Genomic DNA, 72,089 nt, shown 5'->3' with positions numbered 1-72,089 from the left:
TTCCCAAGTTAAAGGAGAGGCAGAGCTAGGATTTGAACCTAGGCGACCTGGCTCCAAAGCCTACTCTCAACCACTGAGTGCTGCTCAAATAGTTTTCATGTTATGCCTCAAAGGCGCAACAGTGTGGCTAAAAATACGAAGTAATGTATATTTCTTGTTTTCCTTTCATTGCTATTTATTGAATGTGTTATCTTTTCTATTATAATTGCTTCTTCTTCATGTCAAATTTATATCTAATTTCAGCTCTGTGACTTTTACACCATTTTTGGCAAGATTATTGGTTACCTTCCATAAACTTGCATTTTTTAATTGGCAGCCATTGAACGCTTGTAGCTTTCAATATCTATGCACTCAAATACCTAACATACCCAATCTAATATTACATTTTAGCTCTTTAAAGACAGCCCACCACCCCCTCTCTCCTGCCTCTCAGGTAAGAAACCTGCTGATGGAGAGATGACAGGCTGCATTATCTCAAAGTGCCCTGTTCAGAGGGTTTGTCCAAAAGATAACAGAGCCACTAAATTTTTTGGTGATGAGCGCAAATCAGAAATGAAAGTATTGATTTCTGAGAGTAAATCTTAGCATGAGTGGAAGAGAGACAAACAGGCCGACAGAATCTCCACCCCAGCTTTTAAATTGTATGACAATAAGAGAAGAAAATCAGAGTCAGGGATCTGATGCAGGGGGCTTCTCCGACAGGCAGATAACAAGGCTTTCTCTGTGGTTGACAGGGGACAAGTGATACCAGAGCCTGCAGTCCCTATGACAGCAAGAGACTCCCAGTGTAGTGGGGAAATCAGGGTAATAAATATGAGGGTTCTAGTGACATGTTGTAGGTATGTTACCATTAAAATTATACAGCGAGATAATGTATGAAGTCAGTTTGCTTCTCTGAAATATTCTAGATACACCCCTAGACACTCCACAGTCAACATTTTATTTTCTCCCTTCACAATCAACTAAGATGCATTTCATAAATAATAAAATCAATCAGATAATCCTTTGGTTTTTTACCTGAAAGGGTTAACTTTCTCCTTGTTAAAAAGTTCTGGAAGCATGCTAAGCTATTCTACCCAAGGTACCAGTCATTCTAAGATCTAGAAGGGTTATCATCGGGAGAGAGGACCAACCACATCCAGGGTCAACATCGGAAGCTTAGAGGCAGGTGGGTGATGAGAAGTTACAGTACATTAAGTCCAGAAGGTTTCACAACTTAAATAAGAAGTGAAGTATGAAGAGTTCATGTAATGACAACACACTGTGGCAAGTTCTCTGTTAAAAATATGAGTCCAGGGGACATAGAGAACTGGTATTCCAGCAGGATGGAGGAAAGACAGCCAAGAAAGAAGGCAAAGCAGGATCAGGATGGCTTCTTGGTGGATATGACAACTGAGTTAAGTTTTGAATAATGAGGAGGAATTTTCCAGCCAAGGGACTGGGTGAGAGAGGTGATATTCTGCCCCAAGAGTCTGGCATAGCCCTTTCAAGGATCTTTAAATAGTTAAGCATGGCTAACTGCTAAAACTTCACAGGTCAGAAAAGTTGAATCTGCAGACTTTGGCAGATGCAAGGTCATGAGCAGACCTGGCCATGCTTTGCAGTTTAAATTTTATCCTGCAGGCACTGGGGAGCCACAGAGGGGTTTTAAGAGTCAAGTCACAGCTCTTTAGATTTTTCAGAGATTTGAATTTTTAATTCATCCTTCAGCAAGTGAACTCTAGGAAGGATCAGAGGCCGGACCAGCCTGAGACCCCAAGGACCAGTCACAATAACTCAGGTGAGCAATGATGCAGTGGACAGAAGACAGAAGCTGTGAGGTTCAGGAGGAAGAGATGCGGTGGAGCATGATGAAGAGTCCATAGTGATGGGACTTGCTCCCCTCTGGGTTGGGAGAGAAGGGGAAAAGCAACAGATTGGAGAGTGCAGTGGGGGAAAGCCCATTAGTCTAGGACACGAGGGTTTTCCAGATCCTGTTACTGAGCTCCTAGGCTGTAGTTGAAGGTGTCCACAAGTGGAGACAGCTCGCTGTGGGCAAACTAACGAATGCGTAGTGATGATGGACAGTGTATTCAAGGAAACTCATTGGAGGTTAACCAGGAGGAGTTTTAGCTTCTCAGAGAAAAGGACAAAGATGAAGATGGCATTTTCTCTCACTCCTTCTCTTGCCTTTTAAGTCAGAAGGAAGAAATCAGAGACTGAGTCTATAGTCAGTGTTCACTAGAGATGTACACCCTAAGAATAACCCTGGTCTTGTCATTCTGCCAAAATGTCGATTACAATTTTAAGTAACTTTTCTTTCTAGCTAGATTTTTCAGAGTAAGGATTGTGTCTTATATCATAGTAGTTCAGAAAGGGAGCAAAAAAAAAATGTGTGTGAGGTAATCTTTAAAGATAATCTTCTCTAAGGCTGGTAAACTCCCTCAGCCTAAAGCAATGTGAATACAGCATTTCTAAGCTGTAATTATTCACAGAATATGATTTACTGAGCACATAAAATGTGCTAGGCATGGTTCTAGGGGTGGAGGATAGAGCAGTGAACAAAAAAAGCAGAATCTCTGTCTTTATGGAGTTTACATCTCAGGAAAAGAATAGATAAGAAGCAAGTACAGTGCATAGCATGTCAGATGATGGTAAGTGCTGAAAGAAAACATGAAGTGGGGAAAGGGGACAGAGGATCAGAAGGTGGCTGCAACTTTGGATAAAGGGGCCACGTCTGGTCTCCTTGAATAGGTGATATTTGAATAGGGAGCCAAAAGAGGCTGTGAGCAAGCCATGCAGGTACCTGGCGGTAGGCCTTCCAGACAGAGAGAGAAACATGGGCAAAGGTTTTGAGTCAAGGATTTGCCCAGGGAGCTTGATGGCCAGTGGGGGCAGAAGGTGTGTGAGCAGAGAGAATGAGAGGAGGAAAAGCAGGCTTCGGGAGCAGGGCGATGGGAGCAGCTAGGATGCTGAGGTCCAGCACGGCTTTTATTCTCAGTGAGGTGGGATCCGTCACAGGTGTTTAGCAGAGGAACTACATGGTCTGACATGTTTTCACAGCATCACTCTGGCTGCTGTGTCTTTGCGAATAGGGCTATGAGAGAGAGTGCAGGGGCCAGAGTACGGAGACAGTTGGGAAGCAGAGGTTTTTGCAATAATCTAGAAATGTGGGCAGCTCCGAACGTGGACCAAGATTTTGACAGTGTAGGAAGGAGGTTAGAAGTGGTCAGTTTCTGGATAGACGATTAATGTTTCCCTGCTAAGGGACAGAAGCCCGATTCAAAGAAGAGCATGTGGTGACCGTGTTTGAAACCGCCTTAGTCCTCAGACCAGAATTTACAAGATCTGAGGGTGACAAGCTGGAGAGCCAGGAGATGTGATGTGTAGTCTGAAAGCCAGCAGGCTGGAGACCTGAGAAGAGCGATATTTCAGTCTGAGTCCAAAGGGTAGAAAAAAAGACCAACGCTCAGAGACAAGCAGTCAAACAGGCATTTCCTCTCAGTCAGCTTTTTTGTTCTATTCGAGTCTCTGATTGGATACATCTCATTCACATTGGAGAGGGAAATCTGCTTTAATTGGCCTGCCTAGTCCAAATGTTACTTTCATCCAGAAACACTCCACAGACAAACCCAGAGTGATGTTTGGCCAGATGTCTGAGCACCCCCATGGCCCAGTCAGGTTTACACACAAAATTAACCATCACAGATCCACCCCTTGTCAACTTGGCACCTATGTGCGTCTCCTTAAACTATACTTAATCTCCAAATAAGGACAACAACAAGGTCATAATCTTACCCAACATGAAACCAATATCCTGTGTGTTAACCGAAAACACTCGAACTCTTTTGCCAGAAGCGAAGGTAAAGTCCTTGAGTGATGTTTGCTCCCCTCCCTGACATTCCGTAAATAATTAGCCGTACTTAAACCCTGTGATATAATGTCAGTGCATCTTCCTTTACATGATCATGGAATACAGAGAGAAGAAAGCAAAGATATTTATTTTGTATGCACACGCACAGATTCACAACAAAATAAGGAGGAAATACTCAAAACAGTTACAGTCCTCATTTCTGTAACTGGCCATGTGGTCATAGCTGATATTAATAACTACCTTCTTCCAGTATTCATTCCGTATTCCCTTTGCCTTCAGCAAGCACTTCAACTGGTTGTGATTTTTAACTGGTGGGATGACTCAAACCTTCATTCTGGAAGAGTCTGGACCGTTCGTAGTCCTGCCTGGGTTGGGTTGCTAGGGCTTTCCATTACCTAATCACAGGGCATGGTAATCCTAGAGACACTGTAAGTGATCTCCTATGTTCCAGACACCCTCTTGCTTACTCCCGCTGTAGATGAGTCGTCCAATTTCCCTTTGGTGTTTAGAATTAATCTCTATAGTCAGCACAGTAAACCCCTTCTTTGCCTGTTAATCCAAAGGCATTAGGATCCCAAAGTGGCTAGGCTGCAGTCTTAATTTCCAGTTCAATGGAATCATCTCTGTGTCTCCTGATGGAAGTTCTTCCTTTGGAGTCAAGATCTCTAGGCCCACAGAACATTGTCAGGGAACAGGAGGCAGAAGTGTCGCCAGCAGGTTACTAAGGGTAGTAGCGAGTGGTGCCACTCTCATTTCCACACGTGACTCCTGGACCTGTGAAGCCTGGCTGTGGGAGAGGCAGGACTTTGTATCAGACACTGATTTAGAGCATACACGGCTTTCTAGAAAGAATCTTGCTCCAAACTTTCAAGGTATCGCCACTTAGCTGGCACTGTAACTGGGATTTTAAAAGGCTATTCAACTGTTCTGTTAAGCCAGCTGCTTTGGGATGGTGGGGGATACGGTAAGACCAGTGAATTCCATAAGCACGGGCCCACTGCCACCCTTCTTTGCTTTATTCAGATCTTCAGCTGATTGAACGATGTTCATCCATATAAGGGAGGGAAATCTGCTTTATTCGCTCCACCAATATAAACACTGATTTCATCTCAAAATACTCTCACAGACACACCCAGGGTCACGTTCAGCCAAATAACTGGGCAAACTTTATTCCAGCCTAGCTTTAAGAATGGATGTCCATGGCAAAGGGAACTAGACCAAACAGAAAAAGCTTCCTATTGAATGGAAGAAGGTATTTGTAAACAAGACATCTGATAGGGGGTTAATATCTGAAATGTACAAAGAACTCATACAACTCAACATCAAAAAACCCCAAACTGTCCAACTTAAAAAAAAGTGGGAAAAGAACATGAATAGACATTTTTTTCCAAAGAGGACATACAGATGACCAACAGGTACATGAAAAGATGCTCAATATCACTAATCACCAGGTAATGCAAATCAACAGCACAGTGAGATACCATCTCACACCTTGTCAGATGACTATCATCAAAAAGACAAGAAATAACAAGTGTTGGAGAGGATGTGGAGAAAACGAAACCCTTTGTGCTTTGCTGGTGGGAATGTAAATTGGTGCAGCCATCCATTATGGGAAACAATATAGGGATTCCTCAAATATTTAAAATAGAATATCAGATTTAAAATAGAACTACTATATGATCAAACAATTCCACTCTTGGGTATTTATCCATAGAAAGTGAAAAAAATAACTCAAAACCCTATAAGCACCTCTATGTTCATTGTAGCACTGTTTACAATAGCAAAGACATGGAAACAATCTAAGTGTCCATCAGTAGATAAATAGATAAAGAAAATGTGATCTAGATAGATAGATAGATAGATAGATAGATAGATAGATAATGGAATATTATTCAGCCATAAAAAAGAATGAAATCTTCTCATTTGCAACATCATGGATGGATCTTGAAGGCATTACACTAAGTGAAATAAGTCAGACAGAGAAAGACAAAAACTATATGATTTCACTTACATGAGGAATCTTAAAAAAACAACCATAGCAAAAACAACAAGTGAGCTTATAGATACAGAGAACAGATTGGTGGTTACCAGAGGCAGGGGGTAGGGAGTGGGTGAAATGGGTGAAGAGAGTCAAAGGTACAAATTTCCAGTTATGAAAAAAATAAGCCATGGGGATGTAATGTACATCATGGTGACTCTAGTTAATAATACTATATTGTATAGTTGAAAGATGCTAAGAGCATAGAGCTGAAAATTTTTCATCACAAGGAAAAAAATGATAATATGTATGGTGACAGATGTCAACCAGACTTATGGTAGTGATCATTTCACAACATATACAAATATCAAATCATTACATTATACAGATGAAACCAATAAAATGTTATATGTCAATTACACCTAAAAACAATTGGATGTGCATTTAAACAGGCTTGTTAAACCACCTTTAGTAAAGGTAGAGTTTATTCCAGAACAAACTCGATTCTGGAATTTGGGTCCAAGCATTGCCCTAAGCTCACAGTATGGAGTAGATTAATAAATTGGAGAGAGGATCTCAACATTTTAGTGCATCCTGTTCTGTCACCATAACCCCAGGGCAGGACAGAATGAAGGAAGTAGGAAGTCAGAAAGAACTTACTTACACAAGCTTGCTCCTTGGGAGGCAACAGCAACGAACTGAGCAGCACATTACCTAGTAGAGAGGCTGTCTCTTTCCATACTGGATAGTGAATGCAATATTCAAAATGCAGCTAAAATTTTTGATTTTTAGCACAGAAAGGATATTTGATTCTGAACTCACATAATGGTTCTGGAAAATACAGTACTATAACCTCTAGATGCTGACCTTGATGTTACATTTACTGCTTTATTGGCACCAACCTCCATTTGATAATCTACCAACAGATGGTCAGGGTATCTTGGTATGCGTTCTAGTCCCTTGTCTATTTCTGCATCATTTGACAGGATACTTCTGAGGCAGCAAAATTTAGCTGACGATGTTATGGTTCATTGTTTCCAGCAATGGTTTTGGCTTTATCTAGAATTCTTTGATTCAAACTGACATATGACACTAATCTTATTCAACCTGATTGTCAAACAATAAGGATGTGACAACTCTGTAAACTTTCAAGAGCTATTGTTGTCTTCCATAGTGTGCATTTCAAGGGTGCTGTCATGCCATGGCTAGTAAACAAGAATATTTAGAGAGCTGATTTTAAAATGTTATGAAGGTTAGCGATCTTTTGAATTAGAGGCATAAAACTGAACAGTATTCTAATACTAGAGCACTGGATTCCTGGCAAATATTAAAGTGTTATCAAATGTATCATTCATTTATAGATAAATGGTGGCACACAGATTTTTGTCACAATTTTTAATGGTAGTAAATTATCATTCTAGTACTTGGAATAGTTCCACTGTAACACACAAGAATAATGGAGAAATTCAAAGCCAAAAATTGTTTGGGTTTTATATACTGTAATGAAACATTTGGCAGAATTTGGTATATATATATGATTCCAGAGCCCTTGTAAAGAAATATCGCAAAAATAATTTGGCAATATGGATTACAGTGGGTGAAACTTCACATTTGTCCTAAGAATTCAATTTTTTTACCTGATGAAGTATAAGAATTATGGACTAAATTTTAAGTACCAAGATGATTATTACAACATTTTATATAAAAACAGAAGCAGAAAGTAGGTTTAATTACCAAATATTTGAATAAATTATGGCATATTAAAATGAATTTTAATGCAATGAATATCATAAACCAGTTACATAGTGTTTCCAAAATATTGAAAAATAAGAGTACATATAATTTCTATATGTATATGTATAAAATGTATATGTATATGTATAAAGTGTCAACAATTTATCTTTTTAAAAGGAATTGATGTGTTCAGTCAGCAGAGAACAATGTGTCTTTGATGGTGGGATTACCAGAGCTTTTTATTTCTCCTTCTTTGTTGAAGTTTTGCCAGTTTGTACAATGATGCATACAATGCAATTAGAAAAAAATCCGTAATAGTTTAAAAAATAAAGCATGAAAATATTTTAGTCATTAATTCTGTGCCATTAATAGAGTCTGCTACAGTGTGCATTTCCAGGGTGCTATCATGTTGTGGGTAGTAAACAGGAAAGTTTTGAGAGTTGACATAAAAATGTTGTGAAGGTTAGTGATCTTTTGAATTGAGTGCCTACAACTGAGCAGTATTTTAATACTAGGGAATTATAGATATTTTGATAATCTAAGATTTTCAATCTTATTGATAGATGAATACACGCACCTAGAAAGATCTCCTGAGTTTTACTTGCTTAAGAACAAGTCTTATTATGGAATCTAGCAAACCATAAAGATGCCTCCTCTTATGTACTTTTTAGGAATTTAATAATTAAGTGAGGAACTATTTCTCTCTTTGGAAGTTCCCATGGGAGTTAAGCAATTCTCCTAGGGATCTAATCAGACTGCTGTCTCAGTACCATCTGAGTTTGAATGACACTTGCACCAGAGTCACAAAATAGAAAATAAACAAACACACAACTTTGAGTCAATAAAAACCAAGCAGAGGAAATGATTATTCCCAGTGAAGTATCAGATATGCTAACAAAGGCAGACATGATGACAGCTTCTGTGAAGGTTTACCTTTTCAAAGTCATCTACTAAACTGAAGACATTTGAATGACATTCTCCTCACATCTATCTCAATAAGAATTTTGCTCTGTGTAATGTACTAACACATACTGAGAAATGTTTATTGACATGGTGTGTTTCTTTATTTAACAAGTCAGGCAATCATTTTACTTCAGTCTTTTTGTGTAAAGTGTGGGACTACTTCATTTTCATCACTTAAGAGTTTACTAAGATTTCACTGTCTCCGAGGGTGTTGTTTTAACTTCATTATTGCTTGATCAGGTTTCCACTTCAGTGAATTCTTCATTGAAACCCAACAGCCTAAGTAACAGTAGGAAGGAACAAAGCTCTGATGCTGGCTGAGTCTTCAGTCTTTGTTTCTTATGAGATGTATTAAAAGGACTAGGCAGATAACGAGTCAGAGTTTCAACTCCATTCCTTTTTTGTTAGGTGCATTTGATACTGAAGCTTAGGAAACAAATCGATAAAGAAAATACAAAATAGTGTTAAAAGCTTTAAAAAGTAAAATAGGAAAATTGTGCTGCATTTGTAAGTTTTACCAAAAACAATTCTTCCAATTAAGGATCTGACACCATTCAAACTAAGCTTTATTTAAAACTATAGTGTGCCACAATAAATTTGAGGTTACACTGGTTCATTTGTTAACAGTTTCAATGCCATTGACACCATCAAGCAGACTAGTGACATCAGAATGATTTACTTAATAAAAAGATTTTTCCTTTCTGATACAATATTTTTCTGATGTATTTATGAAGTAATTTCTTTCTGAATTACACAATCATAGCAATCTGCAGCCTAAATCAATCCCATTTAATGACAACAAAACCAATCGATTAAATGACATTAAAAGGTTTTTATCAGTTGAAGTAGGTCAGGCCTAGAGACATGATCTAGCTCCTGGGGGATCAGAAGTCTGCTCAATTATTTTCAATTTTAATATGTTTACACTATTCTGTGTAATTAATAAAAACATGCATTCTATAAAAGGGATTTCTAACTCCCGTCCCATTTATCAGAATATGGTTGCAGAATTAGGGAAAGAAGTTTGTTGCAGGATAGTCTTGTGTCAGAATCCTATGACGGCCCACTAGTCTCACATGTTCCATAAATCTCTCTGATGATGTCTTCCCCTTTATAACATTAACATGACCACAAACACCACCAGTTATTAAGAACACAATTATGTCTATGTGAGATAATAGGAAATGTGTATTAGCCTCCATTTCCAGCTCCTAGCACAGAGATCCTAAACCCTTGTAATTTCCTGGGTGATAGGAGTGCCTTTTGTTCTAATGAGACAACTCAGAGGTGGGGGTGGTCTCTGGATGGCTTCTGAATGAGAGCTAGTCACCAGAAAGACCAAGCCATGGTTAGAAGCTTGGAATTTTCAGTGCTGCCCTCCATTCTCTTGAGAAGAGAGAAAGGCTGGAAGTAGTTAGTGGTGGATCATGCCTATTGATGAAGCCTCCATTAAAGTCCCATGGATTTCGGAGAGCATCCAGATTGGAGATCACAACCACACACAGAGAGGCGATGTTCCCCACAGGAACAGAAGCTCCTGCGCTCAGGCCCCTCCCAGACCTTGCCCTACGTATCTTTTCATCTGGCTGTTCATCTGTATCCTTTATTATATCTAATAAACTGGCAAATGTAAGTATTTCCCTGAGTTCCGTGAGCTGCTATAGTAAATAATCAAGCTTGAGGAAGGGGTCATAATAACCTCCAATTTTTAGCCAAATTGGATCCAATGTGTTGCATGCAACATGCTACCTCCAGTACAGCATCTTATCCCTTAAAGTAGGACATGCGTTACGGGCAACCCAAGGACCTAGTACTTGAGACAGATATCTCTAGTGTGTGTGCTGGGGAGTAGTTTCCTGGGGCCGAGCCCTTAACTTGTGGGATCTCCAAGTATATAATCTGTGTCAGAACCCAGTTAAATCGTAGGACACACAGCTGGGGTTGCACAATTGCTTGTTGTGGAAAAAAAACACACACACACATATGTGGTGGCAGGACTGCCACGGGTGGGGTAGTATTATGAGAGTCAAGGAGAGAAACACAGGTGGAAGGACAAATAGAAAACTGAGCTTCCCCCAAATAGTCTGGGACTGCACTAAACTCTTTTCAGAGAACTGGAAGTCTATAACGGTCCTTATTAGGAAAGGACCAAACACAGGCATGGGTAGCAGATACCCAAAAGCAATTCACTCTGAAATACCAGTGCGGAAGTTGTGCAGGGGTGGAGGTGGGGTGAGGATGATGTCACCTTCTTGGGGGTGTGTGTCTGGGCTCCTGAGGCAGGTGTGAGATGAAGACTTGAGTGCAGGGAGCATGTTTGGGAGGTAATCCCAGGAAGCATGAGCCAGAGGTTGGGGACAGACAATAAGTGTGTAACTACTGGGGGCAACTGGGGCTCAGTTCACCTGAGGACCCTTTGAGGATTCATGTAGAAACCCCCAGAACTGTCCCTCACTGTCAATATTTTCCAAGATTCTCATGAGTCTTTTTTTGATGGTTGCATCTGAGTGTACTAAATCTCTGCTGTGTACAGGCTGCCCTGCCCTTGGGCTCAGCCAGGTCCCATGGTGCTGGATGAGGCTCCCAGGGGGAAGAGTGGAGAAGTGCAGGAGCTCATGGTCAGAGGCTGTCAGGGCGTAGGGGAACCCTTCACCTTGGTTCAGTCTGAACTCAAAGGCAAGCTGAGGGGGCATGGAACAAATTAGCAGGAGAAACTCATGGCATAAATTATCCGAGGTATGTTCTTAAAGGAAAAGGTATGGGGAATGAAGTAATCACATGGTAGAATATTTTTACTTCATTTACCTTCAATTTCCAAAAAAAAAAAAAAAATTAAGATAGTAGGAAAACTAGCTTCTAAGTCAGAAAGATCTAGGTACAAATTCTAACTACTTCTAATTGTAGCTGTGCAATCCTGGTAACCATATCTGACATCTCCATAATTATTTCTTTTTTTCTAAATTGAAGTACAGGATACCACTTATATGTGGGGTGGGGGGGGGGAAACACAAACAAACCTGTTTACACCAGAAACAGACTCACAAGCAGAAAACAAATTTATGGTCACCAGGGGGAAAAGCAAGTGGGAAGGGATAAATTGGGAGTTTGAGATTTGCAGATATCAAATAAACTACTATATATAAAATAAACAACAAGGTCCACCATTATTTCTTTTTTTAATTTTGTTTTTTTTTAATTGAAAAGTAATTGATTTACAATGTTAACTTCAGGTGTACAACAAAGCAATTCAGTTACACATATACATATTTTCAGATTCTTTTCACTTCTAAAATTTTGTTTTTTCATGCTTTCTTTATAAATATAGTAAGACAATGTAAAACTTCTCTGCAGTTTTTCATCCCCTGCTATGAACTGAATTGCATCTCCCTAAACATCATACACTGAAGCCCTAACCGCCACCACCACCACCACCACCCCTCGCACCATTGTGACTATATTTGGAGACTGGGTCTGTAAAGAGGCAACGAAGGTTAAATAAGGTCATAAGGGTAATGTCCCGACCCAAGAAGAGCAAGAGACAGCTGAGCTGTCCCTCTCTTTGCCATATGAGAACACAGCAAGAGGGGGGACATCTACAAACCAAGAGTCCTCACTAGAAACCAAATTGGCTGAAAAACCTCGATCTTGGACTCCTAGCAGGTAGAGCAGTGAGAAAGTCAATGTCTGTTGTGTGAGCCACTCCGGGTGCGGTATTTCATTGTGGCAGCCAGAGCAGACTAAGATCTCCCCTTTCCAAATCTACACACATGGCGTATACAGTGTGGCAGCGTCTTAGTCTACTCAGGCTGCTATGGGGCAGCACCACAGCCTGGGCAGCATGAAACAACAGAAACTGATTTCTCACAGCTCTGGATGCCGGGACTCCAACCAGCACGGCCATTTCCAGAGAGGGCTCTCGTCCTGGCTCACAGGCACCTCGTGGCTGTGTCCTCTCACGGTGCAAGGGGCTCTGGACCTCTGCGGTCTCTTTCCTAGGGGCACTAATTCCATTCGTGTGAGCACCACCCTCGTGATTCAGTACCCCCCCAAAGTCCCATCTCCTGATACCATCACCTTAGGGTATTAAGATTGTAACATGTGAACTGAGTGGGGCACAAACATTCAGACCGTAGCAGGAGGTTTTGACGTAAGTGGGGAAGATGATTTTTACTGTAGTTTAGTTTTACTTGTTTATATGAGAGATGTCTAGGCTACTTCAGAATTGTATTATCACTGCCACCTTCTACTAAATTGTAGGTTCTGCTCAATTGGTCTTTTCACTTGCTGCGGGGTTTTTTTTTGTTTGTTTGTTTGTTTTTGTTTTTTTTTTTTTTTTGTTTGTTTTTTGTTCGCTTGCTTTTCTTGGAGCACCTTTAGCTTAATTACCTTTTAAATCCAACTTTATGCTGCAAACATTTATCCCAGCTCACACACTCCTAAATAGTTCAGATTCCTACCTCTATGATGACACGCGGTTTTATTTAATCTAAGGTGCTTTAAAACCATAAGAATCTACTTTAACTTTTGTAGTGTATAAATACTATGCTGTAGATTTGACATATACAGAGTTCCTCATTTCTAAATTTTATTCCTGTATCTATTTTCTCTTACAATAGCCTCTAAACTAACTACTAATTAATTACACAAACATGTATTAAGTAACTGTTAGGTCCTAGGTCCTCTCATAGGTAGCGGGGACACAGAGGATAACCCTCACCTCTCCCCCCTCCCTCCCCACTAAGAGCTAACCGTCTAGTGGAACACGCAAACGGACTGTTACAGTTCAGGGTAAAAAATAAATGGTAGGAATCTAAATACGTTGCTTTTTTAAGTGAAACACATCTGGGCAGAAATAAACCGCTTCAGGACAGAGTCTGCAAAGTGTTTCACTAGCCTTATTTTCTCATATTGAACACTGGAAACTTGATACTAAAGAGGGAGTCAGCCCTGGTTATAGAAGTTAGAAGGCTTTTGTTTGCTTGTGTGAGTATTTATCTTTTGTCTCAGGGCTCTGTAAAGGTGACACGATGATTTGTTGACAATGAATCAGCACATGCTCTGCAATGACAACCCTTTTACAACCTCCTGTGTGTATGAAATACACACCCACAGACAGCAAACTGGAAAGGATGTGTAGGAGATTCTCATATCAGTGGGTTCTTCTCTCTCAACAGGAACAGATAATAACTCTTAACCAGTGCAGCTACAGGGATAAAAGATTCCCCCCTTCCCCATGTGTCCCACATGGCTCCCTCCCTACACCGTCTGCCTTGACATGTGCACACCAGCGCTTGGAAAAGACTCCAGGGGCCTGATGCACAGATAAGCTTCGGATGCTCACCGCCTGCTCCTATATGGATGCTATTCAATTCAAAGTGTAAATTTTAGACACACACTACTGTATATGAAATAGATAAACAACAAGGACCTACTGTATAGCACAGGGAATAACAGATAATGGAAAAAAGCTGAAAAGGAAAAATATATATGTAAAAATATACACACATATATATATAACTGAATCACTTTGCTATACACCTGAAATTAACATTGTAAATTAACTATGCTTCAATAAAAAAAATTTAAAAAGAAAAAAATGTAGAAAAAAATTGTAAATAGGGCTAAGTTCCAAAAGTGGAGTTAAGAAAAGTTCAGCGTGACCTTATTTTTCCTTGATCACTATAACAACGCATTTTTAAAGTTCTGTTGAACTATATTTTACATACCATACAACACACCCATTGAAAGTGTACAATTCAGTGAGTTTTAATACATTTGTGGAGTAGCCATCATCACAATCCACTTCTTGAACACTTTCATCGCCCCAAAGCATTTCCTCATGCCCATTTTCAAGCAGTCCCATCTACCATTCCCTCACTCTCGGCCCCCATCAATCACTGATCTGTTTTCTTTTTCACAGATTTGACTTTTCCAGAGCTTTATATAGATAGACTCATACAAAGTATAGTAATTTGTGTCTGTCAATGCTGTTGTTGTCTTTTTATTTTGAAATAACTATAGATTCACAGAAAGGTGCAAAAATAGTACAGGGAGGTCCCATTTACCTGCACCCTGTCTTCTTCAGGAGTATCCTGTGACTATAGCACAAAGCCAAAATGAGAAATTAACAGCAACTCAGTGTGTGCATAGTTCTAGGCCATCTCACAACGTGTTAGAGAATGTATGTAGATTTGTATTACATGTGTGGATTTTGTCATTTTGAGAATGTTAGACAAATGAAATCACAATATGTAACTTTTCATACCTTAATTATGTACAGTTTATTGACTATTAATTATGCCTTAAGAAGATGTTAAAATGGGGTTGGGCAAAGCACTTACGTACTCAAATGAGAAGGACGTTGCTTTACACTTTTGAGGAAGTAGTGATTATCTGGATGTAAAATCCCTTTTGCCTCGGCTCTCCATAGAGCAAGGCTGACACAGATTCTGTTTGTAAAAGTATAATGCATAAGCAGAATAATAAAAATTATTCAGGAATGACAGAAGTAACTACTTGTAGAAGTTGTAACAATAACCCCGCAAGCCGGTTTAGGGGGAAAGCACCCCGTTTATTGAACCGTTTCAGCGATCTTTCAGCAGCTCATTAGATGTGCCCAGCAACATTTCAGCAACCCACAGGAAGTGCCCAGTCCATGGGAGGAGTGCCAGGTGGAGAAAGGTGATGGAGCGCAGGATTCCTCCCCTGGCCTTCCCTCTTGCCAGAGGGCTGGGGGGCGGTTGTGGTAAAGACACAGCCTCAGGTCATCCCATTACCTTTCGCTGGAGAGTGAGTTATTCTGATTTATCCACAGTGTTCTTGGTATATCTCTGTATAAATATTTAGCGATTGCTCCAGGCATTACATTATACACACATAACTTACCACCACTTACTAGTGTCATCTTTTTCACCAGTTTGAATAAAGTCTAGAAACTTTCCTTTTCTTTTAGTTCCCTTACTCTTCCTATTTATAATACCATTGTCTTCAACTATTAGCTCCAAATACACTGAGAACCACATCAAATAATGGTAAATTTTCTGAGTTGTAGACTTCAGCATCTGGTCTGGGATCCATGAAGCAGAAAAAAACCCAAACCCAAACCAAAAACCAAACCAAAAAAAAAAAAAAGAAAGAAATCCGGGGAACTTACCACACAGTCTTTTTTTGGGTCCTGAAGTGTCTAATCAGTCTTCCTTCTTCCTTTTTCACAACAACTTTCAGAGTGTATCTGTGTGTGTGTGTGTGTGTGTATGTATGTTTTATATATCTCAGATAAATATATATTTTTTATATATCTCATATATATATGTTTTATGTATCTCATGTATGTTATATATATTTTATATACGATAATATATATAATATACATTTACATATTTATAGGAAATGTATATTTATATCTCCGGGTTTTTATCTGTTGTAAGTGTGAGGAATAGAAAGAAACCCTTCGTTCCAACTTGTCGCTGCCCTCTCTCACTACGTTTTAGTTGTTTTATGTGTCTGTTTTATCTGTATTGCTAAATTACTATAGAATCATAGGATTTTCAGGCAGTGGGCATAAAGTTTATAAATTTATTTAAAAAATACAGCACAGTTTTAGAACATTGGGTTCAATGCTGCCCCGGTTGCTGGTGCCCAGATGGTGGTCAGTGTGCTGTGTGACTGCTCCAGGTCCTCCCCTCACTCTGACACCCCCTCATTACTGGGCTTAGCCACTGCTCACGCATGTGCTTAGCATACAGCCTTTAAATACTGTGACCCAATGCTCCATCTCTGCAGAAATCTATACTCCGGTCAAATCGACTCTTCAAATTGTTGTTTGTGATTATGTGAGTTTATAATCTTTTTTCTCTCTGTTTTGATAATTCCCCAGAAGACAGTTTTTCTTGAAATCTCGCTGTATAAATTCACCTTATTGTTTCCTTCCTCAGCTGCTGTCCTTGAAGTTTCCTCACACTCGGAGCCAGCTCCACCTTTCGGTCCCTCAGCCTCGCCTTCCCTTTCCGCTCATCGACACCCTTTCCACATCTGTCTTCTGCTACGAACACCACTGGACCAGTTCCAATTTGAGCTACATTCACTCCGCACGCCCCCTACCTCCCACTCTAACCCCCTTTCTCCTAACATCCCCCACCCTCCCCGTCACATACTTCACTCACCCCAGGAAAGGAAAACGGTTCAAAAGTTTTCATTTTGGAAAGGTGAAACTTTCCTGTTGCTGGATTTGATTTCCACCTGCCCCCACTTGAAGAACTCAGCAGGAGGAGTGACGTCTTGGCATTCCAACACAGATCCCTAGAGGGGCCGTGCACAGGGACACAGATAAACCTGGAGGATGTAGTCTATCAGACTCTGTATTTCTAGCACATGTTTCTTTCTTCCAGGACATTCTCCTCCTTTCAAGACTTATGTAAGCAAGCTTCCAAATTTAACAATTATTGATATTAAGTATACTAAAAATACATTCTGACTTTTAAAAGTACAATTTGAGCCTAATTCATTTATAAGTTCTAGACAAAACAACTAGAAATGGGGTTAATTATTGAACTGTTCAGGTTAATAAAGGAAATCTTTTCTAAAAATAATAGCACACGTCAGAGATGAGCAAATACAGTCACTTACTCTAGGAAGGGATTTCAAGGCATCAGCTACTGACCTGTGCCCCTTCAGTAGGGATACATTAATATTGACTGTCTCATGTGGACCAGTGCTCAGTTTATTAGAAAATTCAAATTAAAGTTTTCATTCCTTAACAACACGTTCATACTGTATAGCACAGGGAACCATACTCAATACCTTGTAGTAACTTATGGTGAAAAAGAATATGAAAATGAATATATGTATATTCATGTATGACTGAAGCATTATGCTGTACACCAGAAACTGACACAATGTGGTAAATGGATTATACTTCAATTAAAAAAAAAAAGTTTTCATTCCTTATTATATAATCAGAAAATAATAAACTCTAGCCACAGTTATTACTCTAGAACATGCAGAAGTATTTAAAAGTTTATATTTGGAATCTCATCAAACATAAGGCCTATTATTACATGTAATCAACTTTACTGAAGTAAATACTTATCCCTTACAAACAACTATTGAACACAACCTGTGATGAATAGATTCACCTCTGAGGTGGTTATTCATCCTGGCCTACATTAGTATCGCAGTAAGTTTCCACTGTGCATTTCAGTTAAAGAGAATCTTTTAAAAGCCTCTCACACCATAACACCGTTTCAGACAACTTTGGCTTCAGCTCTTCATTTTATATTTATTTTTTGTGTATGAGGCCCCGTTCTTCAGTGATAGAATGATACTCTTTTTATGTGAGGTGCGCCCTTCCATCTGCTGCTGCAGGCAATTACACAGCAGCTCTCCTGGGGCCCCTTGACCCCTTGTTAGAATGTACCCACTCTTCCCACCCATCGGTCGCCAAGTGTTCACTACCTGTGGAGTCTTGATGACACAGCTCGGTTCTGCATGTCAAATAGTCACTTTAGTCCTATTAAATTCTCATTGTGTGACATTCTGGACCACTGATGAAAGCTGGAAAAAGCATTACTTCCATTATGGGGTTTAATAGTATGGCTTTTTGACACAAAGCAAAAATAAGTATTCCAAAGTTGTGTTGCATGGTTGTTTTCTCTCTTAAAAAATAATCTTCTGACAGTGCAGCGTTTTCCTGTCTCAAACGCCATAATAAATAGGAATTTGACCACAGTGGTTAATATAGCAGCTCCATGGACTGAGATACTGAGGTTTCATTACTGACTTCGCACCAGGAATTAGACCTGCCAGGACATTTCACTGATTAAAACTTGATTAATTGCCTGTTAACGTGTCAGATTTTACTCACCTTGGCAAGGGCACTAACCATGAAGAACAGATGAAAGGAATGCTAAAGGAAATGCCAGTGGTAGCCCAGCAGATCCTTACCCAGTTCCCATCCTGTGGGTTAAACGATTTAGCAGAATTTTTATCAGATGTTTCTTAGAGTGAATAATGCCACAGACACAATCAAAGGGAAAAAACTAACCTTTTATATTTGAATTCAAAACACGCAATTTTAATCTTTTTGTGTGTGTTGTAATATCAAGTAATGTAATGGCCCAGATTGTGAGAGAGGACGATGTCTTGACATAGGAAATAGACTTAGCCAATAAGTTATTTCAAGTCAGACTAATACTCAGGATGTGTTCAATGGTTAAACAGCAGCTAGGAACGGTGGGTGAGCAGCTACACAACGCAGGTTCTCATTGCTACAAGGGCACGGCCATTTGTGTGTGAATAAGTGAGCTAGTGAGACTCCTTGGGCCTTCAGAACAGCGATGTCAGGTTCACAGTGACCCAGAGCATAAGGTCTAAATTAAAGGCAAAATTTCACACCTTCTTTTTAAAATCAAGTCTCAGACTTCTTTTCTCAACTTTATTCCTCCCTCCTGCCCTCACGGTGTTTTAGGGAGACATTCACACAGACATACCCAGTGCTATCGTTTTGTCCATGGTCTTCAAAGAACATGCCTTTTTTCCTGGTAAGCTACGTCATTCTGGCACTACTCTTCCTTACGGTACAATATCTGCTTTTTTGATCTCAGCTTCATCAAGAGTCACAGGGGCCCTTTCTGAGTCTGCAGTGCCGTTCTGGGCTGATTGCAACAGGAGGATCTTCTCTGCGAACAGCCCTGTTCTTTTTGAATTTTATCATTGTAGAAACTGCATAAATCTACACAGATCGGTTATAATATTCAATAATTATGGACAATTAATCCATAGATATATTTAATATAATCTATATAATATAATCTATATATATCTAATAATGATAGCTATGCCCATAAGTTAGCAACGTTTGCTAGGAACTGGGTTGATGTTAACTCTGCTAGTTGTGATCCATAGATCACAGTCCTTTGTAGATCTATGTTCTATTGTAGACTTTGTGTGTTAGGTGCAGCATTTATCACATTTTATGTACCGCATTATACATATGATATTCAGTAGCTTACCCTTGTAAATGAAAAGATAAAAGGACTATAGATGAGTAGATTCTTAGTGAGTTGTTCCCCGCCCTCTCCCATTCCCACTAATTTGCTTAGAGATAGCCAATACAGACGATTCTTTAAACATGTGGATGAGGATAGAAACTCAATCCTTAACCATTACACATTTTCAGGACTGACTTTAAATTAAATTTCAGGCTATCATTAGCAATGTACCGCTATTCTCACATTTCTTTTATAGTCTCTTGTTTTGATGACCTTTTCGTACTTCGGTCTTTGCTTAATTTCATTCAGAGCTAGAAAACATGGTAATTTTTAACAACTCCTTGGTAATTCTGCAAATAAAAAGGAAGTTTTAAAAAGGCAGATTTAAAAAGAAAAGAATTGATTTGATTCCAAAGCTGGTATTAACGTACTTTAATGCAGAGGAAAGATAAGGAGCAAGATGAATCTTAAGGTTATAAGAGGCCCATCAAATTGACCTACATGAGCTCACAGAAGTTACACGTTTCCTAAGGCCAAGGAACTGTTTCATGACCTTGAAGGGTATATTAGTATTTCTTCTTCAGTCATTACATTTTCAAACATTGCAACTACTCAGATTTGGTTCACTGCACAAACCAATCACTTAGAATGTTAAAGAGCATGACTTTGGTCTCCTGGAGACAGCTCTTCTGTGATTGAGCTCTCGTTTGCACGGCCTGTCTACCTTCCCTGTTAATTTTTTTTTCTTTCTTTTTTTTTTTTTTGTTTGTTTGTTTTTTCCCCTTGTCAGCCTACATTGTGAATGCAACTGATAGAACAAACACCAACACCTAACACTGGAAATTCTCTCCTCTGGACTCATTTGAAACACATGCTGAGGTTCTCAATCGGCAAGTTTTATAAAATGTCAGAACGTTTTAGAGTTGGGAGTGATTGTTGGACTCATTATAATCACACAGGGAGCTTAAGAAAATACTAATGCCTCAGCCCCACCTTCAGAAATTCTGAATTAACTTGTCTGGGGAAGGCTGCAGGCCCCTATGTTTTTAAAAAGTTTTCCAAGCAATTTGAATGTCCAGCCAATTGGAGAACCACTGGGCTAGTCCCATTCGATCAGATAAAAACAGAAATTCATATAGGATTTGACATAGCAAAGGGCACAAAACTAGACATCAGAATAGCTGAGACTAAACATTGTCGGCGCCGGCCCTCCCAGCCACGCAGACGCCCGCGCCGCCTCCCTCCGCCGAGGGGACCCGGGGTGGCAGCCGCCACAACCCCCGTCCTTCCCGCGCCCCGCGCCCTGCCGCCGCCGCCGCCGCCGCCGCCGCCCCCACTCACCTCAGGGGCGCAACCGGCACAGCCGGCCGTCGGCCTCGTTCCCGCCGAGGCGTCTCGGTGCGGTACTACCTGCGCGGGCCGGTTCTTCCCCGGCGGCCGCAGGGGGTTCAGGGGTGGGGGGGCGGGGAACGGCCGTCACTTGAGCAACGAAACGAAGCGCCGCCTGGTGGCATTTTCCACAGGCCGGCGCCACCGCAGCCGCCTTGGGTCCGCACAGCCCCCTGCCGGCCGCAGCTCTTGCTGTCTCGCCGAGCCGACAAGCCTCCGCGGACAAGGGAGGGGGCCGCGGCGCGAGTCGGAGGCCGGGCGGGGGTCTGCGCAGACTCTTTCCTCTGCGGACTGCGCGCATGCGCACCAGCGTGGCGGGACCTGCGGCCGCTCCGTGGGGGCGGGACACGCGGCCGCTGCGAGGGGACCGGCCCCGCCCAGGGGCGCAGGTCCGGCTCAGCCAATCGCGAGCGCCGGGTACCTCTTGGCGCGGGCCATTTGAATAGTTCGCGGCCGCCTGAGGTGAGGGCAGATGGGCAGCCCGCTGCCCTTTTGGGAGCTTCTCTGAGATCGGGAGGGGAACCCGCCCCTCATCCTTTCGCCGGAGACCCACCCTCCCCAGGCTGCGGGACTGTCAAAAAAAAAAAAAAAAAAAAAAGCTGGGAAAGTAAAACAACACTGACTTCAGGATAACTGTTATGTCTTTGGATGGAAACAAGGGAATGGGATAAAGAAAGTTGAAAAAGAAATTTCAAGCATTTGTATATGATTTGATTTCTTAGAAGAAAGATTTTTAAATGCTAACATTTTGCCACAATGCTTCAATGTTTTGAAGAAATAAAATGTTAATATGTAATTTTATTACATAAAAACCCAAAATTTAGTCATGCATATGCACACAGATATGCATATTTTATATGTAAACATAAAAAACATGATTCAATGAATAAAATGATAGAGATTTTCTTTATCATTGAGCTTTATTCTTTTCCTGAACTTACGGTTATTTCAGGTACTTCAGGGCTCCAGAGCTTGCCAGGAGACGCACATGTCCAAGAAGGCCAGTCCCCAGCAGGGAAGCAGGATGGAGCCCCAGGTGCAGGTAGGTCACGGCACGATGGGGGTACTGGGGATGGTCGAAGGCAGGCAGGGAGGCTCGGGGTCAGGCAACGGGGAGGGAAGCACCGGGGTGTATGTGGGGCACAGGTAGGCCAAGGCAGGATGCAGTGAGGGGCGCTGTGTGGGACCCAAGTAGGAAGGGAGGGGAGGGGTGCTTCAGGAGCCAGGGTCGGGCTATCCCCTCCCCCCACCTCCTGCCACCTCCCAAAGCAGCAGCTGAGTCCCTCCTGAGCTCCCTGTGGGACAGGCCCAGCTTTGGCATCTGCGTCCTTGCCCCAACTTGCTACACGGCTCCCCTCATCTGGAGCCCCCGGCCCGCTTATCTTTCCCACCACAGACCGAATGCATCTTTGGACATGTGGCTGGCTCTGGGATGAAATGTTTCCAGGGCACTTCATTGGCACTCTTAACTCGTGTCATAACACACTGAATTGTTTTATAAGTACGTTTAGAAATAGCTTATTCACAAGAATATCAAACTTCCTCATTCTTGGTCAACATTGACAGATTGTCATTTATCTTAGCATGTTATACATACTCCAGTTAAGTATTTTTCCCCCTTTGTCTGTGATCGTCTACAGATAACACTGGTCTGCTATTAGCTTAGAGTCCATCTCTGCCTTTGCTCTTTCATTTTTCCTGAACTTCCCGTGTGGGATAATTTCTCATATTGCTTTCCCTGATCCTAACTTACTTATTATAATTAAGCGGGGTGTAGGAATAGGAATATAGTATAGTTATGAATGTACAATAACATATATTCCATTATTCTAAATTGATTTAAATGTACTTAAAAATTATACTTGAAGATAGAGTGCCTCGTTTGGAAGGGAAGGGGGTCTACACAATATTTGCTTTTATAAAGGGGGTATTGGGTCTGAAATGATAGCTATGGCCATAAGTTAGCAACGTTTGCTAGGAACTGGGTTGATGTTAACTCTGCTAGTTCTGATCCATAGATCACAGTCCTTTGTAGATCTATGTTCTATTGTAGACTTTGTGTGTTAGGTGCAGCATTTATCACATTTTATGTACCGCATTATACATATGATATTCAGTAGCTTACCCTTGTAAATGAAAAGATAAAAGGACTATAGATGAGTAGATTCTTAGTGAGTTGTTCCCCGCCCTCTCCCATTCCCACTAATTTGCTTAGAGATAGCCAATAGAGACGATTCTTTAAACATGTGGATGAGGATAGAAACTCAATCCTTAACCATTACACATTTTCAGGACTGACTTTAAATTAAATTTTAGGCTATCATTAGCAATGTACCGCTATTCTCACATTTCTTTTATAGTCTCTTGTTTTGATGACCTTTTCGTACTTCGGTCTTTGCTTAATTTCATTCAGAGCTAGAAAACATGGTAATTTTTAACAACTCCTTGGTAATTCTGCAAATAAAAAGGAAGTTTTAAAAAGGCAGATTTAAAAAGAAAAGAATTGATTTGATTCCAAAGCTGGTATTAACGTATTTTAATGCAGAGGAAAGATAAGGAGCAAGATGAATCTTAAGGTTATAAGAGGCCCATCAAATTGACCTACATGAGCTCACAGAAGTTACACGTTTCCTAAGGCCAAGGAACTGTTTCATGACCTTGAAGGGTATATTAGTATTTCTTCTTAAGTCATTACATTTTCAAACATTGGAACTGCTCAGATTTGGTTCACTGCACAAACCAATCACTTAGAATGTTAAAGAGCATGACTTTGGTCTCCTGGAGACAGCTCTTCTGTGATTGAGCTCTCCTTTGCACGGCCTGTCTACCTTCCCTGTTAATTTTTTTTTCTTTCTTTTTTTTTTTTTTTTTTGTTTGTTTGTTTTTTCCCCTTGTCAGCCTACATTGTGAATGCAACTGATAGAACAAACACCAACACCTAACACTGGAAATTCTCTCCTCTGGACTCATTTGAAACACATGCTGAGGTTCTCAATCGGCAAGTTTTATAAAATGTCAGAACGTTTTAGAGTTGGGAGTGATTGTTGGACTCATTATAATCACACAGGGAGCTTAAGAAAATACTAATGCCTCAGCCCCTCCTTCAGAAATTCTGAATTAACTTGTCTGGGGAAGGCTGCAGGCCCCTATGTTTTTAAAAAGTTTTCCAAGCAATTTGAATGTCCAGCCAATTGGAGAACCACTGGGCTAGTCCCATGCGATCAGATAAAAACAGAAATTCATATAGGATTTCACATAGCAAAGGCACAAAACTAGACATCAGTATAGCTGAGACTAAACACTGACGGCGCCGGCCCTCCCAGCCCCGCAGACGCCCGCGCCGCCTCCCTCCGCCGAGGGGACCCGGGGTGGCAGCCGCCACAACCCCCGTCCTTCCCGCGCCCCGCGCACTGCCGCCGCCGCCGCCGCCCCCACTCACCTCAGGGGCGCAACCGGCACAGCCGGCCGTCGGCCTCGTTCCCGCCGAAGCGTCTCGGTGCGGTACTCCCTGCGCGGGCCGGTTCTTCCCCGGCGGCCGCAGGGGGTTCAGGGGTGGGGGGGCGGGGAACGGCCGTCACTTGAGCAACGAACCGAAGCGCCGCCTGGTGGCATTTTCCACAGGCCGGCGCCACCGCAGCCGCCTTGGGTCCGCACAGCCCCCTGCCGGCCGCAGCTCTTGCTGTCTCGCCGAGCCGACAAGCCTCCGCGGACAGGGGAGGGAGCCACGGCGCGAGTCGGAGGCCGGGCGGGGGTCTGCGCACTCTTTCCTCTGCGGACTGCGCGCATGCGCACCAGCGTGGCGGGACCTGCGGCCGCTCCGTGGGGGCGGGACACGCGGCCGCTGCGAGGGGACCGGCCCCGCCCAGGGGCGCAGGTCCGGCTCAGCCAATCGCGAGCGCCGGGTACCTCTTGGCGCGGGCCATTTGAATAGTTCGCGGCCGCCTGAGGTGAGGGCAGATGGGCAGCCCGCTGCCCTTTTGGGAGCTTCTCTGAGATCGGGAGGGGAACCCGCCCCTCATCCTTTCGCCGGAGACCCACCCTCCCCAGGCTGCGGGACTGTCAAAAAAAAAAAAAAAAAAAAAGCTGGGAAAGTAAAACAACACTGACTTCAGGATAACTGTTATGTCTTTGGATGGAAACAAGGGAATGGGATAAAGAAAGTTGAAAAAGAAATTTCAAGCATTTGTATATGATTTGATTTCTTAGAAGAAAGATTTTTAAATGCTAACATTTTGCCACAATGCTTCAATGTTTTGAAGAAATAAAATGTTAATATGTAATTTTATTACATAAAAACCCAAAATTTAGTCATGCATATGCACACAGATATGCATATTTTATATGTAAACATAAAAAACATGATTCAATGAATAAAATGATAGAGATTTTCTTTATCATTGAGCTTTATTCTTTTCCTGAACTTACGGTTATTTCAGGTACTTCAGGGCTCCAGAGCTTGCCAGGAGACGCACATGTCCAAGAAGGCCAGTCCCCAGCAGGGAAGCAGGATGGAGCCCCAGGTGCAGGTAGGTCACGGCACGATGGGGGTACTGGGGATGGTCGAAGGCAGGCAGGGAGGCTCGGGGTCAGGCAACGGGGAGGGAAGCACCGGGGTGTATGTGGGGCACAGGTAGGCCAAGGCAGGATGCAGTGAGGGGCGCTGTGTGGGACCCAAGTAGGAAGGGAGGGGAGGGGTGCTTCAGGAGCCAGGGTCGGGCTATCCCCTCCCCCCACCTCCTGCCACCTCCCAAAGCAGCAGCTGAGTCCCTCCTGAGCTCCCTGTGGGACAGGCCCAGCTTTGGCATCTGCGTCCTTGCCCCAACTTGCTACACGGCTCCCCTCATCTGGAGCCCCCGGCCCGCTTATCTTTCCCACCACAGACCGAATGCATCTTTGGACATGTGGCTGGCTCTGGGATGAAATGTTTCCAGGGCACTTCATTGGCACTCTTAACTCGTGTCATAACACACTGAATTGTTTTATAAGTACGTTTAGAAATAGCTTATTCACAAGAATATCAAACTTCCTCATTCTTGGTCAACATTGACAGATTGTCATTTATCTTAGCATGTTATACATACTCCAGTTAAGTATTTTTCCCCCTTTGTCTGTGATCGTCTACAGATAACACTGGTCTGCTATTAGCTTAGAGTCCATCTCTGCCTTTGCTCTTTCATTTTTCCTGAACTTCCCGTGTGGGATAATTTCTCATATTGCTTTCCCTGATCCTAACTTACTTATTATAATTAAGCGGGGTGTAGGAATAGGAATATAGTATAGTTATGAATGTACAATAACATATATTCCATTATTCTAAATTGATTTAAATGTACTTAAAAATTATACTTGAAGATAGAGTGCCTCGTTTGGAAGGGAAGGGGGTCTACACAATATTTGCTTTTATAAAGGGGGTATTGGGTCTGAAATGATAGCTATGGCCATAAGTTAGCAACGTTTGCTAGGAACTGGGTTGATGTTAACTCTGCTAGTTCTGATCCATAGATCACAGTCCTTTGTAGATCTATGTTCTATTGTAGACTTTGTGTGTTAGGTGCAGCATTTATCACATTTTATGTACCGCATTATACATATGATATTCAGTAGCTTACCCTTGTAAATGAAAAGATAAAAGGACTATAGATGAGTAGATTCTTAGTGAGTTGTTCCCCGCCCTCTCCCATTCCCACTAATTTGCTTAGAGATAGCCAATAGAGACGATTCTTTAAACATGTGGATGAGGATAGAAACTCAATCCTTAACCATTACACATTTTCAGGACTGACTTTAAATTAAATTTTAGGCTATCATTAGCAATGTACCGCTATTCTCACATTTCTTTTATAGTCTCTTGTTTTGATGACCTTTTCGTACTTCGGTCTTTGCTTAATTTCATTCAGAGCTAGAAAACATGGTAATTTTTAACAACTCCTTGGTAATTCTGCAAATAAAAAGGAAGTTTTAAAAAGGCAGATTTAAAAAGAAAAGAATTGATTTGATTCCAAAGCTGGTATTAACGTATTTTAATGCAGAGGAAAGATAAGGAGCAAGATGAATCTTAAGGTTATAAGAGGCCCATCAAATTGACCTACATGAGCTCACAGAAGTTACACGTTTCCTAAGGCCAAGGAACTGTTTCATGACCTTGAAGGGTATATTAGTATTTCTTCTTAAGTCATTACATTTTCAAACATTGGAACTGCTCAGATTTGGTTCACTGCACAAACCAATCACTTAGAATGTTAAAGAGCATGACTTTGGTCTCCTGGAGACAGCTCTTCTGTGATTGAGCTCTCCTTTGCACGGCCTGTCTACCTTCCCTGTTAATTTTTTTTTCTTTCTTTTTTTTTTTTTTTTTGTTTGTTTGTTTTTTCCCCTTGTCAGCCTACATTGTGAATGCAACTGATAGAACAAACACCAACACCTAACACTGGAAATTCTCTCCTCTGGACTCATTTGAAACACATGCTGAGGTTCTCAATCGGCAAGTTTTATAAAATGTCAGAACGTTTTAGAGTTGGGAGTGATTGTTGGACTCATTATAATCACACAGGGAGCTTAAGAAAATACTAATGCCTCAGCCCCTCCTTCAGAAATTCTGAATTAACTTGTCTGGGGAAGGCTGCAGGCCCCTATGTTTTTAAAAAGTTTTCCAAGCAATTTGAATGTCCAGCCAATTGGAGAACCACTGGGCTAGTCCCATGCGATCAGATAAAAACAGAAATTCATATAGGATTTCACATAGCAAAGGCACAAAACTAGACATCAGTATAGCTGAGACTAAACACTGACGGCGCCGGCCCTCCCAGCCCCGCAGACGCCCGCGCCGCCTCCCTCCGCCGAGGGGACCCGGGGTGGCAGCCGCCACAACCCCCGTCCTTCCCGCGCCCCGCGCACTGCCGCCGCCGCCGCCGCCCCCACTCACCTCAGGGGCGCAACCGGCACAGCCGGCCGTCGGCCTCGTTCCCGCCGAAGCGTCTCGGTGCGGTACTCCCTGCGCGGGCCGGTTCTTCCCCGGCGGCCGCAGGGGGTTCAGGGGTGGGGGGGCGGGGAACGGCCGTCACTTGAGCAACGAACCGAAGCGCCGCCTGGTGGCATTTTCCACAGGCCGGCGCCACCGCAGCCGCCTTGGGTCCGCACAGCCCCCTGCCGGCCGCAGCTCTTGCTGTCTCGCCGAGCCGACAAGCCTCCGCGGACAGGGGAGGGAGCCACGGCGCGAGTCGGAGGCCGGGCGGGGGTCTGCGCACTCTTTCCTCTGCGGACTGCGCGCATGCGCACCAGCGTGGCGGGACCTGCGGCCGCTCCGTGGGGGCGGGACACGCGGCCGCTGCGAGGGGACCGGCCCCGCCCAGGGGCGCAGGTCCGGCTCAGCCAATCGCGAGCGCCGGGTACCTCTTGGCGCGGGCCATTTGAATAGTTCGCGGCCGCCTGAGGTGAGGGCAGATGGGCAGCCCGCTGCCCTTTTGGGAGCTTCTCTGAGATCGGGAGGGGAACCCGCCCCTCATCCTTTCGCCGGAGACCCACCCTCCCCAGGCTGCGGGACTGTCAAAAAAAAAAAAAAAAAAAAGCTGGGAAAGTAAAACAACACTGACTTCAGGATAACTGTTATGTCTTTGGATGGAAACAAGGGAATGGGATAAAGAAAGTTGAAAAAGAAATTTCAAGCATTTGTATATGATTTGATTTCTTAGAAGAAAGATTTTTAAATGCTAACATTTTGCCACAATGCTTCAATGTTTTGAAGAAATAAAATGTTAATATGTAATTTTATTACATAAAAACCCAAAATTTAGTCATGCATATGCACACAGATATGCATATTTTATATGTAAACATAAAAAACATGATTCAATGAATAAAATGATAGAGATTTTCTTTATCATTGAGCTTTATTCTTTTCCTGAACTTACGGTTATTTCAGGTACTTCAGGGCTCCAGAGCTTGCCAGGAGACGCACATGTCCAAGAAGGCCAGTCCCCAGCAGGGAAGCAGGATGGAGCCCCAGGTGCAGGTAGGTCACGGCACGATGGGGGTACTGGGGATGGTCGAAGGCAGGCAGGGAGGCTCGGGGTCAGGCAACGGGGAGGGAAGCACCGGGGTGTATGTGGGGCACAGGTAGGCCAAGGCAGGATGCAGTGAGGGGCGCTGTGTGGGACCCAAGTAGGAAGGGAGGGGAGGGGTGCTTCAGGAGCCAGGGTCGGGCTATCCCCTCCCCCCACCTCCTGCCACCTCCCAAAGCAGCAGCTGAGTCCCTCCTGAGCTCCCTGTGGGACAGGCCCAGCTTTGGCATCTGCGTCCTTGCCCCAACTTGCTACACGGCTCCCCTCATCTGGAGCCCCCGGCCCGCTTATCTTTCCCACCACAGACCGAATGCATCTTTGGACATGTGGCTGGCTCTGGGATGAAATGTTTCCAGGGCACTTCATTGGCACTCTTAACTCGTGTCATAACACACTGAATTGTTTTATAAGTACGTTTAGAAATAGCTTATTCACAAGAATATCAAACTTCCTCATTCTTGGTCAACATTGACAGATTGTCATTTATCTTAGCATGTTATACATACTCCAGTTAAGTATTTTTCCCCCTTTGTCTGTGATCGTCTGCAGATAACACTGGTCTGCTATTAGCTTAGAGTCCATCTCTGCCTTTGCTCTTTCATTTTTCCTGAACTTCCTGTGTGGGATAATTTCTCATATTGCTTTCCCTGATCCTAACTTACTTATTATAATTAAGCGGGGTGTAGGAATAGGAATATAGTATAGTTATGAATGTACAATAACATATATTCCATTATTCTAAACTGATTTAAATGTACTTAAAAATTATAGTTGAAGATAGAGTGCCTCGTTTGGAAGGGAAGGGGGTCTACACAATATTTGCTTTTATAAAGGGGGTATTGGGTCTGAAATGATAGCTATGGCCATAAGTTAGCAACGTTTGCTAGGAACTGGGTTGATGTTAACTCTGCTAGTTCTGATCCATAGATCACAGTCCTTTGTAGATCTATGTTCTATTGTAGACTTTGTGTGTTAGGTGCAGCATTTATCACATTTTATGTACCGCATTATACATATGATATTCAGTAGCTTACCCTTGTAAATGAAAAGATAAAAGGACTATAGATGAGTAGATTCTTAGTGAGTTGTTCCCCGCCCTCTCCCATTCCCACTAATTTGCTTAGAGATAGCCAATAGAGACGATTCTTTAAACATGTGGATGAGGATAGAAACTCAATCCTTAACCATTACACATTTTCAGGACTGACTTTAAATTAAATTTCAGGCTATCATTAGCAATGTACCGCTATTCTCACATTTCTTTTATAGTCTCTTGTTTTGATGACCTTTTCGTACTTCGGTCTTTGCTTAATTTCATTCAGAGCTAGAAAACATGGTAATTTTTAACAACTCCTTGGTAATTCTGCAAATAAAAAGGAAGTTTTAAAAAGGCAGATTTAAAAAGAAAAGAATTGATTTGATTCCAAAGCTGGTATTAACGTACTTTAATGCAGAGGAAAGATAAGGAGCAAGATGAATCTTAAGGTTATAAGAGGCCCATCAAATTGACCTACATGAGCTCACAGAAGTTACACGTTTCCTAAGGCCAAGGAACTGTTTCATGACCTTGAAGGGTATATTAGTATTTCTTCTTAAGTCATTACATTTTCAAACATTGGAACTGCTCAGATTTGGTTCACTGCACAAACCAATCACTTAGAATTTTAAAGAGCATGACTTTGGTCTCCTGGAGACAGCTCTTCTGTGATTGAGCTCTCCTTTGCACGGCCTGTATACCTTCCCTGTTAATTTTTTTTTCTTTCTTTTTTTTTTTTTTGTTTGTTTGTTTTTTCCCCTTGTCAGCCTACATTGTGAATGCAACTGATAGAACAAACACCAACACCTAACACTGGAAATTCTCTCCTCTGGACTCATTTGAAACACATGCTGAGGTTCTCAATCGGCAAGTTTTATAAAATGTCAGAACGTTTTAGAGTTGGGAGTGATTGTTGGACTCATTATAATCACACAGGGAGCTTAAGAAAATACTAATGCCTCAGCCCCTCCTTCAGAAATTCTGAATTAACTTGTCTGGGGAAGGCTGCAGGCCCCTATGTTTTTAAAAAGTTTTCCAAGCAATTTGAATGTCCAGCCAATTGGAGAACCACTGGGCTAGTCCCATGCGATCAGATAAAAACAGAAATTCATATAGGATTTCACATAGCAAAGGCACAAAACTAGACATCAGTATAGCTGAGACTAAACACTGACGGCGCCGGTCCTCCCAGCCCCGCAGACGCCCGCGCCGCCTCCCTCCGCCGAGGGGACCCGGGGTGGCAGCCGCCACAACCCCCGTCCTTCCCGCGCCCCGCGCACTGCCGCCGCCGCCGCCGCCCCCACTCACCTCAGGGGCGCAACCGGCACAGCCGGCCGTCGGCCTCGTTCCCGCCGAAGCGTCTCGGTGCGGTACTCCCTGCGCGGGCCGGTTCTTCCCCGGCGGCCGCAGGGGGTTCAGGGGTGGGGGGGCGGGGAACGGCCGTCACTTGAGCAACGAACCGAAGCGCCGCCTGGTGGCATTTTCCACAGGCCGGCGCCACCGCAGCCGCCTTGGGTCCGCACAGCCCCCTGCCGGCCGCAGCTCTTGCTGTCTCGCCGAGCCGACAAGCCTCCGCGGACAGGGGAGGGAGCCACGGCGCGAGTCGGAGGCCGGGCGGGGGTCTGCGCACTCTTTCCTCTGCGGACTGCGCGCATGCGCACCAGCGTGGCGGGACCTGCGGCCGCTCCGTGGGGGCGGGACACGCGGCCGCTGCGAGGGGACCGGCCCCGCCCAGGGGCGCAGGTCCGGCTCAGCCAATCGCGAGCGCCGGGTACCTCTTGGCGCGGGCCATTTGAATAGTTCGCGGCCGCCTGAGGTGAGGGCAGATGGGCAGCCCGCTGCCCTTTTGGGAGCTTCTCTGAGATCGGGAGGGGAACCCGCCCCTCATCCTTTCGCCGGAGACCCACCCTCCCCAGGCTGCGGGACTGTCAAAAAAAAAAAAAAAAAAAAAGCTGGGAAAGTAAAACAACACTGACTTCAGGATAACTGTTATGTCTTTGGATGGAAACAAGGGAATGGGATAAAGAAAGTTGAAAAAGAAATTTCAAGCATTTGTATATGATTTGATTTCTTAGAAGAAAGATTTTTAAATGCTAACATTTTGCCACAATGCTTCAATGTTTTGAAGAAATAAAATGTTAATATGTAATTTTATTACATAAAAACCCAAAATTTAGTCATGCATATGCACACAGATATGCATATTTTATATGTAAACATAAAAAACATGATTCAATGAATAAAATGATAGAGATTTTCTTTATCATTGAGCTTTATTCTTTTCCTGAACTTACGGTTATTTCAGGTACTTCAGGGCTCCAGAGCTTGCCAGGAGACGCACATGTCCAAGAAGGCCAGTCCCCAGCAGGGAAGCAGGATGGAGCCCCAGGTGCAGGTAGGTCACGGCACGATGGGGGTACTGGGGATGGTCGAAGGCAGGCAGGGAGGCTCGGGGTCAGGCAACGGGGAGGGAAGCACCGGGGTGTATGTGGGGCACAGGTAGGCCAAGGCAGGATGCAGTGAGGGGCGCTGTGTGGGACCCAAGTAGGAAGGGAGGGGAGGGGTGCTTCAGGAGCCAGGGTCGGGCTATCCCCTCCCCCCACCTCCTGCCACCTCCCAAAGCAGCAGCTGAGTCCCTCCTGAGCTCCCTGTGGGACAGGCCCAGCTTTGGCATCTGCGTCCTTGCCCCAACTTGCTACACGGCTCCCCTCATCTGGAGCCCCCGGCCCGCTTATCTTTCCCACCACAGACCGAATGCATCTTTGGACATGTGGCTGGCTCTGGGATGAAATGTTTCCAGGGCACTTCATTGGCACTCTTAACTCGTGTCATAACACACTGAATTGTTTTATAAGTACGTTTAGAAATAGCTTATTCACAAGAATATCAAACTTCCTCATTCTTGGTCAACATTGACAGATTGTCATTTATCTTAGCATGTTATACATACTCCAGTTAAGTATTTTTCCCCCTTTGTCTGTGATCGTCTGCAGATAACACTGGTCTGCTATTAGCTTAGAGTCCATCTCTGCCTTTGCTCTTTCATTTTTCCTGAACTTCCTGTGTGGGATAATTTCTCATATTGATTTCCCTGATCCTAACTTACTTATTATAATTAAGCGGGGTGTAGGAATAGGAATATAGTATAGTTATGAATGTACAATAACATATATTCCATTATTCTAAACTGATTTAAATGTACTTAAAAATTATAGTTGAAGATAGAGTGCCTCGTTTGGAAGGGAAGGGGGTCTACACAATATTTGCTTTTATAAAGGGGGTATTGGGTCTGAAATGATAGCTATGGCCATAAGTTAGCAACGTTTGCTAGGAACTGGGTTGATGTTAACTCTGCTAGTTCTGATCCATAGATCACAGTCCTTTGTAGATCTATGTTCTATTGTAGACTTTGTGTGTTAGGTGCAGCATTTATCACATTTTATGTACCGCATTATACATATGATATTCAGTAGCTTACCCTTGTAAATGAAAAGATAAAAGGACTATAGATGAGTAGATTCTTAGTGAGTTGTTCCCCGCCCTCTCCCATTCCCACTAATTTGCTTAGAGATAGCCAATAGAGACGATTCTTTAAACATGTGGATGAGGATAGAAACTCAATCCTTAACCATTACACATTTTCAGGACTGACTTTAAATTAAATTTCAGGCTATCATTAGCAATGTACCGCTATTCTCACATTTCTTTTATAGTCTCTTGTTTTGATGACCTTTTCGTACTTCGGTCTTTGCTTAATTTCATTCAGAGCTAGAAAACATGGTAATTTTTAACAACTCCTTGGTAATTCTGCAAATAAAAAGGAAGTTTTAAAAAGGCAGATTTAAAAAGAAAAGAATTGATTTGATTCCAAAGCTGGTATTAACGTACTTTAATGCAGAGGAAAGATAAGGAGCAAGATGAATCTTAAGGTTATAAGAGGCCCATCAAATTGACCTACATGAGCTCACAGAAGTTACACGTTTCCTAAGGCCAAGGAACTGTTTCATGACCTTGAAGGGTATATTAGTATTTCTTCTTAAGTCATTACATTTTCAAACATTGGAACTGCTCAGATTTGGTTCACTGCACAAACCAATCACTTAGAATTTTAAAGAGCATGACTTTGGTCTCCTGGAGACAGCTCTTCTGTGATTGAGCTCTCCTTTGCACGGCCTGTCTACCTTCCCTGTTAATTTTTTTTTCTTTCTTTTTTTTTTTTTTGTTTGTTTGTTTTTTCCCCTTGTCAGCCTACATTGTGAATGCAACTGATAGAACAAACACCAACACCTAACACTGGAAATTCTCTCCTCTGGACTCATTTGAAACACATGCTGAGGTTCTCAATCGGCAAGTTTTATAAAATGTCAGAACGTTTTAGAGTTGGGAGTGATTGTTGGACTCATTATAATCACACAGGGAGCTTAAGAAAATACTAATGCCTCAGCCCCACCTTCAGAAATTCTGAATTAACTTGTCTGGGGAAGGCTGCAGGCCCCTATGTTTTTAAAAAGTTTTCCAAGCAATTTGAATGTCCAGCCAATTGGAGAACCACTGGGCTAGTCCCATGCGATCAGATAAAAACAGAAATTCATATAGGATTTCACATAGCAAAGGGCACAAAACTAGACATCAGTATAGCTGAGACTAAACACTGACGGCGCCGGCCCTCCCAGCCCCGCAGACGCCCGCGCCGCCTCCCTCCGCCGAGGGGACCCGGGGTGGCAGCCGCCACAACCCCCGTCCTTCCCGCGCCCCGCGCACTGCCGCCGCCGCCGCCGCCCCCACTCACCTCAGGGGCGCAACCGGCACAGCCGGCCGTCGGCCTCGTTCCCGCCGAAGCGTCTCGGTGCGGTACTCCCTGCGCGGGCCGGTTCTTCCACGGCGGCCGCAGGGGGTTCAGGGGTGGGGGGGCGGGGAACGGCCGTCACTTGAGCAACGAACCGAAGCGCCGCCTGGTGGCATTTTCCACAGGCCGGCGCCACCGCAGCCGCCTTGGGTCCGCACAGCCCCCTGCCGGCCGCAGCTCTTGCTGTCTCGCCGAGCCGACAAGCCTCCGCGGACAGGGGAGGGAGCCACGGCGCGAGTCGGAGGCCGGGCGGGGGTGTGCGCAGACTCTGTCCTCTGGGGACTGCGCGCATGCGCACCAGCGGGGCGGGACTCGCGGCCGCTGCGTGGGGGCGGGACCCGCGGCCGCTTCGTGGGGGCCGGCCCCGCCCAGGGGCACTGGTCCGGCTCAGCCAATCGCGAGCGCCGGGTACCTCTTGGCGCGGGCCATTTGAATGGTTCGCGGCCGCCTGAGGGGGCGGCAGGTGGGCACGCTGCTGCCCTTTTGGGAGCTTCTCTGAGATCGGGGGTGGGGGAACCCGCCCCTCATCCTTTCGCCGGAGCCCCACCCTCCCCAGGCCGCGGGACTGGCAAAAAAAAAAAAAAACAAACCCAGCTGGGAAATTAAAACAACACTGACTTCAGGATAACGGTTACGTCTTTGGATGGAAAGAAGGGAATGGGATAAAGGAAAGGAGAAAAAGAAACTTCAAGCATTTGTATATGATTTGATTTCTTAAAAGAAAGATTTTTAAATGCTAACATTTTGCCACAATGCTTCAATGTTTTGAAGAAATAAAATGTTAATATGTAATTTTATTACATAAAAACCCAAAATTTAGTCATGCATATGCACACAGATATGCATATTTTATATGTAAACATAAAAAACATGATTCAATGAATAAAATGATAGAGATTTTCTTTATCATTGAGCTTTATTCTTTTCCTGAACTTACGGTTATTTCAGGTACTTCAGGGCTCCAGAGCTTGCCAGGAGACGCACATGTCCAAGAAGGCCAGTCCCCAGCAGGGAAGCAGGATGGAGCCCCAGGTGCAGGTAGGTCACGGCACGATGGGGGTACTGGGGATGGTCGAAGGCAGGCAGGGAGGCTCGGGGTCAGGCAACGGGGAGGGAAGCACCGGGGTGTATGTGGGGCACAGGTAGGCCAAGGCAGGATGGAGTGAGGGGCGCTGTGTGGGACCCAAGTAGGAAGGGAGGGGAGGGGTGCTTCAGGAGCCAGGGTCGGGCTATCCCCTCCCCCCACCTCCTGCCACCTCCCAAAGCAGCAGCTGAGTCCCTCCTGAGCTCCATGTGGGACAGGCCCAGCTTTGGCATCTGCGTCCTTGCCCCAACTTGCTACACGGCTCCCCTCATCTGGAGCCCCCGGCCCGCTTATCTTTCCCACCACAGACCAAATGCATCTTTGGACATGTGGCTGGCTCTGGGATGAAATGTTTCCAGGGCACTTCATTGGCACTCTTAACTCGTGTCATAACACACTGAATTGTTTTATAAGTACGTTTAGAAATAGCTTATTCACAAGAATATCAAACTTCCTCATTCTTGGTCAACATTGACAGATTGTCACTTATCTTAGCATGTTATACATACTCCAGTTAAGTATTTTTCCCCCTTTGTCTGTGATCGTCTACAGATAACACTGGTCTGCTATTAGCTTAGAGTCCATCTCTGCCTTTGCTCTTTCATTTTTCCTGAACTTCCCGTGTGGGATAATTTCTCATATTGCTTTCCCTGATCCTAACTTACTTATTATAATTAAGCGGGGTGTAGGAATAGGAATATAGTATAGTTATGAATGTACAATAACATATATTCCATTATTCTAAATTGATTTAAATGTACTTAAAAATTATAGTTGAAGATAGAGTGCCTCGTTTGGAAGGGAAGGGGGTCTACACAATATTTGCTTTTATAAAGGGGGTATTGGGTCTGAAATGATAGCTATGCCCATAAGTTAGCAACATTTGCTAGGAACTGGGTTGATGTTAACTCTGCTAGTTCTGATCCATAGATCACAGTCCTTTGTAGATCTATGTTCTATTGTAGACTTTGTGTGTTAGGTGCAGCATTTATCACATTTTATGTACCGCATTATACATATGATATTCAGTAGCTTACCCTTGTAAATGAAAAGATAAAAGGACTATAGATGAGTAGATTCTTAGTGAGTTGTTCCCCGCCCTCTCCCATTCCCACTAATTTGCTTAGAGATAGCCAATAGAGACGATTCTTTAAACATGTGGATGAGGATAGAAACTCAATCCTTAACCATTACACATTTTCAGGACTGACTTTAAATTAAATTTTAGGCTATCATTAGCAATGTACCGCTATTCTCACATTTCTTTTATAGTCTCTTGTTTTGATGACCTTTTCGTACTTCGGTCTTTGCTTAATTTCATTCAGAGCTAGAAAACATGGTAATTTTTAACAACTCCTTGGTAATTCTGCAAATAAAAAGGAAGTTTTAAAAAGGCAGATTTAAAAAGAAAAGAATTGATTTGATTCCAAAGCTGGTATTAACGTATTTTAATGCAGAGGAAAGATAAGGAGCAAGATGAATCTTAAGGTTATAAGAGGCCCATCAAATTGACCTACATGAGCTCACAGAAGTTACACGTTTCCTAAGGCCAAGGAACTGTTTCATGACCTTGAAGGGTATATTAGTATTTCTTCTTAAGTCATTACATTTTCAAACATTGGAACTGCTCAGATTTGGTTCACTGCACAAACCAATCACTTAGAATGTTAAAGAGCATGACTTTGGTCTCCTGGAGACAGCTCTTCTGTGATTGAGCTCTCCTTTGCACGGCCTGTCTACCTTCCCTGTTAATTTTTTTTTCTTTCTTTTTTTTTTTTTTGTTTGTTTGTTTTTTCCCCTTGTCAGCCTACATTGTGAATGCAACTGATAGAACAAACACCAACACCTAACACTGGAAATTCTCTCCTCTGGACTCATTTGAAACACATGCTGAGGTTCTCAATCGGCAAGTTTTATAAAATGTCAGAACGTTTTAGAGTTGGGAGTGATTGTTGGACTCATTATAATCACACAGGGAGCTTAAGAAAATACTAATGCCTCAGCCCCACCTTCAGAAATTCTGAATTAACTTGTCTGGGGAAGGCTGCAGGCCCCTATGTTTTTAAAAAGTTTTCCAAGCAATTTGAATGTCCAGCCAATTGGAGAACCACTGGGCTAGTCCCATGCGATCAGATAAAAACAGAAATTCATATAGGATTTCACATAGCAAAGGGCACAAAACTAGACATCAGTATAGCTGAGACTAAACACTGACGGCGCCGGCCCTCCCAGCCCCGCAGACGCCCGCGCCGCCTCCCTCCGCCGAGGGGACCCGGGGTGGCAGCCGCCACAACCCCCGTCCTTCCCGCGCCCCGCGCACTGCCGCCGCCGCCGCCGCCCCCACTCACCTCAGGGGCGCAACCGGCACAGCCGGCCGTCGGCCTCGTTCCCGCCGAAGCGTCTCGGTGCGGTACTCCCTGCGCGGGCCGGTTCTTCCCCGGCGGCCGCAGGGGGTTCAGGGGTGGGGGGGCGGGGAACGGCCGTCACTTGAGCAACGAACCGAAGCGCCGCCTGGTGGCATTTTCCACAGGCCGGCGCCACCGCAGCCGCCTTGGGTCCGCACAGCCCCCTGCCGGCCGCAGCTCTTGCTGTCTCGCCGAGCCGACAAGCCTCCGCGGACAGGGGAGGGAGCCACGGCGCGAGTCGGAGGCCGGGCGGGGGTCTGCGCACTCTTTCCTCTGCGGACTGCGCGCATGCGCACCAGCGTGGCGGGACCTGCGGCCGCTCCGTGGGGGCGGGACACGCGGCCGCTGCGAGGGGACCGGCCCCGCCCAGGGGCGCAGGTCCGGCTCAGCCAATCGCGAGCGCCGGGTACCTCTTGGCGCGGGCCATTTGAATAGTTCGCGGCCGCCTGAGGTGAGGGCAGATGGGCAGCCCGCTGCCCTTTTGGGAGCTTCTCTGAGATCGGGAGGGGAACCCGCCCCTCATCCTTTCGCCGGAGACCCACCCTCCCCAGGCTGCGGGACTGTCAAAAAAAAAAAAAAAAAAAGCTGGGAAAGTAAAACAACACTGACTTCAGGATAACTGTTATGTCTTTGGATGGAAACAAGGGAATTGGATAAAGAAAGTTGAAAAAGAAATTTCAAGCATTTGTATATGATTTGATTTCTTAGAAGAAAGATTTTTAAATGCTAACATTTTGCCACAATGCTTCAATGTTTTGAAGAAATAAAATGTTAATATGTAATTTTATTACATAAAAACCCAAAATTTAGTCATGCATATGCACACAGATATGCATATTTTATATGTAAACATAAAAAACATGATTCAATGAATAAAATGATAGAGATTTTCTTTATCATTGAGCTTTATTCTTTTCCTGAACTTACGGTTATTTCAGGTACTTCAGGGCTCCAGAGCTTGCCAGGAGACGCACATGTCCAAGAAGGCCAGTCCCCAGCAGGGAAGCAGGATGGAGCCCCAGGTGCAGGTAGGTCACGGCACGATGGGGGTACTGGGGATGGTCGAAGGCAGGCAGGGAGGCTCGGGGTCAGGCAACGGGGAGGGAAGCACCGGGGTGTATGTGGGGCACAGGTAGGCCAAGGCAGGATGCAGTGAGGGGCGCTGTGTGGGACCCAAGTAGGAAGGGAGGGGAGGGGTGCTTCAGGAGCCAGGGTCGGGCTATCCCCTCCCCCCACCTCCTGCCACCTCCCAAAGCAGCAGCTGAGTCCCTCCTGAGCTCCCTGTGGGACAGGCCCAGCTTTGGCATCTGCGTCCTTGCCCCAACTTGCTACACGGCTCCCCTCATCTGGAGCCCCCGGCCCGCTTATCTTTCCCACCACAGACCGAATGCATCTTTGGACATGTGGCTGGCTCTGGGATGAAATGTTTCCAGGGCACTTCATTGGCACTCTTAACTCGTGTCATAACACACTGAATTGTTTTATAAGTACGTTTAGAAATAGCTTATTCACAAGAATATCAAACTTCCTCATTCTTGGTCAACATTGACAGATTGTCATTTATCTTAGCATGTTATACATACTCCAGTTAAGTATTTTTCCCCCTTTGTCTGTGATCGTCTGCAGATAACACTGGTCTGCTATTAGCTTAGAGTCCATCTCTGCCTTTGCTCTTTCATTTTTCCTGAACTTCCTGTGTGGGATAATTTCTCATATTGATTTCCCTGATCCTAACTTACTTATTATAATTAAGCGGGGTGTAGGAATAGGAATATAGTATAGTTATGAATGTACAATAACATATATTCCATTATTCTAAACTGATTTAAATGTACTTAAAAATTATAGTTGAAGATAGAGTGCCTCGTTTGGAAGGGAAGGGGGTCTACACAATATTTGCTTTTATAAAGGGGGTATTGGGTCTGAAATGATAGCTATGGCCATAAGTTAGCAACGTTTGCTAGGAACTGGGTTGATGTTAACTCTGCTAGTTCTGATCCATAGATCACAGTCCTTTGTAGATCTATGTTCTATTGTAGACTTTGTGTGTTAGGTGCAGCATTTATCACATTTTATGTACCGCATTATACATATGATATTCAGTAGCTTACCCTTGTAAATGAAAAGATAAAAGGACTATAGATGAGTAGATTCTTAGTGAGTTGTTCCCCGCCCTCTCCCATTCCCACTAATTTGCTTAGAGATAGCCAATAGAGACGATTCTTTAAACATGTGGATGAGGATAGAAACTCAATCCTTAACCATTACACATTTTCAGGACTGACTTTAAATTAAATTTCAGGCTATCATTAGCAATGTACCGCTATTCTCACATTTCTTTTATAGTCTCTTGTTTTGATGACCTTTTCGTACTTCGGTCTTTGCTTAATTTCATTCAGAGCTAGAAAACATGGTAATTTTTAACAACTCCTTGGTAATTCTGCAAATAAAAAGGAAGTTTTAAAAAGGCAGATTTAAAAAGAAAAGAATTGATTTGATTCCAAAGCTGGTATTAACGTACTTTAATGCAGAGGAAAGATAAGGAGCAAGATGAATCTTAAGGTTATAAGAGGCCCATCAAATTGACCTACATGAGCTCACAGAAGTTACACGTTTCCTAAGGCCAAGGAACTGTTTCATGACCTTGAAGGGTATATTAGTATTTCTTCTTAAGTCATTACATTTTCAAACATTGGAACTGCTCAGATTTGGTTCACTGCACAAACCAATCACTTAGAATTTTAAAGAGCATGACTTTGGTCTCCTGGAGACAGCTCTTCTGTGATTGAGCTCTCCTTTGCACGGCCTGTCTACCTTCCCTGTTAATTTTTTTTTCTTTCTTTTTTTTTTTTTTGTTTGTTTGTTTTTTCCCCTTGTCAGCCTACATTGTGAATGCAACTGATAGAACAAACACCAACACCTAACACTGGAAATTCTCTCCTCTGGACTCATTTGAAACACATGCTGAGGTTCTCAATCGGCAAGTTTTATAAAATGTCAGAACGTTTTAGAGTTGGGAGTGATTGTTGGACTCATTATAATCACACAGGGAGCTTAAGAAAATACTAATGCCTCAGCCCCACCTTCAGAAATTCTGAATTAACTTGTCTGGGGAAGGCTGCAGGCCCCTATGTTTTTAAAAAGTTTTCCAAGCAATTTGAATGTCCAGCCAATTGGAGAACCACTGGGCTAGTCCCATGCGATCAGATAAAAACAGAAATTCATATAGGATTTCACATAGCAAAGGGCACAAAACTAGACATCAGTATAGCTGAGACTAAACACTGACGGCGCCGGCCCTCCCAGCCCCGCAGACGCCTGCGCCGCCTCCCTCCGCCGAGGGGACCCGGGGTGGCAGCCGCCACAACCCCCGTCCTTCCCGCGCCCCGCGCACTGCCGCCGCCGCCGCCGCCCCCACTCACCTCAGGGGCGCAACCGGCACAGCCGGCCGTCGGCCTCGTTCCCGCCGAAGCGTCTCGGTGCGGTACTCCCTGCGCGGGCCGGTTCTTCCACGGCGGCCGCAGGGGGTTCAGGGGTGGGGGGGCGGGGAACGGCCGTCACTTGAGCAACGAACCGAAGCGCCGCCTGGTGGCATTTTCCACAGGCCGGCGCCACCGCAGCCGCCTTGGGTCCGCACAGCCCCCTGCCGGCCGCAGCTCTTGCTGTCTCGCCGAGCCGACAAGCCTCCGCGGACAGGGGAGGGAGTCACGGCGCGAGTCGGAGGCCGGGCGGGGGTGTGCGCAGACTCTGTCCTCTGGGGACTGCGCGCATGCGCACCAGCGGGGCGGGACTCGCGGCCGCTGCGTGGGGGCGGGACCCGCGGCCGCTTCGTGGGGGCCGGCCCCGCCCAGGGGCACTGGTCCGGCTCAGCCAATCGCGAGCGCCGGGTACCTCTTGGCGCGGGCCATTTGAATGGTTCGCGGCCGCCTGAGGGGGCGGCAGGTGGGCACGCTGCTGCCCTTTTGGGAGCTTCTCTGAGATCGGGGGTGGGGGAACCCGCCCCTCATCCTTTCGCCGGAGCCCCACCCTCCCCAGGCCGCGGGACTGGCAAAAAAAAAAAAAAACAAACCCAGCTGGGAAATTAAAACAACACTGACTTCAGGATAACGGTTACGTCTTTGGATGGAAAGAAGGGAATGGGATAAAGGAAAGGAGAAAAAGAAACTTCAAGCATTTGTATATGATTTGATTTCTTAAAAGAAAGATTTTTAAATGCTAACATTTTGCCACAATGCTTCAATGTTTTGAAGAAATAAAATGTTAATATGTAATTTTATTACATAAAAACCCAAAATTTAGTCATGCATATGCACACAGATATGCATATTTTATATGTAAACATAAAAAACATGATTCAATGAATAAAATGATAGAGATTTTCTTTATCATTGAGCTTTATTCTTTTCCTGAACTTACGGTTATTTCAGGTACTTCAGGGCTCCAGAGCTTGCCAGGAGACGCACATGTCCAAGAAGGCCAGTCCCCAGCAGGGAAGCAGGATGGAGCCCCAGGTGCAGGTAGGTCACGGCACGATGGGGGTACTGGGGATGGTCGAAGGCAGGCAGGGAGGCTCGGGGTCAGGCAACGGGGAGGGAAGCACCGGGGTGTATGTGGGGCACAGGTAGGCCAAGGCAGGATGGAGTGAGGGGCGCTGTGTGGGACCCAAGTAGGAAGGGAGGGGAGGGGTGCTTCAGGAGCCAGGGTCGGGCTATCCCCTCCCCCCACCTCCTGCCACCTCCCAAAGCAGCAGCTGAGTCCCTCCTGAGCTCCATGTGGGACAGGCCCAGCTTTGGCATCTGCGTCCTTGCCCCAACTTGCTACACGGCTCCCCTCATCTGGAGCCCCCGGCCCGCTTATCTTTCCCACCACAGACCAAATGCATCTTTGGACATGTGGCTGGCTCTGGGATGAAATGTTTCCAGGGCACTTCATTGGCACTCTTAACTCGTGTCATAACACACTGAATTGTTTTATAAGTACGTTTAGAAATAGCTTATTCACAAGAATATCAAACTTCCTCATTCTTGGTCAACATTGACAGATTGTCACTTATCTTAGCATGTTATACATACTCCAGTTAAGTATTTTTCCCCCTTTGTCTGTGATCGTCTACAGATAACACTGGTCTGCTATTAGCTTAGAGTCCATCTCTGCCTTTGCTCTTTCATTTTTCCTGAACTTCCCGTGTGGGATAATTTCTCATATTGCTTTCCCTGATCCTAACTTACTTATTATAATTAAGCGGGGTGTAGGAATAGGAATATAGTATAGTTATGAATGTACAATAACATATATTCCATTATTCTAAATTGATTTAAATGTACTTAAAAATTATAGTTGAAGATAGAGTGCCTCGTTTGGAAGGGAAGGGGGTCTACACAATATTTGCTTTTATAAAGGGGGTATTGGGTCTGAAATGATAGCTATGCCCATAAGTTAGCAACATTTGCTAGGAACTGGGTTGATGTTAACTCTGCTAGTTCTGATCCATAGATCACAGTCCTTTGTAGATCTATGTTCTATTGTAGACTTTGTGTGTTAGGTGCAGCATTTATCACATTTTATGTACCGCATTATACATATGATATTCAGTAGCTTACCCTTGTAAATGAAAAGATAAAAGGACTATAGATGAGTAGATTCTTAGTGAGTTGTTCCCCGCCCTCTCCCATTCCCACTAATTTGCTTAGAGATAGCCAATAGAGACGATTCTTTAAACATGTGGATGAGGATAGAAACTCAATCCTTAACCATTACACATTTTCAGGACTGACTTTAAATTAAATTTTAGGCTATCATTAGCAATGTACCGCTATTCTCACATTTCTTTTATAGTCTCTTGTTTTGATGACCTTTTCGTACTTCGGTCTTTGCTTAATTTCATTCAGAGCTAGAAAACATGGTAATTTTTAACAACTCCTTGGTAATTCTGCAAATAAAAAGGAAGTTTTAAAAAGGCAGATTTAAAAAGAAAAGAATTGATTTGATTCCAAAGCTGGTATTAACGTATTTTAATGCAGAGGAAAGATAAGGAGCAAGATGAATCTTAAGGTTATAAGAGGCCCATCAAATTGACCTACATGAGCTCACAGAAGTTACACGTTTCCTAAGGCCAAGGAACTGTTTCATGACCTTGAAGGGTATATTAGTATTTCTTCTTAAGTCATTACATTTTCAAACATTGGAACTGCTCAGATTTGGTTCACTGCACAAACCAATCACTTAGAATGTTAAAGAGCATGACTTTGGTCTCCTGGAGACAGCTCTTCTGTGATTGAGCTCTCCTTTGCACGGCCTGTCTACCTTCCCTGTTAATTTTTTTTTCTTTCTTTTTTTTTTTTTGTTTGTTTGTTTTTTCCCCTTGTCAGCCTACATTGTGAATGCAACTGATAGAACAAACACCAACACCTAACACTGGAAATTCTCTCCTCTGGACTCATTTGAAACACATGCTGAGGTTCTCAATCGGCAAGTTTTATAAAATGTCAGAACGTTTTAGAGTTGGGAGTGATTGTTGGACTCATTATAATCACACAGGGAGCTTAAGAAAATACTAATGCCTCAGCCCCACCTTCAGAAATTCTGAATTAACTTGTCTGGGGAAGGCTGCAGGCCCCTATGTTTTTAAAAAGTTTTCCAAGCAATTTGAATGTCCAGCCAATTGGAGAACCACTGGGCTAGTCCCATGCGATCAGATAAAAACAGAAATTCATATAGGATTTCACATAGCAAAGGGCACAAAACTAGACATCAGTATAGCTGAGACTAAACACTGACGGCGCCGGCCCTCCCAGCCCCGCAGACGCCCGCGCCGCCTCCCTCCGCCGAGGGGACCCGGGGTGGCAGCCGCCACAACCCCCGTCCTTCCCGCGCCCCGCGCACTGCCGCCGCCGCCGCCGCCCCCACTCACCTCAGGGGCGCAACCGGCACAGCCGGCCGTCGGCCTCGTTCCCGCCGAAGCGTCTCGGTGCGGTACTCCCTGCGCGGGCGTGTTCTTCCCCGGCGGCCGCAGGGGGTTCAGGGGTGGGGGGGCGGGGAACGGCCGTCACTTGAGCAACGAACCGAAGCGCCGCCTGGTGGCATTTTCCACAGGCCGGCGCCACCGCAGCCGCCTTGGGTCCGCACAGCCCCCTGCCGGCCGCAGCTCTTGCTGTCTCGCGCAGCCTACAAGCCTCCGCGGACAGGGGAGGGAGCCACGGCGCGAGTCGGAGGCCGGGCGGTGGTGTGCGCAGACTCTGTCCTCTGGGGACTGCGCGCATGCGCACCAGCGGGGCGGGACTCGCGGCCGCTGCGTGGGGGCGGGACCCGCGGCCGCTTCGTGGGGGCCGGCCCCGCCCAGGGGCACTGGTCCGGCTCAGCCAATCGCGAGCGCCGGGTACCTCTTGGCGCGGGCCATTTGAATGGTTCGCGGCCGCCTGAGGGGGCGGCAGGTGGGCACGCCGCTGCCCTTTTGGGAGCTTCTCTGAGATCGGGGGTGGGGGAACCCGCCCCTCATCCTTTCGCCGGAGCCCCACCCTCCCCAGGCCGCGGGACTGGCAAAAAAAAAAAAAAACAAACCCAGCTGGGAAATTAAAACAACACTGACTTCAGGATAAAGGTTACGTCTTTGGATGGAAAGAAGGGAATGGGATAAAGGAAAGGAGAAAAAGAAACTTCAAGCATTTGTATATGATTTGATTTCTTAAAAGAAAGATTTTTAAATGCTAACATTTTGCCACAATGCTTCAATGTTTTGAAGAAATAAAATGTTAATATGTAATTTTATTACATAAAAACCCAAAATTTAGTCATGCATATGCACACAGATATGCATATTTTATATGTAAACATAAAAAACATGCTTCAATGAATAAAATGATAGAGATTTTCTTTATCATTGAGCTTTATTCTTTTCCTGAACTTACGGTTATTTCAGGTACTTCAGGGCTCCAGAGCTTGCCAGGAGACGCACATGTCCAAGAAGGCCAGTCCCCAGCAGGGAAGCAGGATGGAGCCCCAGGTGCAGGTAGGTCACGGCACGATGGGGGTACTGGGGATGGTCGAAGGCAGGCAGGGAGGCTCGGGGTCAGGCAACGGGGAGGGAAGCACCGGGGTGTATGTGGGGCACAGGTAGGCCAAGGCAGGATGGAGTGAGGGGCGCTGTGTGGGACCCAAGTAGGAAGGGAGGGGAGGGGTGCTTCAGGAGCCAGGGTCGGGCTATCCCCTCCCCCCACCTCCTGCCACCTCCCAAAGCAGCAGCTGAGTCCCTCCTGAGCTCCCTGTGGGACAGGCCCAGCTTTGGCATCTGCGTCCTTGCCCCAACTTGCTACACGGCTCCCCTCATCTGGAGCCCCCGGCCCGCTTATCTTTCCCACCACAGACCGAATGCATCTTTGGACATGTGGCTGGCTCTGGGATGAAATGTTTCCAGGGCACTTCATTGGCACTCTTAACTCGTGTCATAACACACTGAATTGTTTTATAAGTACGTTTAGAAATAGCTTATTCACAAGAATATCAAACTTCCTCATTCTTGGTCAACATTGACAGATTGTCATTTATCTTAGCATGTTATACATACTCCAGTTAAGTATTTTTCCCCCTTTGTCTGTGATCGTCTACAGATAACACTGGTCTGCTATTAGCTTAGAGTCCATCTCTGCCTTTGCTCTTTCATTTTTCCTGAACTTCCCGTGTGGGATAATTTCTCATATTGCTTTCCCTGATCCTAACTTACTTATTATAATTAAGCGGGGTGTAGGAATAGGAATATAGTATAGTTATGAATGTACAATAACATATATTCCAGTATTCTAAATTGATTTAAATGTACTTAAAAATTATAGTTGAAGATAGAGTGCCTCGTTCGGAAGGGAAGGGGGTCTACACAATATTTGCTTTTATAAAGGGGGTATTGGGTCTGAAATGATAGCTATGGCCATAAGTTAGCAACGTTTGCTAGGAACTGGGTTGATGTTAACTCTGCTAGTTCTGATCCATAGATCACAGTCCTTTGTAGATCTATGTTCTATTGTAGACTTTGTGTGTTAGGTGCAGCATTTATCACATTTTATGTACCGCATTATACATATGATATTCAGTAGCTTACCCTTGTAAATGAAAAGATAAAAGGACTATAGATGAGTAGATTCTTAGTGAGTTGTTCCCCGCCCTCTCCCATTCCCACTAATTTGCTTAGAGATAGCCAATACAGACGATTCTTTAAACATGTGGATGAGGATAGAAACTCAATCCTTAACCATTACACATTTTCAGGACTGACTTTAAATTAAATTTTAGGCTATCATTAGCAATGTACCGCTATTCTCACATTTCTTTTATAGTCTCTTGTTTTGATGACCTTTTCGTACTTCGGTCTTTGCTTAATTTCATTCAGAGCTAGAAAACATGGTAATTTTTAACAACTCCTTGGTAATTCTGCAAATAAAAAGGAAGTTTTAAAAAGGCAGATTTAAAAAGAAAAGAATTGATTTGATTCCAAAGCTGGTATTAACGTATTTTAATGCAGAGGAAAGATAAGGAGCAAGATGAATCTTAAGGTTATAAGAGGCCCATCAAATTGACCTACATGAGCTCACAGAAGTTACACGTTTCCTAAGGCCAAGGAACTGTTTCATGACCTTGAAGGGTATATTAGTATTTCTTCTTAAGTCATTACATTTTCAAACATTGGAACTGCTCAGATTTGGTTCACTGCACAAACCAATCACTTAGAATTTTAAAGAGCATGACTTTGGTCTCCTGGAGACAGCTCTTCTGTGATTGAGCTCTCCTTTGCACGGCCTGTCTACCTTCCCTGTTAATTTTTTTTTCTTTCTTTTTTTTTTTTTTTGTTTGTTTGTTTTTTCCCCTTGTCAGCCTACATTGTGAATGCAACTGATAGAACAAACACCAACACCTAACACTGGAAATTCTCTCCTCTGGACTCATTTGAAACACATGCTGAGGTTCTCAATCGGCAAGTTTTATAAAATGTCAGAACGTTTTAGAGTTGGGAGTGATTGTTGGACTCATTATAATCACACAGGGAGCTTAAGAAAATACTAATGCCTCAGCCCCACCTTCAGAAATTCTGAATTAACTTGTCTGGGCAAGGCTGCAGGCCCCTATGTTTTTAAAAAGTTTTCCAAGCAATTTGAATGTCCAGCCAATTGGAGAACCACTGGGCTAGTCCCATGCGATCAGATAAAAACAGAAATTCATATAGGATTTCACATAGCAAAGGGCACAAAACTAGACATCAGTATAGCTGAGACTAAACACTGACGGCGCCGGCCCTCCCAGCCCCGCAGACGCCCGCGCCGCCTCCCTCCGCCGAGGGGACCCGGGGTGGCAGCCGCCACAACCCCCGTCCTTCCCGCGCCCCGCGCCCTGCCGCCGCCGCCGCCGCCCCCACTCACCTCAGGGGCGCAACCGGCACAGCCGGCCGTCGGCCTCGTTCCCGCCGAAGCGTCTCGGTGCGGTACTCCCTGCGCGGGCCGGTTCTTCCCCGGCGGCCGCAGGGGGTTCAGGGGTGGGGGGGCGGGGAACGGCCGTCACTTGAGCAACGAACCGAAGCGCCGCCTGGTAGCATTTTCCACAGGCCGGCGCCACCGCAGCCGCCTTGGGTCCGCACAGCCCCCTGCCGGCCGCAGCTCTTGCTGTCTCGCCGAGCCGACAAGCCTCCGCGCACAGGGGAGGGAGCCACGGCGCGAGTCGGAGGCCGGGCGGGGGTGTGCGCAGACTCTGTCCTCTGGGGACTGCGCGCATGCGCACCAGCGGGGCGGGACTCGCGGCCGCTGCGTGGGGGCGGGACCCGCGGCCGCTTCGTGGGGGCCGGCCCCGCCCAGGGGCACTGGTCCGGCTCAGCCAATCGCGAGCGCCGGGTACCTCTTGGCGCGGGCGATTTGAATGGTTCGCGGCCGCCTGAGGGGGCGGCAGGTGGGCACGCCGCTGCCCTTTTGGGAGCTTCTCTGAGATCGGGGGTGGGGGAACCCGCCCCTCATCCTTTCGCCGGAGCCCCACCCTCCCCAGGCCGCGGGACTGGCAAAAAAAAAAAAAAACAAACCCAGCTGGGAAATTAAAACAACACTGACTTCAGGATAACGGTTACGTCTTTGGATGGAAAGAAGGGAATGGGATAAAGGAAAGGAGAAAAAGAAACTTCAAGCATTTGTATATGATTTGATTTCTTAAAAGAAAGATTTTTAAATGCTAACATTTTGCCACAATGCTTCAATGTTTTGAAGAAATAAAATGTTAATATGTAATTTTATTACATAAAAACCCAAAATTTAGTCATGCATATGCACACAGATATGCATATTTTATATGTAAACATAAAAAACATGATTCAATGAATAAAATGATAGAGATTTTCTTTATCATTGAGCTTTATTCTTTTCCTGAACTTACGGTTATTTCAGGTACTTCAGGGCTCCAGAGCTTGCCAGGAGACGCACATGTCCAAGAAGGCCAGTCCCCAGCAGGGAAGTAGGATGGAGCCCCAGGTGCAGGTAGGTCACGGCACGATGGGGGTACTGGGGATGGTCGAAGGCAGGCAGGGAGGCTCGGGGTCAGGCAACGGGGAGGGAAGCACCGGGGTGTATGTGGGGCACAGGTAGGCCAAGGCAGGATGCAGTGAGGGGCGCTGTGTGGGACCCAAGTAGGAAGGGAGGGGAGGGGTGCTTCAGGAGCCAGGGTCGGGCTATCCCCTCCCCCCACCTCCTGCCACCTCCCAAAGCAGCAGCTGAGTCCCTCCTGAGCTCCCTGTGGGACAGGCCCAGCTTTGGCATCTGCGTCCTTGCCCCAACTTGCTACACGGCTCCCCTCATCTGGAGCCCCCGGCCCGCTTATCTTTCCCACCACAGACCGAATGCATCTTTGGACATGTGGCTGGCTCTGGGATGAAATGTTTCCAGGGCACTTCATTGGCACTCTTAACTCGTGTCATAACACACTGAATTGTTTTATAAGTACGTTTAGAAATAGCTTATTCACAAGAATATCAAACTTCCTCATTCTTGGTCAACATTGACAGATTGTCATTTATCTTAGCATGTTATACATACTCCAGTTAAGTATTTTTCCCCCTTTGTCTGTGATCGTCTACAGATAACACTGGTCTGCTATTAGCTTAGAGTCCATCTCTGCCTTTGCTCTTTCATTTTTCCTGAACTTCCCGTGTGGGATAATTTCTCATATTGCTTTCCCTGATCCTAACTTACTTATTATAATTAAGCGGGGTGTAGGAATAGGAATATAGTATAGTTATGAATGTACAATAACATATATTCCAGTATTCTAAATTGATTTAAATGTACTTAAAAATTATAGTTGAAGATAGAGTGCCTCGTTCGGAAGGGAAGGGGGTCTACACAATATTTGCTTTTATAAAGGGGGTATTGGGTCTGAAATGATAGCTATGGCCATAAGTTAGCAACGTTTGCTAGGAACTGGGTTGATGTTAACTCTGCTAGTTCTGATCCATAGATCACAGTCCTTTGTAGATCTATGTTCTATTGTAGACTTTGTGTGTTAGGTGCAGCATTTATCACATTTTATGTACCGCATTATACATATGATATTCAGTAGCTTACCCTTGTAAATGAAAAGATAAAAGGACTATAGATGAGTAGATTCTTAGTGAGTTGTTCCCCGCCCTCTCCCATTCCCACTAATTTGCTTAGAGATAGCCAATACAGACGATTCTTTAAACATGTGGATGAGGATAGAAACTCAATCCTTAACCATTACACATTTTCAGGACTGACTTTAAATTAAATTTTAGGCTATCATTAGCAATGTACCGCTATTCTCACATTTCTTTTATAGTCTCTTGTTTTGATGACCTTTTCGTACTTCGGTCTTTGCTTAATTTCATTCAGAGCTAGAAAACATGGTAATTTTTAACAACCCCTTGGTAATTCTGCAAATAAAAAGGAAGTTTTAAAAAGGCAGATTTAAAAAGAAAACAATTGATTTGATTCCAAAGCTGGTATTAACGTATTTTAATGCAGAGGAAAGATAAGGAGCAAGATGAATCTTAAGGTTATAAGAGGCCCATCAAATTGACCTACATGAGCTCACAGAAGTTACACGTTTCCTAAGGCCAAGGAACTGTTTCATGACCTTGAAGGGTATATTAGTATTTCTTCTTAAGTCATTACATTTTCAAACATTGGAACTGCTCAGATTTGGTTCACTGCACAAACCAATCACTTAGAATGTTAAAGAGCATGACTTTGGTCTCCTGGAGACAGCTCTTCTGTGATTGAGCTCTCCTTTGCACGGCCTGTCTACCTTCCCTGTTAATTTTTTTTTCTTTCTTTTTTTTTTGTTTGTTTGTTTTTTCCCCTTGTCAGCCTACATTGTGAATGCAACTGATAGAACAAACACCAACACCTAACACTGGAAATTCTCTCCTCTGGACTCATTTGAAACACATGCTGAGGTTCTCAATCGGCAAGTTTTATAAAATGTCAGAACGTTTTAGAGTTGGGAGTGATTGTTGGACTCATTATAATCACACAGGGAGCTTAAGAAAATACTAATGCCTCAGCCCCACCTTCAGAAATTCTGAATTAACTTGTCTGGGGAAGGCTGCAGGCCCCTATGTTTTTAAAAAGTTTTCCAAGCAATTTGAATGTCCAGCCAATTGGAGAACCACTGGGCTAGTCCCATTCGATCAGATTAAAACAGAAATTCATATAGGATTTGACATAGCAAAGGGCACAAAACTAGACATCAGTATAGCTGAGACTAAACACTGACTGCGCCGGCCCTCCCAGCCCCGCAGACGCCCGCGCCGCCTCCCTCTGCCGACGGGACCCGGGGTGGCAGCCGCCACAACCCCCGTCCTTCCCGCGCCCCGCGCACTGCCGCCGCCGCCGCCGCCCCCACTCACCTCAGGGGCGCAACCGGCACAGCCGGCCGTCGGCCTCGTTCCCGCCGAAGCGTCTCGGTGCGGTACTCCCTGCGCGGGCGTGTTCTTCCCCGGCGGCCGCAGGGGGTTCAGGGGTGGGGGGGCGGGGAACGGCCGTCACTTGAGCAACGAACCGAAGCGCCGCCTGGTGGCATTTTCCACAGGCCTGCGCCACCGCAGCCGCCTTGGGTCCGCACAGCCCCCTGCCGGCCGCAGCTCTTGCTGTCTCGCCGAGCCGACAAGCCTCCGCGGACAGGGGAGGGAGCCACGGCGCGAGTCGGAGGCCGGGCGAGGGTGTGCGCAGACTCTGTCCTCTGGGGACTGCGCGCATGCGCACCAGCAGGGCGGGACCCGCGGCCGCTACGTGGGGGCCGGCCCCGCCCAGGGGCACTGGTCCGGCTCAGCCAATCGCGAGCGCCGGGTACCTCTTGGCGCGGGCGATTTGAATGGTACGCGGCCGCCTGAGGGGGCGGCAGGTGGGCACGCCGCTGCCCTTTTGGGAGCTTCTCTGAGATCGGGGGTGGGGGAACCCGCCCCTCATCCTTTCGCCGGAGCCCCACCCTCCCCAGGCCGCGGGACTGGCAAAAAAAAAAAAAAAACAAACCCAGCTGGGAAATTAAAACAACACTGACTTCAGGATAACGGTTACGTCTTTGGATGGAAAGAAGGGAATGGGATAAAGGAAAGGAGAAAAAGAAACTTCAAGCATTTGTATATGATTTGATTTCTTAAAAGAAAGATTTTTAAATGCTAACATTTTGCCACAATGCTTCAATGTTTTGAAGAAATAAAATGTTAATATGTAATTTTATTACATAAAAACCCAAAATTTAGTCATGCATATGCACACAGATATGCATATTTTATATGTAAACATAAAAAACATGATTCAATGAATAAAATGATAGAGATTTTCTTTATCATTGAGCTTTATTCTTTTCCTGAACTTACGGTTATTTCAGGTACTTCAGGGCTCCAGAGCTTGCCAGGAGACGCACATGTCCAAGAAGGCCAGTCCCCAGCAGGAAAGCAGGATGGAGCCGCAGGTGCAGGTAGGTCACGGCACGATGGGGGTACTGGGGATGGTCGAAGGCAGGCAGGGAGGCTCGGGGTCAGGCAACGGGGAGGGAAGCACCGGGGTGTATGTGGGGCACAGGTAGGCCAAGGCAGGATGGAGTGAGGGGCGCTGTGTGGGACCCAAGTAGGAAGGGATGGGAGGGGTGCTTCAGGAGCCAGGGTCGGGCTATCCCCTCCCCCCACCTCCTGCCACCTCCCAAAGCAGCAGCTGAGTCCCTCCTGAGCTCCATGTGGGACAGGCCCAGCTTTGGCATCTGCGTCCTTGCCCCAACTTGCTACACGGCTCCCCTCATCTGGAGCCCCCGGCCCGCTTATCTTTCCCACCACAGACCAAATGCATCTTTGGACATGTGGCTGGCTCTGGGATGAAATGTTTCCAGGGCACTTCATTGGCACTCTTAACTCGTGTCATAACACACTGAATTGTTTTATAAGTACGTTTAGAAATAGCTTATTCACAAGAATATCAAACTTCCTCATTCTTGGTCAACATTGACAGATTGTCACTTATCTTAGCATGTTATACATACTCCAGTTAAGTATTTTTCCCCCTTTGTCTGTGATCGTCTACAGATAACACTGGTCTGCTATTAGCTTAGAGTCCATCTCTGCCTTTGCTCTTTCATTTTTCCTGAACTTCCCGTGTGGGATAATTTCTCATATTGCTTTCCCTGATCCTAACTTACTTATTATAATTAAGCGGGGTGTAGGAATAGGAATATAGTATAGTTATGAATGTACAATAACATATATTCCATTATTCTAAATTGATTTAAATGTACTTAAAAATTATAGTTGAAGATAGAGTGCCTCGTTTGGAAGGGAAGGGGGTCTACACAATATTTGCTTTTATAAAGGGGGTATTGGGTCTGAAATGATAGCTATGCCCATAAGTTAGCAACATTTGCTAGGAACTGGGTTGATGTTAACTCTGCTAGTTCTGATCCATAGATCACAGTCCTTTGTAGATCTATGTTCTATTGTAGACTTTGTGTGTTAGGTGCAGCATTTATCACATTTTATGTACCGCATTATACATATGATATTCAGTAGCTTACCCTTGTAAATGAAAAGATAAAAGGACTATAGATGAGTAGATTCTTAGTGAGTTGTTCCCCGCCCTCTCCCATTCCCACTAATTTGCTTAGAGATAGCCAATAGAGACGATTCTTTAAACATGTGGATGAGGATAGAAACTCAATCCTTAACCATTACACATTTTCAGGACTGACTTTAAATTAAATTTTAGGCTATCATTAGCAATGTACCGCTATTCTCACATTTCTTTTATAGTCTCTTGTTTTGATGACCTTTTCGTACTTCGGTCTTTGCTTAATTTCATTCAGAGCTAGAAAACATGGTAATTTTTAACAACTCCTTGGTAATTCTGCAAATAAAAAGGAAGTTTTAAAAAGGCAGATTTAAAAAGAAAAGAATTGATTTGATTCCAAAGCTGGTATTAACGTATTTTAATGCAGAGGAAAGATAAGGAGCAAGATGAATCTTAAGGTTATAAGAGGCCCATCAAATTGACCTACATGAGCTCACAGAAGTTACACGTTTCCTAAGGCCAAGGAACTGTTTCATGACCTTGAAGGGTATATTAGTATTTCTTCTTAAGTCATTACATTTTCAAACATTGGAACTGCTCAGATTTGGTTCACTGCACAAACCAATCACTTAGAATGTTAAAGAGCATGACTTTGGTCTCCTGGAGACAGCTCTTCTGTGATTGAGCTCTCCTTTGCACGGCCTGTCTACCTTCCCTGTTAATTTTTTTTTCTTTCTTTTTTTTTTTTTTGTTTGTTTGTTTTTTCCCCTTGTCAGCCTACATTGTGAATGCAACTGATAGAACAAACACCAACACCTAACACTGGAAATTCTCTCCTCTGGACTCATTTGAAACACATGCTGAGGTTCTCAATCGGCAAGTTTTATAAAATGTCAGAACGTTTTAGAGTTGGGAGTGATTGTTGGACTCATTATAATCACACAGGGAGCTTAAGAAAATACTAATGCCTCAGCCCCACCTTCAGAAATTCTGAATTAACTTGTCTGGGGAAGGCTGCAGGCCCCTATGTTTTTAAAAAGTTTTCCAAGCAATTTGAATGTCCAGCCAATTGGAGAACCACTGGGCTAGTCCCATGCGATCAGATAAAAACAGAAATTCATATAGGATTCCACATAGCAAAGGGCACAAAACTAGACATCAGTATAGCTGAGACTAAACACTGACGGCGCCGGCCCTCCCAGCCCCGCAGACGCCCGCGCCGCCTCCCTCCGCCGAGGGGACCCGGGGTGGCAGCCGCCACAACCCCCGTCCTTCCCGCGCCCCGCGCACTGCCGCCGCCGCCGCCGCCCCCACTCACCTCAGGGGCGCAACCGGCACAGCCGGCCGTCGGCCTCGTTCCCGCCGAAGCGTCTCGGTGCGGTACTCCCTGCGCGGGCGTGTTCTTCCCCGGCGGCCGCAGGGGGTTCAGGGGTGGGGGGGCGGGGAACGGCCGTCACTTGAGCAACGAACCGAAGCGCCGCCTGGTGGCATTTTCCACAGGCCGGCGCCACCGCAGCCGCCTTGGGTCCGCACAGCCCCCTGCCGGCCGCAGCTCTTGCTGTCTCGCCGAGCCGACAAGCCTCCGCGGACAGGGGAGGGAGCCACGGCGCGAGTCGGAGGCCGGGCGGGGGTGTGCGCAGACTCTGTCCTCTGGGGACTGCGCGCATGCGCACCAGCGGGGCGGGACCCGCGGCCGCTGCGTGGGGGCGGGACCCGCGGCCGCTTCGTGGGGGCCGGCCCCGCCCAGGGGCACTGGTCCGGCTCAGCCAATCGCGAGCGCCGGGTACCTCTTGGCGCGGGCGATTTGAATGGTTCGCGGCCGCCTGAGTTGGCGGCAGGTGGGCACGCCGCTGCCCTTTTGGGAGCTTCTCTGAGATCGGGGGTGGGGGAACCCGCCCCTCATCCTTTCGCCGGAGCCCCACCCTCCCCAGGCCGCGGGACTGGCGAAAAAAAAAAACAGCTGGGAAAGTAAAACAACACTGACTTCAGGATAACGGTTACCTCTTTGGATGGAAAGAAGGGAATGGGATAAAGGAAAGGTGAAAAAGAAACTTCAAGCATTTGTATACGATATGATTTCTGAAAAGAAAGATTTTTAAATGCTAACGTTTTGCCACAATGCGTCAATGTTTTAAAGAAATAAAATGTTTATATGTAATTTTATTACATAACAACCCAAAATATAGCAATGCATATTCACACAGATATGCATATTTTATATGTAAACATAAACAACATGATTCAATGAATAAAATGATAGAGATTTTCTTTATCATTGAGCTTTATTCTTTTCCTGAACTTACGGTTATTTCAGGTACTTCAGGGCTCCAGAGCTTGCCAGGAGACGCACATGTCCAAGAAGGCCAGTCCCCAGCAGGGAAGTAGGATGGAGCCCCAGGTGCAGGTAGGTCACGGCACGATGGGGGTACTGGGGATGGCCGAAGGCAGGCAGGGAGGCTCGGGGTCAGGCAACGGGGAGGGAAGCACCGGGGTGTATGTGGGGCACAGGTAGGCCAAGGCAGGATGGAGTGAGGGGCGCTGTGTGGGACCCAAGTAGGAAGGGAGGGGAGGGGTGCTTCAGGAGCCAGGGTCGGGCTATCCCCTCCCCCCACCTCCTGCCACCTCCCAAAGCAGCAGCTGAGTCCCTCCTGAGCTCCCTGTGGGACAGGCCCAGCTTTGGCATCTGCGTCCTTGCCCCAACTTGCTACACGGCTCCCCTCATCTGGAGCCCCCGGCCCGCTTATCTTTCCCACCACAGACCGAATGCATCTTTGGACATGTGGCTGGCTCTGGGATGAAATGTTTCCAGGGCACTTCATTGGCACTCTTAACTCGTGTCATAACACACTGAATTGTTTTATAAGTACGTTTAGAAATAGCTTATTCACAAGAATATCAAACTTCCTCATTCTTGGTCAACATTGACAGATTGTCATTTATCTTAGCATGTTATACATACTCCAGTTAAGTATTTTTCCCCCTTTGTCTGTGATCGTCTACAGATAACACTGGTCTGCTATTAGCTTAGAGTCCATCTCTGCCTTTGCTCTTTCATTTTTCCTGAACTTCCCGTGTGGGATAATTTCTCATATTGCTTTCCCTGATCCTAACTTACTTATTATAATTAAGCGGGGTGTAGGAATAGGAATATAGTATAGTTATGAATGTACAATAACATATATTCCAGTATTCTAAATTGATTTAAATGTACTTAAAAATTATAGTTGAAGATAGAGTGCCTCGTTCGGAAGGGAAGGGGGTCTACACAATATTTGCTTTTATAAAGGGGGTATTGGGTCTGAAATGATAGCTATGGCCATAAGTTAGCAACGTTTGCTAGGAACTGGGTTGATGTTAACTCTGCTAGTTCTGATCCATAGATCACAGTCCTTTGTAGATCTATGTTCTATTGTAGACTTTGTGTGTTAGGTGCAGCATTCATCACATTTTATGTACCGCATTATACATATGATATTCAGTAGCTTACCCTTGTAAATGAAAAGATAAAAGGACTATAGATGAGTAGATTCTTAGTGAGTTGTTCCCCGCCCTCTCCCATTCCCACTAATTTGCTTAGAGATAGCCAATACAGACGATTCTTTAAACATGTGGATGAGGATAGAAACTCAATCCTTAACCATTACACATTTTCAGGACTGACTTTAAATTAAATTTTAGGCTATCATTAGCAATGTACCGCTATTCTCACATTTCTTTTATAGTCTCTTGTTTTGATGACCTTTTCGTACTTCGGTCTTTGCTTAATTTCATTCAGAGCTAGAAAACATGGTAATTTTTAACAACTCCTTGGTAATTCTGCAAATAAAAAGGAAGTTTTAAAAAGGCAGATTTAAAAAGAAAAGAATTGATTTGATTCCAAAGCTGGTATTAACGTATTTTAATGCAGAGGAAAGATAAGGAGCAAGATGAATCTTAAGGTTATAAGAGGCCCATCAAATTGACCTACATGAGCTCACAGAAGTTACACGTTTCCTAAGGCCAAGGAACTGTTTCATGACCTTGAAGGGTATATTAGTATTTCTTCTTAAGTCATTACATTTTCAAACATTGGAACTGCTCAGATTTGGTTCACTGCACAAACCAATCACTTAGAATGTTAAAGAGCATGACTTTGGTCTCCTGGAGACAGCTCTTCTGTGATTGAGCTCTCCTTTGCACGGCCTGTCTACCTTCCCTGTTAATTTTTTTTTCTTTCTTTTTTTTTTTTTGTTTGTTTGTTTTTTCCCCTTGTCAGCCTACATTGTGAATGCAACTGATAGAACAAACACCAACACCTAACACTGGAAATTCTCTCCTCTGGACTCATTTGAAACACATGCTGAGGTTCTCAATCGGCAAGTTTTATAAAATGTCAGAACGTTTTAGAGTTGGGAGTGATTGTTGGACTCATTATAATCACACAGGGAGCTTAAGAAAATACTAATGCCTCAGCCCCACCTGCAGAAATTCTGAATTAACTTGTCTGGGGAAGGCTGCAGGCCCCTATGTTTTTAAAAAGTTTTCCAAGCAATTTGAATGTCCAGCCAATTGGAGAACCACTGGGCTAGTCCCATTCGATCAGATAAAAACAGAAATTCATATAGGATTCCACATAGCAAAGGGCACAAAACTAGACATCAGTATAGCTGAGACTAAACACTGACGGCGCCGGCCCTCCCAGCCCCGCAGACGCCCGCGCCGCCTCCCTCCGCCGAGGGGACCCGGGGTGGCAGCCGCCACAACCCCCGTCCTTCCCGCGCCCCGCGCACTGCCGCCGCCGCCGCCGCCCCCACTCACCTCAGGGGCGCAACCGGCACAGCCGGCCGTCGGCCTCGTTCCCGCCGAAGCGTCTCGGTGCGGTACTCCCTGCGCGGGCCGGTTCTTCCCCGGCGGCCGCAGGGGGTTCAGGGGTGGGGGGGCGGGGAACGGCCGTCACTTGAGCAACGAACCGAAACGCCGCCTGGTGGCATTTTCCACAGGCCGGCGCCACCGCAGCCGCCTTGGGTCCGCACAGCCCCCTGCCGGCCGCAGCTCTTGCTGTCTCGCCGAGCCGACAAGCCTCCGCGGACAGGGGAGGGAGCCACGGCGCGAGTCGGAGGCCGGGCGGGGGTGTGCGCAGACTCTGTCCTCTGGGGACTGCGCGCATGCGCACCAGCGGGGCGGGACCCGCGGCCGCTGCGTGGGGGCGGGACCCGCGGCCGCTTCGTGGGGGCCGGCCCCGCCCAGGGGCACTGGTCCGGCTCAGCCAATCGCGAGCGCCGGGTACCTCTTGGCGCGGGCGATTTGAATGGTTCGCGGCCGCCTGAGGGGGCGGCAGGTGGGCACGCCGCTGCCCTTTTGGGAGCTTCTCTGAGATCGGGGGTGGGGGAACCCGCCCCTCATCCTTTCGCCGGAGCCCCACCCTCCCCAGGCCGCGGGACTGGCAAAAAAAAAAAAAAAACAAACCCAGCTGGGAAATTAAAACAACACTGACTTCAGGATAACGGTTACGTCTTTGGATGGAAAGAAGGGAATGGGATAAAGGAAAGGAGAAAAAGAAACTTCAAGCATTTGTATATGATTTGATTTCTTAAAAGAAAGATTTTTAAATGCTAACATTTTGCCACAATGCTTCAATGTTTTGAAGAAATAAAATGTTAATATGTAATTTTATTACATAAAAACCCAAAATTTAGTCATGCATATGCACACAGATATGCATATTTTATATGTAAACATAAACAACATGATTCAATGAATAAAATGATAGAGATTTTCTTTATCATTGAGCTTTATTCTTTTCCTGAACTTACGGTTATTTCAGGTACTTCAGGGCTCCAGAGCTTGCCAGGAGACGCACATGTCCAAGAAGGCCAGTCCCCAGCAGGGAAGTAGGATGGAGCCCCAGGTGCAGGTAGGTCACGGCACGATGGGGGTACTGGGGATGGTCGAAGGCAGGCAGGGAGGCTCGGGGTCAGGCAACTGGGAGGGAAGCACCGGGGTGTATGTGGGGCACAGGTAGGCCAAGGCAGGATGCAGTGAGGGGCGCTGTGTGGGACCCAAGTAGGAAGGGAGGGGAGGGGTGCTTCAGGAGCCAGGGTCGGGCTATCCCCTCCCCCCACCTCCTGCCACCTCCCAAAGCAGCAGCTGAGTCCCTCCTGAGCTCCCTGTGGGACAGGCCCAGCTTTGGCATCTGCGTCCTTGCCCCAACTTGCTACACGGCTCCCCTCATCTGGAGCCCCCGGCCCGCTTATCTTTCCCACCACAGACCGAATGCATCTTTGGACATGTGGCTGGCTCTGGGATGAAATGTTTCCAGGGCACTTCATTGGCACTCTTAACTCGTGTCATAACACACTGAATTGTTTTATAAGTACGTTTAGAAATAGCTTATTCACAAGAATATCAAACTTCCTCATTCTTGGTCAACATTGACAGATTGTCATTTATCTTAGCATGTTATACATACTCCAGTTAAGTATTTTTCCCCCTTTGTCTGTGATCGTCTACAGATAACACTGGTCTGCTATTAGCTTAGAGTCCATCTCTGCCTTTGCTCTTTCATTTTTCCTGAACTTCCCGTGTGGGATAATTTCTCATATTGCTTTCCCTGATCCTAACTTACTTATTATAATTAAGCGGGGTGTAGGAATAGGAATATAGTATAGTTATGAATGTACAATAACATATATTCCAGTATTCTAAATTGATTTAAATGTACTTAAAAATTATAGTTGAAGATAGAGTGCCTCGTTCGGAAGGGAAGGGGGTCTACACAATATTTGCTTTTATAAAGGGGGTATTGGGTCTGAAATGATAGCTATGGCCATAAGTTAGCAACGTTTGCTAGGAACTGGGTTGATGTTAACTCTGCTAGTTCTGATCCATAGATCACAGTCCTTTGTAGATCTATGTTCTATTGTAGACTTTGTGTGTTAGGTGCAGCATTCATCACATTTTATGTACCGCATTATACATATGATATTCAGTAGCTTACCCTTGTAAATGAAAAGATAAAAGGACTATAGATGAGTAGATTCTTAGTGAGTTGTTCCCCGCCCTCTCCCATTCCCACTAATTTGCTTAGAGATAGCCAATAGAGACGATTCTTTAAACATGTGGATGAGGATAGAAACTCAATCCTTAACCATTACACATTTTCAGGACTGACTTTAAATTAAATTTTAGGCTATCATTAGCAATGTACCGCTATTCTCACATTTCTTTTATAGTCTCTTGTTTTGATGACCTTTTCGTACTTCGGTCTTTGCTTAATTTCATTCAGAGCTAGAAAACATGGTAATTTTTAACAACTCCTTGGTAATTCTGCAAATAAAAAGGAAGTTTTAAAAAGGCAGATTTAAAAAGAAAAGAATTGATTTGATTCCAAAGCTGGTATTAACGTATTTTAATGCAGAGGAAAGATAAGGAGCAAGATGAATCTTAAGGTTATAAGAGGCCCATCAAATTGACCTACATGAGCTCACAGAAGTTACACGTTTCCTAAGGCCAAGGAACTGTTTCATGACCTTGAAGGGTATATTAGTATTTCTTCTTAAGTCATTACATTTTCAAACATTGGAACTGCTCAGATTTGGTTCACTGCACAAACCAATCACTTAGAATGTTAAAGAGCATGACTTTGGTCTCCTGGAGACAGCTCTTCTGTGATTGAGCTCTCCTTTGCACGGCCTGTCTACCTTCCCTGTTAATTTTTTTTTCTTTCTTTTTTTTTTTTTGTTTGTTTGTTTTTTCCCCTTGTCAGCCTACATTGTGAATGCAACTGATAGAACAAACACCAACACCTAACACTGGAAATTCTCTCCTCTGGACTCATTTGAAACACATGCTGAGGTTCTCAATCGGCAAGTTTTATAAAATGTCAGAACGTTTTAGAGTTGGGAGTGATTGTTGGACTCATTATAATCACACAGGGAGCTTAAGAAAATACTAATGCCTCAGCCCCACCTGCAGAAATTCTGAATTAACTTGTCTGGGGAAGGCTGCAGGCCCCTATGTTTTTAAAAAGTTTTCCAAGCAATTTGAATGTCCAGCCAATTGGAGAACCACTGGGCTAGTCCCATTCGATCAGATAAAAACAGAAATTCATATAGGATTCCACATAGCAAAGGGCACAAAACTAGACATCAGTATAGCTGAGACTAAACACTGACGGCGCCGGCCCTCCCAGCCCCGCAGACGCCCGCGCCGCCTCCCTCCGCCGAGGGGACCCGGGGTGGCAGCCGCCACAACCCCCGTCCTTCCCGCGCCCCGCGCACTGCCGCCGCCGCCGCCGCCCCCACTCACCTCAGGGGCGCAACCGGCACAGCCGGCCGTCGGCCTCGTTCCCGCCGAAGCGTCTCGGTGCGGTACTCCCTGCGCGGGCCGGTTCTTCCCCGGCGGCCGCAGGGGGTTCAGGGGTGGGGGGGCGGGGAACGGCCGTCACTTGAGCAACGAACCGAAACGCCGCCTGGTGGCATTTTCCACAGGCCGGCGCCACCGCAGCCGCCTTGGGTCCGCACAGCCCCCTGCCGGCCGCAGCTCTTGCTGTCTCGCCGAGCCGACAAGCCTCCGCGGACAGGGGAGGGAGCCACGGCGCGAGTCGGAGGCCGGGCGGGGGTGTGCGCAGACTCTGTCCTCTGGGGACTGCGCGCATGCGCACCAGCGGGGCGGGACCCGCGGCCGCTGCGTGGGGGCGGGACCCGCGGCCGCTTCGTGGGGGCCGGCCCCGCCCAGGGGCACTGGTCCGGCTCAGCCAATCGCGAGCGCCGGGTACCTCTTGGCGCGGGCGATTTGAATGGTTCGCGGCCGCCTGAGGGGGCGGCAGGTGGGCACGCCGCTGCCCTTTTGGGAGCTTCTCTGAGATCGGGGGTGGGGGAACCCGCCCCTCATCCTTTCGCCGGAGCCCCACCCTCCCCAGGCCGCGGGACTGGCAAAAAAAAAAAAAAAACAAACCCAGCTGGGAAATTAAAACAACACTGACTTCAGGATAACGGTTACGTCTTTGGATGGAAAGAAGGGAATGGGATAAAGGAAAGGAGAAAAAGAAACTTCAAGCATTTGTATATGATTTGATTTCTTAAAAGAAAGATTTTTAAATGCTAACATTTTGCCACAATGCTTCAATGTTTTGAAGAAATAAAATGTTAATATGTAATTTTATTACATAAAAACCCAAAATTTAGTCATGCATATGCACACAGATATGCATATTTTATATGTAAACATAAACAACATGATTCAATGAATAAAATGATAGAGATTTTCTTTATCATTGAGCTTTATTCTTTTCCTGAACTTACGGTTATTTCAGGTACTTCAGGGCTCCAGAGCTTGCCAGGAGACGCACATGTCCAAGAAGGCCAGTCCCCAGCAGGGAAGTAGGATGGAGCCCCAGGTGCAGGTAGGTCACGGCACGATGGGGGTACTGGGGATGGTCGAAGGCAGGCAGGGAGGCTCGGGGTCAGGCAACTGGGAGGGAAGCACCGGGGTGTATGTGGGGCACAGGTAGGCCAAGGCAGGATGCAGTGAGGGGCGCTGTGTGGGACCCAAGTAGGAAGGGAGGGGAGGGGTGCTTCAGGAGCCAGGGTCGGGCTATCCCCTCCCCCCACCTCCTGCCACCTCCCAAAGCAGCAGCTGAGTCCCTCCTGAGCTCCCTGTGGGACAGGCCCAGCTTTGGCATCTGCGTCCTTGCCCCAACTTGCTACACGGCTCCCCTCATCTGGAGCCCCCGGCCCGCTTATCTTTCCCACCACAGACCGAATGCATCTTTGGACATGTGGCTGGCTCTGGGATGAAATGTTTCCAGGGCACTTCATTGGCACTCTTAACTCGTGTCATAACACACTGAATTGTTTTATAAGTACGTTTAGAAATAGCTTATTCACAAGAATATCAAACTTCCTCATTCTTGGTCAACATTGACAGATTGTCATTTATCTTAGCATGTTATACATACTCCAGTTAAGTATTTTTCCCCCTTTGTCTGTGATCGTCTACAGATAACACTGGTCTGCTATTAGCTTAGAGTCCATCTCTGCCTTTGCTCTTTCATTTTTCCTGAACTTCCCGTGTGGGATAATTTCTCATATTGCTTTCCCTGATCCTAACTTACTTATTATAATTAAGCGGGGTGTAGGAATAGGAATATAGTATAGTTATGAATGTACAATAACATATATTCCAGTATTCTAAATTGATTTAAATGTACTTAAAAATTATAGTTGAAGATAGAGTGCCTCGTTCGGAAGGGAAGGGGGTCTACACAATATTTGCTTTTATAAAGGGGGTATTGGGTCTGAAATGATAGCTATGGCCATAAGTTAGCAACGTTTGCTAGGAACTGGGTTGATGTTAACTCTGCTAGTTCTGATCCATAGATCACAGTCCTTTGTAGATCTATGTTCTATTGTAGACTTTGTGTGTTAGGTGCAGCATTCATCACATTTTATGTACCGCATTATACATATGATATTCAGTAGCTTACCCTTGTAAATGAAAAGATAAAAGGACTATAGATGAGTAGATTCTTAGTGAGTTGTTCCCCGCCCTCTCCCATTCCCACTAATTTGCTTAGAGATAGCCAATACAGACGATTCTTTAAACATGTGGATGAGGATAGAAACTCAATCCTTAACCATTACACATTTTCAGGACTGACTTTAAATTAAATTTTAGGCTATCATTAGCAATGTACCGCTATTCTCACATTTCTTTTATAGTCTCTTGTTTTGATGACCTTTTCGTACTTCGGTCTTTGCTTAATTTCATTCAGAGCTAGAAAACATGGTAATTTTTAACAACTCCTTGGTAATTCTGCAAATAAAAAGGAAGTTTTAAAAAGGCAGATTTAAAAAGAAAAGAATTGATTTGATTCCAAAGCTGGTATTAACGTATTTTAATGCAGAGGAAAGATAAGGAGCAAGATGAATCTTAAGGTTATAAGAGGCCCATCAACTTGACCTACATGAGCTCACAGAAGTTACACGTTTCCTAAGGCCAAGGAACTGTTTCATGACCTTGAAGGGTATATTAGTATTTCTTCTTAAGTCATTACATTTTCAAACATTGGAACTGCTCAGATTTGGTTCACTGCACAAACCAATCACTTAGAATGTTAAAGAGCATGACTTTGGTCTCCTGGAGACAGCTCTTCTGTGATTGAGCTCTCCTTTGCACGGCCTGTCTACCTTCCCTGTTAATTTTTTTTTCTTTCTTTTTTTTTTTTTTTTGTTTGTTTGTTTTTTCCCCTTGTCAGCCTACATTGTGAATGCAACTGATAGAACAAACACCAACACCTAACACTGGAAATTCTCTCCTCTGGACTCATTTGAAACACATGCTGAGGTTCTCAATCGGCAAGTTTTATAAAATGTCAGAACGTTTTAGAGTTGGGAGTGATTGTTGGACTCATTATAATCACACAGGGAGCTTAAGAAAATACTAATGCCTCAGCCCCACCTTCAGAAATTCTGAATTAACTTGTCTGGGGAAGGCTGCAGGCCCCTATGTTTTTAAAAAGTTTTCCAAGCAATTTGAATGTCCAGCCAATTGGAGAACCACTGGGCTAGTCCCATGCGATCAGATAAAAACAGAAATTCATATAGGATTGGACATAGCAAAGGGCACAAAACTAGACATCAGAATAGCTGAGACTAAACACTGACGGCGCCGGCACTCCCAGCCCCGCAGACGCCCGCGCCGGCTCCCTCCGCCGAGGGGACCCGGGGTGGCAGCCGCCACAACCCCCGTCCTTCCCGTGCCCCGCGCACTGCCGCCGCCGCCGCCGCCCCCACTCACCTCAGGGGCGCAACCGGCACAGCCGGCCGTCGGCCTCGTTCCCGCCGAAGCGTCTCGGTGCGGTACTCCCTGCGCGGGCCGGTTCTTCCCCGGCGGCCGCAGGGGGTTCAGGGGTGGGGGGGCGGGGAACGGCCGTCACTTGAGCAACGAACCGAAGCGCCGCCTGGTGGCATTTTCCACAGGCCGGCGCCACCGCAGCCGCCTTGGGTCCGCACAGCCCCCTGCCGGCCGCAGCTCTTGCTGTCTCGCCGAGCCGACAAGCCTCCGCGGACAGGGGAGGGAGCCACGGCGCGAGTCGGAGGCCGGGCGGGGGTGTGCGCAGACTCTGTCCTCTGGGGACTGCGCGCATGCGCACCAGCGGGGCGGGACCCGCGGCCGCTGCGTGGGGGCGGGACCCGCGGCCGCTTCGTGGGGGCCGGCCCCGCCCAGGGGCACTGGTCCGGCTCAGCCAATCGCGAGCGCCGGGTACCTCTTGGCGCGGGCCATTTGAATGGTTCGCGGCCGCCTGAGGGGGCGGCAGGTGGGCACGCCACTGCCCTTTTGGGAGCTTCTCTGAGATCGGGGGTGGGGGAACCCGCCCCTCATCCTTTCGCCGGAGCCCCACCCTCCCCAGGCCGCTGGACTGGCGAAAAAAAAAAACAGCTGGGAAAGTAAAACAACACTGACTTCAGGATAACGGTTACCTCTTTGGATGGAAAGAAGGGAATGGGATAAAGGAAAGGTGAAAAAGAAACTTCAAGCATTTGTATACGATCAGATTTCTGAAAAGAAAGATTTTTAAATGCTAACGTTTTGCCACAATGCGTCAATGTTTTAAAGAAATAAAATGTTTATATGTAATTTTATTACATAACAACCCAAAATATAGCAATGCATATTCACACAGATATGCATATTTTATATGTAAACATAAACAACATGATTCAATGAATAAAATGATAGAGATTTTCTTTATCATTGAGCTTTATTCTTTTCCTGAACTTACGGTTATTTCAGGTACTTCAGGGCTCCAGAGCTTGCCAGGAGACGCACATGTCCAAGAAGGCCAGTCCCCAGCAGGGAAGTAGGATGGAGCCCCAGGTGCAGGTAGGTCACGGCACGATGGGGGTACTGGGGATGGTCGAAGGCAGGCAGGGAGGCTCGGGGTCAGGCAACTGGGAGGGAAGCACCGGGGTGTATGTGGGGCACAGGTAGGCCAAGGCAGGATGCAGTGAGGGGCGCTGTGTGGGACCCAAGTAGGAAGGGAGGGGAGGGGTGCTTCAGGAGCCAGGGTCGGGCTATCCCCTCCCCCCACCTCCTGCCACCTCCCAAAGCAGCAGCTGAGTCCCTCCTGAGCTCCCTGTGGGACAGGCCCAGCTTTGGCATCTGCGTCCTTGCCCCAACTTGCTACACGGCTCCCCTCATCTGGAGCCCCCGGCCCGCTTATCTTTCCCACCACAGACCGAATGCATCTTTGGACATGTGGCTGGCTCTGGGATGAAATGTTTCCAGGGCACTTCATTGGCACTCTTAACTCGTGTCATAACACACTGAATTGTTTTATAAGTACGTTTAGAAATAGCTTATTCACAAGAATATCAAACTTCCTCATTCTTGGTCAACATTGACAGATTGTCATTTATCTTAGCATGTTATACATACTCCAGTTAAGTATTTTTCCCCCTTTGTCTGTGATCGTCTACAGATAACACTGGTCTGCTATTAGCTTAGAGTCCATCTCTGCCTTTGCTCTTTCATTTTTCCTGAACTTCCCGTGTGGGATAATTTCTCATATTGCTTTCCCTGATCCTAACTTACTTATTATAATTAAGCGGGGTGTAGGAATAGGAATATAGTATAGTTATGAATGTACAATAACATATATTCCAGTATTCTAAATTGATTTAAATGTACTTAAAAATTATAGTTGAAGATAGAGTGCCTCGTTCGGAAGGGAAGGGGGTCTACACAATATTTGCTTTTATAAAGGGGGTATTGGGTCTGAAATGATAGCTATGGCCATAAGTTAGCAACGTTTGCTAGGAACTGGGTTGATGTTAACTCTGCTAGTTCTGATCCATAGATCACAGTCCTTTGTAGATCTATGTTCTATTGTAGACTTTGTGTGTTAGGTGCAGCATTCATCACATTTTATGTACCGCATTATACATATGATATTCAGTAGCTTACCCTTGTAAATGAAAAGATAAAAGGACTATAGATGAGTAGATTCTTAGTGAGTTGTTCCCCGCCCTCTCCCATTCCCACTAATTTGCTTAGAGATAGCCAATACAGACGATTCTTTAAACATGTGGATGAGGATAGAAACTCAATCCTTAACCATTACACATTTTCAGGACTGACTTTAAATTAAATTTTAGGCTATCATTAGCAATGTACCGCTATTCTCACATTTCTTTTATAGTCTCTTGTTTTGATGACCTTTTCGTACTTCGGTCTTTGCTTAATTTCATTCAGAGCTAGAAAACATGGTAATTTTTAACAACTCCTTGGTAATTCTGCAAATAAAAAGGAAGTTTTAAAAAGGCAGATTTAAAAAGAAAAGAATTGATTTGATTCCAAAGCTGGTATTAACGTATTTTAATGCAGAGGAAAGATAAGGAGCAAGATGAATCTTAAGGTTATAAGAGGCCCATCAAATTGACCTACATGAGCTCACAGAAGTTACACGTTTCCTAAGGCCAAGGAACTGTTTCATGACCTTGAAGGGTATATTAGTATTTCTTCTTCAGTCATTACATTTTCAAACATTGGAACTGCTCAGATTTGGTTCACTGCACAAACCAATCACTTAGAATGTTAAAGAGCATGACTTTGGTCTCCTGGAGACAGCTCTTCTGTGATTGAGCTCTCCTTTGCACGGCCTGTCTACCTTCCCTGTTAATTTTTTTTTCTTTCTTTTTTTTTTTTTGTTTGTTTGTTTTTTCCCCTTGTCAGCCTACATTGTGAATGCAACTGATAGAACAAACACCAACACCTAACACTGGAAATTCTCTCCTCTGGACTCATTTGAAACACATGCTGAGGTTCTCAATCGGCAAGTTTTATAAAATGTCAGAACGTTTTAGAGTTGGGAGTGATTGTTGGACTCATTATAATCACACAGGGAGCTTAAGAAAATACTAATGCCTCAGCCCCACCTTCAGAAATTCTGAATTAACTTGTCTGGGGAAGGCTGCAGGCCCCTATGTTTTTAAAAAGTTTTCCAAGCAATTTGAATGTCCAGCCAATTGGAGAACCACTGGGCTAGTCCCATGCGATCAGATAAAAACAGAAATTCATATAGGATTTCACATAGCAAAGGGCACAAAACTAGACATCAGTATAGCTGAGACTAAACACTGACGGCGCCGGCCCTCCCAGCCCCGCAGACGCCCGCGCCGCCTCCCTCCGCCGAGGGGACCCGGGGTGGCAGCCGCCACAACCCCCGTCCTTCCCGCGCCCCGCGCCCTGCCGCCGCCGCCGCCGCCCCCACTCACCTCAGGGGCGCAACCGGCACAGCCGGCCGTCGGCCTCGTTCCCGCCGAAGCGTCTCGGTGCGGTACTCCCTGCGCGGGCCGGTTCTTCCCCGGCGGCCGCAGGGGGTTCAGGGGTGGGGGGGCGGGGAACGGCCGTCACTTGAGCAACGAACCGAAGCGCCGCCTGGTGGCATTTTCCACAGGCCGGCGCCACCGCAGCCGCCTTGGGTCCGCACAGCCCCCTGCCGGCCGCAGCTCTTGCTGTCTCGCCGAGCCGACAAGCCTCCGCGGACAGGGGAGGGAGCCACGGCGCGAGTCGGAGGCCGGGCGGGGGTGTGCGCAGACTCTGTCCTCTGGGGACTGCGCGCATGCGCACCAGCGGGGCGGGACCCGCGGCCGCTGCGTGGGGGCGGGACCCGCGGCCGCTTCGTGGGGGCCGGCCCCGCCCAGGGGCACTGGTCCGGCTCAGCCAATCGCGAGCGCCGGGTACCTCTTGGCGCGGGCGATTTGAATGGTTCGCGGCCGCCTGAGGTGGCGGCAGGTGGGCACGCCGCTGCCCTTTTGGGAGCTTCTCTGAGATCGGGGGTGGGGGAACCCGCCCCTCATCCTTTCGCCGGAGCCCCACCCTCCCCAGGCCGCGGGACTGGCGAAAAAAAAAAACAGCTGGGAAAGTACAACAACACTGACTTCAGGATAACGGTTACCTCTTTGGATGGAAAGAAGGGAATGGGATAAAGGAAAGGTGAAAAAGAAACTTCAAGCATTTGTATACGATCAGATTTCTGAAAAGAAAGATTTTTAAATACTAACGTTTTGCCACAATGCGTCAATATTTTAAAGAAATAAAATGTTTATATGTAATTTTATTACATAACAACCCAAAATATAGCAATGCATATTCACACAGATATGCATATTTTATATGTAAACATAAACAACATGATTCAATGAATAAAATGATAGAGATTTTCTTTATCATTGAGCTTTATTCTTTTCCTGAACTTACGGTTATTTCAGGTACTTCAGGGCTCCAGAGCTTGCCAGGAGACGCACATGTCCAAGAAGGCCAGTCCCCAGCAGGGAAGTAGGATGGAGCCCCAGGTGCAGGTAGGTCACGGCACGATGGGGGTACTGGGGATGGTCGAAGGCAGGCAGGGAGGCTCGGGGTCAGGCAACGGGGAGGGAAGCACCGGGGTATATGTGGGGCACAGGTAGGCCAAGGCAGGATGCAGTGAGGGGCGCTGTGTGGGACCCAAGTAGGAAGGGAGGGGAGGGGTGCTTCAGGAGCCAGGGTCGGGCTATCCCCTCCCCCCACCTCCTGCCACCTCCCAAAGCAGCAGCTGAGTCCCTCCTGAGCTCCCTGTGGGACAGGCCCAGCTTTGGCATCTGCGTCCTTGCCCCAACTTGCTACACGGCTCCCCTCATCTGGAGCCCCCGGCCCGCTTATCTTTCCCACCACAGACCGAATGCATCTTTGGACATGTGGCTGGCTCTGGGATGAAATGTTTCCAGGGCACTTCATTGGCACTCTTAACTCGTGTCATAACACACTGAATTGTTTTATAAGTACGTTTAGAAATAGCTTATTCACAAGAATATCAAACTTCCTCATTCTTGGTCAACATTGACAGATTGTCATTTATCTTAGCATGTTATACATACTCCAGTTAAGTATTTTTCCCCCTTTGTCTGTGATCGTCTACAGATAACACTGGTCTGCTATTAGCTTAGAGTCCATCTCTGCCTTTGCTCTTTCATTTTTCCTGAACTTCCCGTGTGGGATAATTTCTCATATTGCTTTCCCTGATCCTAACTTACTTATTATAATTAAGCGGGGTGTAGGAATAGGAATATAGTATAGTTATGAATGTACAATAACATATATTCCAGTATTCTAAATTGATTTAAATGTACTTAAAAATTATAGTTGAAGATAGAGTGCCTCGTTCGGAAGGGAAGGGGGTCTACACAATATTTGCTTTTATAAAGGGGGTATTGGGTCTGAAATGATAGCTATGGCCATAAGTTAGCAACGTTTGCTAGGAACTGGGTTGATGTTAACTCTGCTAGTTCTGATCCATAGATCACAGTCCTTTGTAGATCTATGTTCTATTGTAGACTTTGTGTGTTAGGTGCAGCATTCATCACATTTTATGTACCGCATTATACATATGATATTCAGTAGCTTACCCTTGTAAATGAAAAGATAAAAGGACTATAGATGAGTAGATTCTTAGTGAGTTGTTCCCCGCCCTCTCCCATTCCCACTAATTTGCTTAGAGATAGCCAATACAGACGATTCTTTAAACATGTGGATGAGGATAGAAACTCAATCCTTAACCATTACACATTTTCAGGACTGACTTTAAATTAAATTTTAGGCTATCATTAGCAATGTACCGCTATTCTCACATTTCTTTTATAGTCTCTTGTTTTGATGACCTTTTCGTACTTCGGTCTTTGCTTAATTTCATTCAGAGCTAGAAAAC

The sequence above is a fragment of the Camelus bactrianus genome, chromosome 24, assembly GCF_048773025.1.
Source record: "Camelus bactrianus isolate YW-2024 breed Bactrian camel chromosome 24, ASM4877302v1, whole genome shotgun sequence".
NCBI classification, from domain to species: Eukaryota; Metazoa; Chordata; class Mammalia; order Artiodactyla; family Camelidae; genus Camelus; species Camelus bactrianus.
Note: the sequence above shows the minus strand (reverse complement) of the source record.